The sequence below is a fragment of the Misgurnus anguillicaudatus genome, chromosome 12, assembly GCF_027580225.2.
Source record: "Misgurnus anguillicaudatus chromosome 12, ASM2758022v2, whole genome shotgun sequence".
NCBI classification, from domain to species: Eukaryota; Metazoa; Chordata; class Actinopteri; order Cypriniformes; family Cobitidae; genus Misgurnus; species Misgurnus anguillicaudatus.
In genome coordinates, this window is record NC_073348.2 from 5618410 (window position 1) to 5690498 (window position 72089).

The following is a 72089-nucleotide window of genomic DNA, read 5'->3' on the forward strand; positions in this document are numbered from 1 at the left end:
CCTGAAGAAAATGTGAAGTGGTGCTTGCCGTGGCAAATTTCGGGCGACAGTATATGATTATACTCCAAATCAAAAGTAAAAAGATCCAACTCCCGTGTCTCTACGATGTTCTGATGCGGAGATATAAGGCTTTGTTTATCCGGTTGCTAGGGTACTGTATTTGGTTGCTAGGGGGAAAATGGCATCCACTAGTAATTACCCTCCGAGTCACGAGTCAAACGGTCCAACCCCCGTGTCTCTATGATGTTGTGATGTGGAGATATAAGGCTTTGTTTACTCTGTTGCTAGGGTACTGTATTTGGTTGCTAGGGAAAAAATTGGCATCCACTAGTGATTACATGCCGAGTCACAAGTCAAGCGGTCCAACCCCCGTGTCTCTACGATGTTCTGATGCGGAGAAATAAGGCTTTGTTTACTCTGTTGCTATGGTACTGTATTTGGTTGCTAGGGAAAAAAATGGCATCCACTAGTGATTACTCTCCGAGTCACAAGTCAAACGGTCCAACCCCCGTGTCTCTACGATGTTCTGATGCAGAGATATAAGGCTTTGTTTACTCTGTTGCTAGGGTACTGTATTTGGTTGCTAGGGAAAAAATTGGCATCCACTTGTGATAACACTCCAAGGCACAAGTCAAACGGTCCAACCCCCGTGTCTCTACGATGTTCTGATGCGGAGATATAAGGGTTTGTTTACTCTGTTGCTAGGGTACTGTATTTGGTTGATAGGGAAAATATTGGCATCCACTAGTGATTACATGCCGAGTCACGAGTAAAACGGTCCAACCCCCGTGTCTCTACGATGTTCTGATGCGGAGATATAAGGCTTTGTTTACACTGTTGCTAGGGTACTGTATTTGGTTGCTAGGGAAATATTTGACATCCACTAGTGATTACACTCCGGGTCACGAGTCAAACGGTCCAACCCCCGTGTCTCTACGATGTTCTGATGCGGAGATATAAGGTTTTTTTTATTCGGTTGCTAGGGTGCTCTTATTTGGTTGCTAGGGTCGGGGCTTGGGAGTGGCCAATGATGTGACCAATTGTTACACTCCGAGTCACAAGTAAAACGGTCCAACCCCCGTGTCTCTACGATGTTCTGATGCGGAGATATAAGGCTTTGTTTATTCAGTTGCTAGGGTGCTCACATTTGGTTGCTAGGGGCGTGTCTTGGGAGTGGCCAATGATGTGGCCAGTGATTACCCTCCGAGTCACGAGTAAAATGATCCAACCCCCGTGATTCTACGATGTTCTGATGCCGAGATATAACTGTTTAAATTTTATGTTGCTAGGGTGCCTAAAAGTGGTTGCTAGGGGCGTGGCTTATTAGCTCTCGGACTACCCTGATAAATTGATTGGATGTCTGAGTAAAATGAGCCCACCCCCATGTCTCTACGACATTGTAAAGCAAAGATATTCCATCTGGAACTTTTTTATTCCCTTATATGGGCATGTTTCCTGCCCCATTATAAGTCAATGGGAAATTTCGGGTGCCTCTTACACCCCAGGGGTACAACTTACACCCCATTGTGATCCATGTTCTTACAGAGCCTACCACCCTCTTCAAATGTTGTAACCCACATGTTTCTACAAAATCCTTGAGCGGAGCTATGACCCATCAAAGTTGGGCGCAATGTTAAGTCAAGGGGATTTTTTGGGTGGTTTTTTGCCCCCTTTTCGAAAATCTTGCACCCGATTGCTTATAAAAGTCATAGCAGACGTGTCCTCAATAAGCCGGTCGTTTTGAGCCCTGTTTCATTGGTCTACGACAAACCGTGCGGGACGAGTTACGAGCCGAAAAAGTGTCCAGATATAAGAATAAATAAATAAATAATAATAAGTATGAGCAATAGTAATAGTGATGCCTTGCATAAATGCAAGCACCACTAATAATAATATCCCTGAGCAATAATAATAGTGATGCTTTGCATAAATGCAAGCACCACTAATAATAAGTATGCAAGATAATAATAGTGATGCCTTGCATAAATGCAAGCACCACTAATTATAATTTATGGGTGATTTCTTCTGCTTTCTCAATAAGTGTCGCTTCTGACTGGTTGGACCCACCATCAATCTGAGTGTAGCGTCGCCACTGGTGTGAAATAATTTTTGAGAATCATTTTAAAAAAACCCTAACCCTTAAGATTACTTAAGATTCTTACTGTCAATGATGTGAAAATAATCCACGCAGAGACATTGACTCGTCTGTCAATTCCTCTAGAATGCAGCGTGGGGCGCACTTGAGAGTTTATATTTATTTCAGACAGAAATCTTTTTGATTTGTTTATTGCAAAATTGGGACAAATAATAGTCAGCCTTGTGGCATGAGAATTATAAATTCATGTAGCATTTTATTTTTAATAAAAACAGGGGACCCCACTAATTTATATTTACAGATGAAACAATGAATATCGCAGATTTATGCCAAGAGATTGCCTATGAACTTATGTTTATAATTCATAACAATCTTTACTTTTCAGTGTTTTTATGGTAATATATTTTATACTGTTATAAGAGTTACTTTTGTCTCCTTAATCTGAAATCAAATTAGCAGACTAATTTCAAAATAAGAGTCACGTTGTATTTCGGTCTTGTTTATAATAAACCCACCAAAAAAGATGCATTACCAACTTTCCACTTAACTCACCTCTCCACTGCACCTTTTTCAATAAAGGATAATTGCCTCCTAAACTGACTTTTTCCATATTTTAATCTTTAAATACATTTGCAAAAGTAACATAAAAAAATAGATAATCATGCAATGATGATAAAATGAACAACTATTTTATTGTAAAATAGTGCAAATACTGACTATATTGTAAAGAAGATCACTTGAACAGTTGTACAAAATAAATGATTGGATTTACTTTTTAGGAAGTTCGATTTCGTCCCCGCCACTTTTTTTAAAACATCTCTTGGCCCGAATGAATATATTAGAAAAGCCAGCCTATCTCCAGTTGGTCATCCGGTGCAGGAATGTGTTTCTGAAATCATGCAGGGTCTTCCTTTCTTGAAGTTTCTGCTCCGAAAAGGAGAGCGCAGCTCGTGGTTGCTGAGCAATAACACACGCCACTTGAGCACTCTCATTTGTTTCGGTGAAATCACAAAATAAAATGCCCACAAACATGTTCCTACTGTTGATATACAATCACCAACTTACTATAAACAACTATAAACTAAAACATACTATACACTGGCCACTTCGAATGAACCTCTTTTGCATGCTACCCACAGCCCATACGGGAATGCAGGTTTTTGTGGCAAATTTTTGTATTAACTGCCGTAAAGAGTCGTGAGCTTAATAAACATACTACAGTAGATCTGATGCTTTTATCAGCAGTTCTTTGTCAATAAATTAAACTCATGTACTAATTTTTTTGCAATCATTAGTTCCTGCCATTAAAATTTATGAAAAATATGCAAATACAAATACATATATGTGAGGGTAAGTTAACCTTGCTTTCTGGAGTACCCGCTGGAACTTCTGTGAAGTTCACAAGAACACATTTTTAATGTGCCATTGAAGAGGTTTCAATAAAGACAAAACACTTGATGTGCCAATTCAACAAATTTATTAAAAGATTTAGAAAACGCCTGTTGTGCCAAATCCCACCCATATGCACAGCTAGATCCTAAAATGTTGTAATAGCTCACATTTAAATATACTTTTTTAATTTAAATATACATTTTACAATTTTTTACTAAATGTTAAAAAGGAACAATTACTTTACAGTTGCAACAATATACTTTTACTAGTAGAAAATGATATACTTATATATGTGTGGTAACTAACTTTGTTAACTTGTTTAAATTTCTAATACTTTACTGTTGAAATAATACAATATACTAGGAGAAAAATGATATACCTATATGTGTAGTAACCACCTTATTTGTTAACTTGTTTAACACAATAATTTTTGCTTTAAATTCTTTTTTCAAAACATAAAATTTTTTTCACTTCCAAAATTTCTAACACAAGTTTTATTTTGGGATAATACCGGTAAAAAGTTGTTGGGATTATTGTTAACCTTCTGCATGTTTTTTCAAAACTATTTTAAAAACTCTATTGCTGTCCACGATTTGGTTTATTACAACGCAGGTATTTACATGTATAAGAGTAATAAGTCCTGTGATTTCAGAAAACCAGAGGGGCTTTTATTATGATTACATTTTTATTTCTAATTAATTGTGGGACCCTGGTTATTTATATTTTTATAATTTCAATTAATAAATAAATATTTTTATTGACTTGCAAACTGTTGTTTTGAAAACCCTAGTTGACAAAGACATGAGAGGGACACAGGATTTGGCACAACACCCCCAGTGAGCAAGCCTGTGGCGACAGTGGCAAGAAAAAAACCTTGAGAGGAGATAAAAAACCTTGAGAGGAACCAGACTCAGCAGGGGGCTGCCCATCCTCTTCTGGCATGGCGTACACATTATTAATAACATTCCTATTTTAACTAATATTTATATTTTGATATATATATATATATATATATATATATAAACCAATGATTATATTAAACTAATATTTTATATTTTAATATCTATATATCTATATTGATACTAATTATTATATTAAACTAATATTTTATATTTTAATATCTATATATTGAAACCAATTATTATATTAAACTCATATTTTAGATTTTAATATCTATATATTGAAACCAATGATTATATTAAACTAATATTTTAGATTTTAATATCTATATATTTATATCTATATATTGAAACCAATGATTATATTAAACTAATATTTTATATTTTAATATCTATATATTGAAACCAATTATTATATTAAACTAATATTTTATATTTTAATATCTATATATCTATATATAGAAACCAATTATTTAATATGATAAAACTAAATTTTAAATAAAATGAAATTAATTAATGCAATGAGCGGTGTAGTGAAGCAGCTCCCGACATCTAGCCGCTGGATCTGACATTGCATACAGGCTGGACACCCTGAGGTAGAGGAGGTAAAACAGAGAGGATCATATTAGTGTATTTATTTCAATTGTTTTGATTCTGCAAAACTGACAGAGCATTAAGTTCAGGTCAGATACGTGTCTTGCAAGAAACATTTAGCCACTCTTTCTTCTGAGAACCATTATACACTTTAACACTGTCTTGGTTTTCACCTCAAAGCACATGCCTTTGAACAAAACATTGTATGATAAAATGCACTGAAACACTAGACTTTACCAGTAGTATTGACACTTACCTCTACTGCTTCAATGTGGTTCTTCATTTGCTTCTTTAGTCTTCAGTATTGTCCTACATGCCAAATGGGTTTGGTCACATTATCTAGCCATGAAACCAATAAATGAATAATGGGGTTACTAAATACACATATACTTACAACAAACAAAAAAATTAAAAAATAAATAAAAGTTACAACTTACTTAAAGAAATCCAGCTTTCCAATGTATCCAGCTTGTCATTATCGGTGTTGTAGCACACTTGATCTTCTCAGACATTCTGACCTTGCGCTTCCTGAAAAACATCAAAATCAGAATTAGCTTAAAATATTCATTCAAAAGTAGTTACGATTTGCAGTAGTACAGTGACTGAAGCAAGTTCTTAAAACACTTAGCTTTAGATGGTATATTGCATACTCATATCCATTGTTGGACAGGACTGCTATTGTCTCAAAATTCTTCCTGCAACTTTACAGAAGAGCACATATTAATAATAACAAAATAGCAGGGGACTGCAAATAAAAAATCCAGTACATATTGTCACAAATTGAACACAAAGCAAATACATCACAACAGTGTCTTACTACTTCTAACTTTACCTTACTGTAATTTATGACTTACTGCCGCTGTTGCTCTCACTGTCTGTGTCCTCCCTGGAGTTGCCACACTTATCCTCACTGCATCCTGTATGCTGCTGCCGCCGCCTTTACTTCCTAGTGTCCTCCCTCGAGCTGCCACATTACTCTCATTACTCCGTCAGCCACTCTTTCTTCTGAGAACCATGATACACTTTAAAACTTGGTTTTCACATCAAAGCACATGCCTCTGAACAAAAACATTGTATGATAAAATGCACTGAAACACCAGACTTTACCAGTAGTATTGACACTTACCCGAGACTGCTTCTTCCTTTGCTTCTTTAGTCTTCAGTATTGTCCTCAATGCCAATGGGTTTGGTCACATTATCTAGCCATGAAATCAACAATTGAATAATGGGGTCACTAAATACACATATACTAACAAACAAACAAAACAAATAAATAAAAGTTACAACTTACTAAAAGAAATCCAGCTTTACAATGTATCCTGCTTGTCATTATTGGTGTTGTAGCACACTTGATCTTCTCAGACATTCTGACCTGGCGGTTCCTGAAAAACATCAGAATCAGAATTAGAATAAAATATTCCTCCAAAAGTAGTTACGATGTGCAGTAGTACAGTGACTGAAGAAAGTTCTTAAAACACTTAGCTTTAGATAGTATATTGCACACTAATATCCATTGTTGGACAGGACTGCTATCGTCTCAAAATTCTTCCTGCAACTTTACAGAAGACAACATATTAATAATAACAGAACAGCAGGTGATTGCAGATAAAACATCTAGTACACATTGTCACAAATTGAACACAAAGGAAATACATCACAACAGTGTCTTACTACTTCTAACTTTACCTTACTGTCATTTATGACTTACTGCCACTGTTGCTCTCACTGTCTGTGTCCTCCCTGGAGTTGCCACACTAATCCTCACTGCATCCTGTATGCTGCTGCCGCCGCCTTTACTTCCTAGTGTCCTCCCTTCTGCTGCCACATTACTCCTTCGTCCTTCCTGCTGCTGTACCTGCTTTGTAACTCACTGCCATAACACAGTTAAATGACCATAGATGCCACAATCTCATTGCAACACGACCATACGCACCAACCCGTTGGCTAAGGCTGTCAGTGAGCCCCCACTGTCGTCGTTAATGCAGGTTCAGTGGCCCCCGGTTTTGTATGGCATGTCAACACAACGCAAGACAACAAAACAACGCGACCATACGCACCAACCCGTTGGCTAAGGCTGTCAGTGAGCCCCCACTGTCGTCGTTAATGCAGGTTCAGTGGCCCCCGGTTTTGTATGGCATGATAACACAATGCAAGACAACAAAACAACACAACCATACGCACCAACCCGTTGGCTAAGGCTGTCAGTGAGCCCCCACTGTCGTCGTTAATGCAGGTTCAGTGGCCCCCGGTTTTGTATGGCATGTGCACACAACGCAAGACAACAAAACAACGCGACCATACGCACCAACCCGTTGGCTAAGGCTGTCAGTGAGCCCCCACTGTCGTCGTTAATGCAGGTTCAGTGGCCCCCGGTTTCGTATGGCATAACAACACAACAATTAGTGCACAACCATTCGAGTCAACCCATTGGCTAAGGCTGTCAGAGCCCTATTGCAACGTTTAATACTTATTGCCCATCATTCCGTCTGTCGAAACACCACAATCATAACCACATTATGCACGTCCAGCACCACAGAGCCTGAAGAAAGTTAATGTGTAGTCGATGCCCAGGATTCCATATGGCAAAAAACACGACAATATTGGCCAACCACAGAATGTCATTTTCGCAATATACAGTACACAGGATTGTGGTAACTGTAATAGGTCTGTAACACACCTGACTGAAGACACAAGTCCGGATGTGAGATGTATATGTGATCCAGTAGTGTGTGCTTCTCAGTTGTAGCTGATGTGATTAGCTGTGTATATCCCTTGGATTGAAACATCTCCAGTATAGCCTTTCTTCCAGCAGATAAGAGGTCCTCGTTAAAGTCTCCACTGATGATTACAGGATGTTTGTCTACGATGTCCAGATAATCAAGTAGGCCCCTTAAATTCGGCAAGAATTTTTCAAGACTGTAGTTTGGTGGCCTGTACACTGCAGCAATTGTTGCACACATTGGGGTGTCGATTTTAATGACAACAAACTCCAGGTCTGTGACACTTTGGATGTACTGTCTGGACTGAGCTTGAATATCTTCTTTGCAAAATATTGCAACTCCACCACCGTCTTTCTTTGCCATTTCTGCATGCGTTGAGTAGGAGACATGTCTATTCCGTGCAAACATCTTGTATCCTTCCAACTGGAGATGTTGTGGAATACATGAGCCAGACAAGTGACTTTCTGTTATGCAAAGAATATCCGATAAAAGTAGCTCATGATGGCATCTGATATCCTCGATGTGAGATGACAGTCCTTCCGTGTTGTGGTGAACTATTTTAAGTGTTTGGTCCTGGTTGATTTCCCTTGTGTGTTGCAAAAGTGGCATGATTCCTTCGAATGTCACTTTTCTCATGTTCTGCAACGATGCTGTGATTTCAGGATCAGCATAAATCTTCTTTTCAATGAAGTCTGTAATATGTAATCCAAAAAGTGAAGTTGTTCTGCTGAGAGCAACGTAGGCCATTCCAGGTTCAAAAATCTTTTTCAATGACACTACGGCAGACTGCATTGTCATTCCTTGAACTTTGTGAGCTGTGCAGGCGTAAGCAAGCTTGATGGGAAATTGACGACGAACTGTTCCTTTTCTCAGACTTTCTTCAGATCTCTCAATATACACAGAGTTGTCGTCTTCACCTTGCACTCTTCTGCGGTGTTTCAGACCTGCATTTGGATTGTCGAGCTGAAGTCCTAGCATGTGTACAGTGGCGATTCCATCTCTTGTTTTAGTGACAATGTTAACAATCTGACCAAAACATCCATTTACAATTCCATCTTCAACATCCAGATTCCTTGTCACCATTATACGAGCTCCCACTGCAACTTGTATAGAATCCAGCAAGTCATCCTTCTTTCCAGTGACAGGTTTCTTTTGTCTTTTCATCACTCCTGTTCTTGGGTCTTTCCTGTAGTCTTCAGCATCAATGGTTATGATGTCAGTGTGAATAGCCTGTATTGTTTTAGTATTGTGCATGTGAACTTCCTTGTTGGTTGCAAATATGTGCAGAGCATCATGAGGGCAGTCTTCTGGGTTCTTTACAGCTTGGAGTAACAGAACTCGGTCTTCTTCTCTAAGAGCATCAGTCTTCTGCCTCACTCGCAGTCGGTTTAAAAGCTCAGCAAATGCAAGGTCCTCCTTCTGACGCATGATCTCTGTAAGGGTAATTATTTGAAAACTGTCCTTCCAGAAGTCCAGAACATCATCTTCATACACACAGAGTGGTTTGGCTTTACCGAGAGGTGGTAGTTGGAAAAAGTCTCCTACAGCGAGAACAGAGATTCCTCCAAATGCTTTCTTGCTGCCTCTGATCTGTTGAAGTCTCCAGTTTACATAGGCGAAAAGATCCTTCGAAATCATGGACACTTCATCAATGATGAGAATTTCCACACTGCATAATTCTGCTCGTAGTTCATCTAGAGCATTCCCAAGTCCTTGATAAGGTGGCTTTAAGTTCCTTGGCAGTTTTAAAATGGAATGCAGTGTTTTACCAGATATATTGAATGCTGCCGTTCCAGTAAATGCACTCAAAATCACTGTAGGCATAGAGAGATCCCCTTCCTCCTGAAGTCGAGGCAGTTGTCTTAGGATCTTGGTTGCTTCCGTATATATGCACTTAATGACATGTGATTTTCCACAACCAGCACCACCTGACACAAAGTAAAAAAACTGTTCCGGATTATGACCCCAGACGCGCTTCTGACACCACTGACGGACATTGTAGAATAGTGCTGCCTGTGTCTCATTTAGAGTTTGATACATCTTCCTTACAAATTCAACACTCATCTGTGGTGCCTTTATCTGAGGAACGACTCCATCTCCATCTTCAAGAAGAATCTGGTATTCTGGCACATCATCTTGCATATCCTCTTCATCAGGATTGACATCTTCTCGTTCTGCAATGCACTCCAAATTATCCACTTCAGCTTCAGGGGCAAAAGCTGTCCAAGCATTTTCAGATGGGCCTTGTTGCTGCAACTGTTCAATTGCTTTGTCCACTTCTTCACTGTGTTTTTATTGAATTTCTCCTGGTGTCCTTTCACTATTGCACAAACAGGCATTCGGAGACCAGGGTGGGAAGGAAGTTCTACAAATGCACTCTTGTAAAACTGCTCATAAGTTGGAAATGTTGGAGGTTTCAGCTGTGCATTGAAACGATGTGGCACATAAAGCTTCACTAATCTTCCATAAAACTTTTCCGGTTGTTTTTCCTCTGAAAAGCGTGCGTATCGAATAACGGCAGCCTTACCGACAGTTCTTTGCTGAATAAATCCCATATCGTTGAGCAGTCGTTGCACATTCTTTCCTTTAGTTTGCCGACCGTACACAATGCGGTAATTTGAAGCAAAGTCTGCCAGACACATCTTTTCAAACTCCGGTGTTTGAGGCCTTGCTCTGTATTTATCTATTATTCCTGACATCCAGACATCCTCTGAATCTGGATTTTTGTTCATTAGGACACTAAGGGGCAGGCTCATCTTCAGAGCATCATCGTCCGTTGGTATGAACACAACACTTCGCGAACACTTTTTCATTGGTAGGCTGCACGTTCGTGCAACAGACTCCTGCGAGCTCACTTGTCTGTGTTTCGAATAGGCTTGCATAATGTGCTTCATTTCATCCTCTTCGTTCACATCTGTTTCACGCACTGCTTTGATTACGTTCTTCAGCATCTCGTTCATTTCATGCTCTGGTTTGGAAATATAGGACAACATATACATGATGCAGCTGTAAGGGTCAAGTATGTACTGAATGTCCATGTTAGCATTCCATGCCCTCAACAAATCCGGATTGTATCCATTAACCCAAACCTCCTTTGGATCACGTTTGATCAAAATGACACTAGATGTGGACAAATCCCTGGTGTACGTCATGTAATCCTCCATGGACAAATTACATTTTGTCAGTAGCTCAGACAAGTTTTCAAAGGAGACTTGGGGATCATTCAGCAAATCCCACAATGGTTTGAGTTTCATCCTAGCATCACTCATTGCTTTTTGAACAGCATCGGATCGTGACTTTCTTCTGTCTTGGTGGTTATCCTCTTCGTTTTCTTCTTCTTCAGGTCGTTGGGGTCGCGGACGAGTTATTGTGGTGTCAGACATTGGTAGTTTAGGGAACCCAAACCTACACAACACATTTCCTTTCTTGCATGACTTGGAGTGTTTCCTGCTGTGAAGTTGAACCTCTGTGACAATCTGATGAAGTTCAGGATCAGCCATGGAATCAGGGAGCCTGCATGTTATGTAGCGGTCAATAAAGCCACAAACAACTTCATCAGAATCGCTTTCAAACTCAGGTGCATCTTCTACCCATGCAAGCAGATGGATATGTGGGCTACCTCTTGCTTGAAACTCAACTCTGTAAAAGAAATCCTTGACCTTTCCAATGGGTTGGGCAGGTGACAAAAGCAGGTGAGTCATTAGTGCATCCACTCGTTTCTCAAACATCCGCATGACAGTAACAGGGTTACTTCGAAGGATTTCACATTTTGTCATCCAGTCAAGCTCTGAAAAATCAACCTCTTCACCTTGCTGCGCCTTGATTGCCGTTATTACTTCAGGCCATCGCATTTCGGCTGCACTGAATGTGCAAAAAAAAGTGGGGGTTCCCAACTGCCGGATCATGGCTTGCAGGTCTCTTAGAGTTTTCTCCCAATAAGATGGCGAGCCTCTAAGGGGTTGCATGAACCGCGTGGCGTCTTTGTTGCGCACCAGTCTTTCAACTTCACGGTTATCTTGAAGCAACCTATTCGAAATTCTTCGGCCATCTTTTGTGATGGGTTTGCCTTTCCGCAACTGAACAGTCATGCTGTTTCTGGCCATATGGGTTTCTGTTGCAAACTGTGCAAAGAAAAGGTAACTTTGGTCTCTAGCAAAGCGTGTGTCCGCAGAGAGCAATCTAGCATTGAAATACATACTTGGAGATAATGCTAATTCTCTTGCCTCATCAATTGTGTTTTCTCCAGTAGGGAACTGAACGGGAAACGCCATGGATTCCAGCTTTGGGATTTTGAAAAACCCAACAGGTTTTTTTCCTTGAGCAGGTGCAATGCTGAATATTCCCTCGCCATATGATAAAATCTCCTGGCCGATGTCTGGTGGCTGCATACATGTGTCCAGCGTGAGGCCAGGTCTAAGTTCATCCTGTTCCTCTTCACTCACATGTTGCTTGTCCTCCTCAGAAACACTGATGTCTTGTTGCTCTTCTGTGTCAATTTCCTCATCAAGGTGACTTTCAAATCTTGAATTTTCACTAATAGAGATATCCTTGTATTCGGAGTGAATTGCTTTTAGCTTTAATAAAGCTGCAACAACGTTGTGCATATTCACAGTGTGAAAATGCTGGTATCCTTTAAATTGGACGTGTCTTTTAAGCTTCACCTGTAGGAGTTGCGACTCATTACTGTCTCTTGGTAGACAATTTACCGTCTTTTCCACCTCAGACGGCACACACACAACTGCCCCATGCACTGCTCTTTGTTGTCCTTTAGGCAGTGCAACAATTTTTGCAAACGGTACAATTTTGGCAATGAGTTGACGTTCAAGCACATTTAAATCCATTAATTCTGCAGGGATGTGTGCCAATTCAAGTTTGTTTGCCACAGCAATTGAAGACATGCTTCCTCTCTTCAGATGGCTATCACAAGTATGGCAAATCCATTCCTTTCTTCTTTGTTCTGGAACCACACAAGACTCTCTGCAGCTACTGTCACAAATGTGAACATATTGCCCGGTTAAGCAAGATGCCACAATATGTGGATTTTTAATGTAACTCCTTCTGTTACAGACTCTGACTTGATTTGGAAACATAGCTCTGTGACAGACTGTGCAGACATGTGTGGGGCCTTGCTGAATGTTACATCTGAATGCATCTATGGCACTTTGCATTACTTTGCTGACCACAGGCTGAGGTGTTTCCTTTCTGGAACTGATGTATGGTTGATATTTCTTTTTGATGCGGAGTGCACATTGCAACTTATGAAATATGTGGTATGCAACATCATTGACACGTTTCTTTGTTTTATACAAGGTACAATGTAGCATGTGACGTGCTCTAAACTCTGGGTCATCTCTATATCTCTTGGCCATGTACTCTTTCATCTTCTTTTGAAAGACAGTATCCGTGCTGTACCTTCTCACCATGTACTCTTTCATCTTCTTTTGAAAGACAGTATCCGTGCTGTACCTTCTCACCATGTACTGTTTCATCTTCTTTTGGAAGTCAGTGTCCGTGGTGTACCTCCTCACCATGTTCTCTTTCATCTTCTTTTGAAAGTCAGTATCCGTGCTGTACCTCCTCACCATGTACTCTTTCATCTTCTTTTGAAAGTCAGTATCCGTGCTGTACCTCCTCACCATGTACTCTTTCTTCTTAGTCTGAGCAACAGCACACGTGTTATACCTTTTGGTCATATAGTGTTGAATTTTCTTCCTGAATTGAAAATCTTGATTATATCGCTCCTTTATAGCCTGATTTCTCTTCAGTCGATATGTTAAGCGTGTAACATATCGCTCTTTTTCATATTCCCTTTTTTTTAATTTTCTGACTTCTTGAGATGCAGTTTTGTCCTTGGGTTTTAACTGTTTTACAGTTATTTTTCTCTTCACTTTTCTTTTCCGCTGCTTAATTGATTTCATCACTTGCTGGTTTATATTGATATGGGCTTTAACAATGTTTCCTGATTGTGGAGGAGCCAATTTAATTTGTGAGACTTGTGTACAAGCTGATGGTGCTGACTGTTTGTGAGATTGTTGCTCCATTTCAAATGACACAGGCAAAAATTCATAGCTGGCCTTATCAGAGTGATCCTGGAAGATCCTGAGAATTCTGTCTATCATCTCACTTAGGTGGGTAAAAGTTAACATGACAGCAGATCCAGCACCGGTAGGATGGCGCAAACCTTCAGCAGTCCTTGAGTGCGGATCAAAAAATCCATATCTTCCAGATCTGTCTCTGAACACTGCAAGACATTCTACAGAAATGATGAGAAGTGCGTGACTAACTGTGGTTGAAAGACACTGAAGTCTTTCAGTAAGAGGAATAAACCATTCTTCTGTGCCAGAGTTCCCTCTGGCTCTGAGGAATCCCATCTTGAGCTCAGACTTCTGCACACGGTATGTTTGGGTCAATGTTGAAACGTTCAATGGTACCTCCTCCACAGCCAGATGGTCCTGAAGAAATCTTTGTTCATCCATAAGCTGCATTTTAACAGCAACATACAAAGCATCCCCCTCCTCTAAAACTCTATCAAGTTCAGACATCCCAAACTGAACCCCTTCACTGTGGTTGGCCAAGAATATTAATGCTACACATGTGCACTGATGATTCCTTGAGAAAACATCATACCTTACATCACCCTGGCAATGAGACGCCTGCACAGACAAAACTCTGGGTGCACTATCACAGTCTTCTACATGTAGTCTGTCAGATACCTGAGCTTCAGCAGTAGGGATGCTTGCCTGTTGAACCTGTAAATAATCATTAATGTAATCTTTAGAAACCCTTCATATAGTCAAATCATTCTCACCAGTGAATCACTTATAAATCTTATAATAGTTCAATGGTTTCGGTTCCACCAAATATAAATTATAGGAAATACATTACTTTAAGATAATGCATGTTGTACAAGACATACAACTTGCTAAATAAAGTAGACCAAGTAGTTTTTAAGTAAGTTTCCCTTTAATTAAGATCTCCTGCAAACTACTGAATAGACCTGTCTGATATTGATACCAGTTAGCTAAAAAGATATGGGAAATAAAACAAAAAGCAAGTTCTTTAAAACCTGAATGTTCTTTAACTAAAATCTTAATAATATGTGGCATGCATAATAATTTAGAACACAGATCACAGCATAGGCCAGTAAGTGTGGGGTTTCATTGAAAGCCTCCAGTGCTAATTCCTAGGGATGTGCAATTAATCGTTCATCAATTTCGATTTTTGAGCATTTCAATTGCAAAAACAAGATAATCGAGGTAATTCAATTAGTGTACCAAATTTAGTTTCTGTCATTTCGTCTTGTGTTAATAAATCCAGAGCATCATGAGCAGCTGCACCTCTCTGTCTTGCGTGCACACGCTCTTGTATCCGTCCGAAGTCCAAACACAAAGTAATCCTTATGTATTTGTTCAGTTTTATGCGTTTCAAGCGAGCTGAGGCAAACTATCCCTTTTGTTTAAAATATATTTTGCTGCATCTTGGTACCTCTCTCACCCTCACGCACGTGCAGAGAGCTGCGCACTGGCATCTGTCCGAAGTCAGATCACAAGGTGGTAATCCTGTTTATGTTTGTAAAGTTGTATGCATGTCAAGCAAGATGTAGCAAAACATGCCTCGTGTTTAAAATATTAATCATGTTCTGTTGGACTGATGTGTTTAAAAGAGTGTGCATCCTTAATGCCAAGTTTAACTGAAGTAGGGGGGGTTTCATTTAATTTCAACAAATCTATTATATATTTTATACAAGCAAATTGTCTGATTTCGATTTTTTTTTAAATGAAAGTATACTTAAACAAAATGTTTACTTTGTATTTAACAGGCTAAACTTGGTTTTGGCTATTGAAAACAATAACTGTAACCATCTGAAATTAACAACAATAACAGTAAGCAACATTTAATACAAACATAAGTGGTTAAATGATATCATGACATAAATGGTTGAGTGAGAGGTGAAGGCCTGTTTTGCATTATCAACAAACTTTTTATACTGATTGTGTTCTTTTGGGAGATGAACTTTTCAAAGTCTGATCAAGTTTCTTGTGTTGAAAGCAGAGCTCACAAGTTTTATCAAAAGTCGGGAGTGAGATAATATCTGTTAAGGGAGGGGCCCCTCTGCCCCACCAATTTCTTGCTAGCAGTTCAATGTTATCTATTGTTCAAAACTGACCAGCGCAAAAATCATTTATAACAATTTGTAAGTCTGATAAAAGACAGACAAATGTATCCAAATTAAATAAATTGCTCTACATATTAAAAAAATTAAAATACATGTATTTTAAGTTGTGTGTATGAGAGAGAGTTAAGAGCACATGTTCAGTACTACATGGCAATAATAATTAAATACATCTCTAGTAATTATAATAATTTCAGGAAACCTCTAGTCTACTTTCCTTAGTTTTAGGTAAGCTAAAGCTTCTGATTGCAAATAAGTTGGTGAGTTTTTGAATAAATCATTCATAATTTCATTCACGAATTTGGCTATACTCAAGAAACCTGCGTTATTTACCACATTTATCGGATCTTGATCTTCTAACTTTCAGTCCGTGTGTGCGCGCGCCGCACATTCAAGTGAATGACATCAGAGGAGCGCAAGAAAAACTTAAGACAGTTATGAACTCGACAGAGAACTTTCCTGCATCCTTGTCTATTAATTGTATATAGCAGGAAAAGTTATCAGTCTCTTCTCAGCATGAGAAATACAAGGTATGAGGTGTGAGCATGTGAACTGACTGAAATGCTTGTGTCTCAGTGAATTTGTGAGACTTGATAGCCCTGTTGAATATACTGTTGTTCCTCCACAATTAACTTGTGCTTTGCAGAATGCAGATTGCAATCTTAACGTCCTGCACACAGATTTCGAAATACTTTCACACAAAAGTCAACCAGTGCATCCCTACTTAGCATTTTCAATACAGTTTACTACAATCTCGTTATGGTATCATTTTTGACCAGCCAAAGCAACAAACAAAGAGATCAAAAGTACCTTTCTCCAACGCGTCTTCTGAGCCTGAGATCTCTTTCCTTTCCGTGGCATCCTTTAAAATATCAAGAGATAAGGAAAATATTCCTTTTAAAGTATGTCACTAATTGTATTTAACTCAGTAACTTCTAAAAGTAAAACTTTACTCAAGTCTTAAAGGGATCCTCCACTTTTTTCAAGATTAAGGTCATTTCCCAGCTCCCCTAGAGTTAAACGTTTGATTTTTACTGTTTTGAAATCCATTAAGCTGATCTCCAGGTCTGGCAGTAGCACTTTTAGCATAATCCATTGAATCTGATTAGACCATTACCATCGCTATGCTAAAAGTGCTACTGCCAGACCCGGAGATCAGCTGAATGGATTCCAAAATGGTAAAAATCATATGTGTAACTCTAGGGGCGCTGAAAAATGAGATTTTTTTTTTTTTAAAAGTAAAGTGTCCCTTCAAGAGTAAGCCATGTGTCTCTTCCTAATCATCAAAACAAATTCAGTTAAAAGACAAAGAATAAATTCAGTTTAAGGGATAGTTTACCCCCCCAAAAAAATTCTGTCATGATTTACTGACTCTCTTGTTGTTACAAACCCACATAAATTTCTTTCTTCTGATGAACACAAATTAAGATATTTTGAGGAACATTTGTAACCAAACCGTTCGTGGACCCCATTAACTTTCATAGTAGGAAAAAGTATACTATAGAAGTAAATGGAGTCCGAACGGAATGGTTTGGTTACAAACATTTCTCAAAATATCTTCCTTTGTGTTTATCAGAACAAAGACATTTATACAAATTTGAAATAACATGAGGGCGAGTAAATGAGGACAGAATTTTTATTTTTGGATAAACTATCCCTTTAAAAGACAAAAGGGGCAGTTTCCAGGACAGGGATTGGACTAGTCCTAGACTTAAACACTCTCCAAACTGAAAACAACTTGCACTGACATATCTTAAAATACAGTGTTCTTTGTTTTACCTCAAAATGCACACAGGTTATGTTTTAGTAAGGCATGTTTGTTCAAACTAGTTATATTTCCTAATTAAACTAAGGCCTAGTCCTGGATTAAGCTAATCCTGGTCCGAGAAACCGCCCAATAGAGAAATATTATTTCTAATTAGTCAAATTCATTTAATCAGGAGACTCCAAATTACACACACTTTCCACTGATGTATGTTACCTGTTGTGCCTGCGCAGATAAAACCTGTGGAATAGCCTTAAGAAGAAAAAAACTGTTTAATAACAATGCAAGACAGTATGTATATATTTAAATGGCAAAATGCAATTGTAAAATACAATTAACAATTATGTTTTTAAGAACAATAAAAGTAAAGTAAAAATGGAATGCCCTCTATAGCAAGTAAAACAAAGAGCACGAAAAGTCTATATCTATGAACTAATCTATAGGAAGTAAAGAGCACAAAAAAGTCTATAAGATATCTATAAACTAATCTATATCTTTTCTATCTAACTATCTATCTATCTATCTATCTATCTATCTATCTATCTATCTATCTATCTATCTATCTAACTATCTATATCTAAACTAAAAAAAAATGTATTATTAAAAAGAAGGCAAAACACAAAAAAGTACAATCAAAGTAACAGCCTTAATGTATGTATGTATATGAACTGCTCTCTGTAGACAAAGCCAAAACACAGGAATCTGAAAAAGAAACAGACATAATAAGCCACAATATAACTACAATCATGGTGGTGATTTCATGGAAATTTTAAAATACTGCTTTAAAATCCATCATTACTGACCAAGGTAATAGGTGCAGCAGTTGTAGTCTAGTCAGTGAAGCTGAAAAAAAAATTATAACATCATGAAAACAAGAAAATTCAAGTCAACTATGCATAACATGTATGTCAAGTAGGGTTATGCAACAATACAGTTTGCCCAAGGTGCAAATTAAATCTGACACCAGCATTGCAAGCAGAGTTAAAGCAGCTAGCACATAGTGACTGGAGATCAACGCGTAAGTTGTGTTTATACTTGACATGTCCGCATGAGCGCGTAGTCTTTAAGTTTTATATCCCAGCGCGCAGATCATGCAAACCCGCACATATTAACCGAAGTGCAGTATAAATAAAACAGACAGATTTGGATGGATAAACCGCACAACCGCAATTCACATACGCATATTGCACCGCAGGGTTGAACCGAACAGTTCAATATTATTTTGAGAGTTGTGGCATCCCTTATGTCAAGCATCAATGATATTTTGCATTTTTATGTAAAAAATTTAATTGTTTGGTATGTTTCTTGAGAATATCTCTTTCTTAGAATAACCAGTCATACATGCAGGCAACTTATGCCAAATATACATGTCTTGGACTGAGTGGACTAGCCATTGGAACAGGTCTACATCAAGAAACCTGGGGGAAGATTCAGACTCCCCTTATATGGTACAAGTGGTTTTAAGAATGGTTGATGAATCTGATATTATTTGTAGTATAAACAACATTGATGGTCTCGATGGTAACATTGCATAAGAATAAAAACATACAAATAGGCACGGGCAGAAAATGTATTTTAGTGATTGAGGGCAAAGCACGATCGGACCAGTGACAATACTGTTTACTGGCCCAAGCGTCTGTTGCGCTGGCCCCAGGCCACCGGGCAGTCCTTTAGAGCCATGAGCCCCGAAGGTGTTTTGTACAAGCAAAATCTGAAGCTGTCACAAATTAATTTATTACCTCCAAATGCAGAAATGTCAGCTCATGAATCAGTATTCTAAAACAGAAAAAACAGTGTCAAACATAAAACAGAAAAACAATCATACAGAGTAGAAAAATATATATACAGAAAGCAAGCAAAAGACCAGTTCCAGACATAGGAAGGCCCAAAACAAAAGGAATTTTTATGGCCCCTCACCCATTCTAATTTTCAGAATAAAAAAGTGTTTTTCTTACACTATAAGAAAGTATTTAAACACTAAAACATGATCATGCAGACATGATTTAATATCATCTTTAGTATAAGTAGTAGATGTAGTATTGCAGTCATTCATTTACGAACCCATAACATTTTTATGATAACAAAAAAGTTTGTATTATATACAGTGGAAGGATAAAGAAATGTTTTCAGTTCACAAAATTCAAATATGCATTTATTTACACTTAACCCCTCTCTATGAATCAATATAAGTTTCATTTATTGTTTTTGTCTAGCTGGGTATGATCAGAATTCCCCATCAATTGACTTCCATAGTAGGAAAGAATATTTTGGAAGTATTCTGATAAATGATGGTAGGTACACAGATGATGGTACCCATTGAATTCCAACATTTATTCCTACTATGCAGGTTAATGATTACAAAAAGCTGTGTGCATATCATAATTTATCAAAATATCTTCTTTTGTGTCATCAGAAAATAAGAAATTCATACAGGTTTAGAACAACATGAGGATGAGAAAATAATGACAGAATTTTAATTTTGGGGTGAATTATACTTTTAAAGCGTAACTAAACCCCTGTTCAGAGCCTGACTCCACCCACTCGCAATATTTGAAAAATGCGAGAAAAGTGGGCAGAGTTTTTTGGACCAAACATCCAATAGGAAAATTCAACTGCAGTAGCCACCGATCAACCTCAAGAGGGCAGCACTCAGACGTTTTTACACCATATATTGTAGTATTGAAACACTTTATATCCAAATGTCAAAAAACTTACTAAAATCAATGAACAGCACTAATAAAGCATCATTCTTAAATTTCATTAACTAAAAAAGTTGGTTTAGGGTTTAGTTACTCTTTAACATTTAGACACAGAAGGCAATGTGTGCTGTTTCGGTCTCACCTGCGATTTGTGCTATTAAAATGGTTATGACGGCGCTGTGAGTGACTCGTCATATTAGATGCATTGCCTTGAGCATACGGCACTCGCGCCATGCAAAGTTTACACAAACACACGTGAGTAACTGTGAAGTTAGCAACTGAATTGCATACTATGAGTTGATTCGACAGGTATTTCACGCAAATACCATTATGCAGAGTGTATTTTTTTCACTGACCAAACTAGAGATGCCATAGGAGGTTAACTGCACGAGATCCGTTACACCCCTAATGTTAAGCATTTCGGTTAGCAGAAAGAAATCTGTTTTAAACGGTTTTCATAGACGATTACCAATCTGTTGGACAGTGCATTCCTATGCTTAACAAAAACGTGTTGGTCAACCTAACCTTAACGTACCACGCCACAATCTGCACTTGCTTATAATTTTACCTTAGTATCTAAGTCTATGAAACGTAAAATACGGCGCCAAAATAAATACATGTTCGACGTATCTCATAATCTTGCACATAAAACATAAGCTAAACACTCCACATGGCTAAAACCATTGACATAATATCAATCAAACACAGATTTTACCACATTTTTGTGGCTAACACTAGATATGCCTCACAGACATGATTATTACAGAGCAAGCTTTAAATTAATCAACCGAAACTACACGCCAAATGACAATACAAATAATTTATAACCTAAATTGACAAAATAAAAGATATTAACTAATATAAAGAGCTACTTTTGACATTTTAAGTGCTTATAAAAGAGCATAACAACCGTTCACTTCTTACCTCAGGAGGAGAATGAATCCCGTAGCAACCACTCCGCAACGTCTTCCATCATACAGCCAATCAGCAGCCAGCATTAACTGTCGCTATAATGAGCCCATGTTTACTGTGATTTTTGTTTTTTAAATTTATATTAATTATTGTACATTCATTGGATCATTTGCAATATATTACAATGGCATTCAATTTTAAAATAAATAAAAATAAGTGTGTGGGTATTTCATTCCTCTAGGTTTAGGGAACGTCCCTCTAACCTTGTGCAAACGTTAAGGGGAACGTTGCACTAATGGTCTGCTAACGTTGCCATAACGTTCCCCTAACCTCTATATTGTGATATGCCTAGATGCAAATGATCAGACTAAAACGGCATAAGTACTCTACATAAACCTCTATATTGCAATATGCCTGAATGCAAATAAACAGACTAAATCATGTGTTAAACAGTTTTATTGTTCAGAGAACATGAACTGAAGTTTTTTTGAAAATGAAAACTACTTCAGCATTACATTGTATTAAGATAACATTGTATTTTATAAAATATATAAATAATGACTTTAAAACAATTATAGACCCTTACTACAAAATAACCATGGTTTGACAACCATCCCAGAAAGCACAGAACGTTCACCTAGCGTTCCCATATGTTTTTTTGGAAACCAAATGAGAATGTTCTAGGAACGTTCCTTGCAGGTTATTTTAGGTTTCATTTTATAATATAAAGATAACCTTCCCAGAACGTTCCCTGTAGGTTATGTTTAGTTTTTAATTTTATAACCTTCCCATTCCCAGAATGTTTCCTGGTTATTTAAGATAAAACAAATAAAACCTTTATGATGGATGGCATTTACTAAGGCAACTTGGTTAAGCTTCCAGGGCAGCTCACTTGGCATTCACTACTGTGTGTTCACTACTGCTGCTATCCATACAATATTTTAAGGAAAGATGTATACGTGGTAAGATCTGTAAAGTGTTTATTTATCTGATATCTATTTTAAGTCCTCTATTGTGTTATTATTTATATATTTTACAAAATACAATGTTATCTAAATACAAGATGTGATGCTGAGTTTTTTTATTTATTAAAAATAAGCTCCAGTTCGTGTTCTCTGGACAATAAACATTGTTTAACACATGATTTTTAGCCTGAATATTTGCATGCAGGCATATCACAATATGAAGGTTGTTATTTATGTAGTTATGCACAGCAAAATTGTTGCGAGGGAGTAGATTGGCGTCCACTAGTGATTACACTCCAAGCCACAAGTAAAACAGTCCAACCTCCATTTCTCTATGATGTTCTGATATACATATTCTGAGATATAAGCCTTTGTTTATTCGGTTGCTATGGTACTGTATTTGGTTGCTAGGGATAAAATTTGCATCCACTATAGTGAATATACTATGAGGCACAAGAAAACAATCCATCTGGCATGTTTCTTCAATGTTCTAATGCATAGATATAAGCCTTTGGTTATGATATTGCTAAGGTACTGTATTTGGTTGCTAGGGAGAAAATTTGCATCCACTAGTGATTATACTCCAATACACAAGTAAAAACCTCCATGTGTCTGATGTTCTGATGGAGAGATAATAGGCTTTGTTTATTCGGTTGCTAGGGTACTGTATTTGATTGCTAGGGAGAAAATTTGCATCCACCATTGATTATATTCCAAGCTATGCAAGTAAATGATCCAACCCTGTGTCTCTACGATGTTCTGATGCGGAGATATAAGGCTGTGTTTATCTGGTTGCTAGGGTACTGTATTTGGTTGCTAGGGAAAAAATTTGTCATCCACTAGTGATTACCCTCAGAGTCACGAGTCAAACAGTCCAACCCCCGTGTCTCTACGATGTTCTGATGCGGAGATATAATGCATTGTTTTCTCTGTTGCTAGGGTACTGTATTTGGTTGCTAGGGAAAAATTTGACATCCACTAGTGATTACCCTCCGAGTCACGAGTCAAACGGTCCAACCCCCGTGTCTCTACAATGTTCTGATGCGGAGATATAAGGCTTTGTATACTCTGTTGCTGGGGTACTGCATTTGGTTGCTAGGGAAAAATTTGACATCCACTAGTGATTACCCTCCGAGTCACGAGTCAAACGGTCCAACCCCCGTGTCTCTACAATGTTCTGATGCGGAGATATAAGGCTTTGTTTACTCTGTTGCTAGGGTACTGTATTTGGTTGCTAGGGAAAAAAATGGCATCCACTAGTAATTACCCTCTGAGTCACGAGTCAAACGGTCCAACCCCCGTGTCTCTACGATGTTCTAATGTGGAGATATAAGGTTTTGTTTACTCTGTTGCTAGGGTACTGTATTTGGTTGCTAGGGGAAAAAATGGCACCCACTAGTGATTGCCCTCCAAGTCACGAGTCAAACGGTCCAACCCCTGTGTCTCTAGGATGTTCTGATGCGGAGATATAAGGCTTTGTTTTTCTCTGTTGCTAGGTCACTGTATTTGGTTGCTAGGGAAAAAATGGCATCCACTGGTGATTACCCTCCGAGTCACGAGTCAAACGGTCCAACCCCCGTGTCTCTACCATGTTCTGATGCAGAGATATAAGGCTTTGTTAACTCTGTTGCTAGGGTACTGTATTTGGTTGCTAGGGAAAAAATTGGTATCCACTAGTGATTACATGCCGAGTCACAAGTCAAACGGTCCAACCCCCGTGTCTCTACGATGTTCTGATGCGGAGATATAAGGCTTTGTTTACTCTGTTGCTAGGGTACTGTATTTGGTTGCTAGGGGAAAAAATGGCATCCACTAGTGATTACCCTCCGAGTCACAAGTCAAATGGTCCAACCCCCGTGTCTCCACCATGTTCTGATGCGGAGATATAAGGCTTTGTTTACGCTGTTGCTATGGTACTGTATTTGGTTGCTAGGGAAAAAATTGGCATCCACTAGTGATTACCCGCCGAGTCACAAGTCAAACGGTCCAACCCCCGTGTCTCTACGATGTTCTGATGCGGAGATATAAGGCTTTGTTTACGCTGTTGCTAGGGTACTGTATTTGGTTGCTAGGGAAAAAATTGGCATCCACTAGTGATTACCCGCCGAGTCACAAGTCAAACGGTCCAACCCCCGTGTCTCTACGATGTTCTGATGCGGAGATATAAGGCTTTGTTTACTCTGTTGCTAGGGTACTGTATTTGGTTGCTAGGAGAAAAAATGGCATCCACTAGTGATTACCCTCCGAGTCACGAGTCAAACGGTCCAACCCCCGTGTCTCTACCATGTTCTGATGCGGAGATATAAGGCTTTGTTTACTCTGTTGCTAGGGTACTGTATTTGGTTGCTAGGGAAAAAAATTGCATCCACTAGTGATTACCCTCCGAGTCACAAGTCAAATGGTCCAACCCCCGTGTCTCTACCATGTTCTGATGCGGAGATATAAGGCTTTGTTTACGCTGTTGCTAGGGTACTGTATTTGGTTGCTAGGGAAAAAATTGGCATCCACTAGTGATTACCCGCCGAGTCACAAGTCAAACGGTCCAACCCCCGTGTCTCTACCATGTTCTGATGCGGAGATATAAGGCTTTGTTTACTCTGTTGCTAGGGTACTGTATTTGGTTGCTAGGGAAAAAAATGGCATCCACTAGTGATTACCCGCCGAGTCACAAGACAAACGGTCCAACCCCCGTGTTTCTACGATGTTCTGATGCGGAGATATAAGGCTTTGTTTACTCTGTTGCTAGGGTACAGTAGGTGGTTGCGAGGGCTAAAATTGGCATCCACTAGTGATTACCCTCCGAGTCACGAGTCAAACGGTCCAACCCCCGTGTCTCTACGATGTTCTGATGCGGAGATATAAGGCTTTGTTTACTCTGTTGCTAGGGTAATGTATTTGGTTGCTAGGGAAAAAATTGGCATCCCATAATGATTACACTCCGAGTCACAAGTCAAACGGTCCAACCCCCGTGTCTCTACGATGTTCTGATGCGGAGATATAAGGCTTTGTTTACTCTGTTGCTAGGGTCCTGTATTTGGTTGCTAGGGAAAAATTGGCATCCCATAATGATTACACTCTGAGTCACGAGTCAAATGGTCCAACCCCTGTGTCTCTACGATGTTCGGATGCCGAGATATAACTGTTTGAATTTTATGTTGCTAGGGTTCTCAAAAGTGGTTGCTAGGGGCGTGGCTTAATACCTATGTAAGGATCCTGAGAGACTGATTGGATGCCTGAGTAAAATGAGCCCACCCCCATGTCTCTATGACACTGTGGTGCAAAGATATCCATCTGGGTATTTTATAATGGCAGTCTATGGAAGATGTTGCTAGGGTGCCCAAAAGTGGTTGCTAGGGGCGTGGCTTAATAGCTCTGGGATGATCCTGAGAGACTGATTGGATGCCTGAGTGAAATGAGCCCACCCACTTATCTCTACGACACTGTAAAGCAAAGATATCCCATCTGGAACTGTTTTATTCCCTTATATGGGCATGTTTCCTCAATGGGAATTTTCGGGTGCCTCTTACACCCCAGGGGTACAACTTAAACCCCAATGTCATGTATGTTCTTACATAGCCTACCACCCTCTTTAAATTTAGTAACCCACATGTTTCTACAAAATCCTTACTCGTACCTATGACCCATCAAAATTTTTGCAATGGTAAGTCTATGGGATTTTGCCCCATTGACTTTTCATTGGGCATTTTTGGGCACCTCTTACACCCCAGGGGTACAACTTACACCCCATTGTTATCCATGTTCTTACAGAGCCTACCACCCTCTTCAAATGTTGTAACCCACATGTTTCTATAAAATCCTCGAGCGGAGCTATGACTCGTCAAAGTTGGGCGCAATGTTAAGTCAATGGGATTTTTCGGGTGGTTTTTCGCCCCCCTTTCAGAAATCCTGCACCCGATCCCTTATAAAAGTCATAGCCACCATCTCTTCAATATACCGGTCGATTTGAGCCCTCCTTCATGGGACTACGGCAAACCGTGCGGGACGAGTTACGCGCCGAAAAAACGTGCAGACATAAGAATAATAATAACTAGATAGGTACATTTCCTGAAGAAAATGTGAAGTGGTGCTTGCCGTGGCAAATTTCGGGCGACAGTATATGATTATACTCCAAATCAAAAGTAAAAAGATCCAACTCCCGTGTCTCTACGATGTTCTGATGCGGAGATATAAGGCTTTGTTTATCCGGTTGCTAGGGTACTGTATTTGGTTGCTAGGGGGAAAATGGCATCCACTAGTAATTACCCTCCGAGTCACGAGTCAAACGGTCCAACCCCCGTGTCTCTATGATGTTGTGATGTGGAGATATAAGGCTTTATTTACTCTGTTGCTAGGGTACTGTATTTGGTTGCTAGGGAAAAAATTGGCATCCACTAGTGATTACATGCCGAGTCACAAGTCAAACGGTCCAACCCCCGTCTCTCTACGATGTTCTGATGCGGAGATATAAGGCTTTGTTTACTCTGTTGCTAGGGTACTGTATTTGGTTGCTAGGGAAAAAAATGGCATCCACTAGTGATTACTCTCCGAGTCACAAGTCAAACGGTCCAACCCCCGTGTCTCTACGATGTTCTGATGCAGAGATATAAGGCTTTGTTTACTCTGTTGCTAGGGTACTGTATTTGGTTGCTAGGGAAAAAATTGGCATCCACTTGTGATAACACTCCAAGGCACAAGTCAAACGGTCCAACCCCCGTGTCTCTACGATGTTCTGATGCGGAGATATAAGGGTTTGTTTACTCTGTTGCTAGGGTACTGTATTTGGTTGCTAGGGAAAAAATTGGCATCCACTAGTGATTACATGCCGAGTCACGAGTAAAACGGTCCAACCCCCGTGTCTCTACGATGTTCTGATGCGGAGATATAAGGCTTTGTTTACACTGTTGCTAGGGTACTGTATTTGGTTGCTAGGGAAATATTTGACATCCACTAGTGATTACACTCCGGGTCACGAGTCAAACGGTCCAACCCCCGTGTCTCTACGATGTTCTGATGCGGAGATATAAGGCTTTGTTTACACTGTTGCTAGGGTACTGTATTTGGTTGCTAGGGAAAAATTTGGCATCCACTAGTGATTACACGCCGAGTCACGAGTAAAACGGTCCAACCCCCGTGTCTCTACGATGTTCTGATGCGGAGATATAAGGTTTTTTTTATTCGGTTGCTAGGGTGCTCTTATTTGGTTGCTAGGGTCGGGGCTTGGGAGTGGCCAATGATGTGACCAGTTGTTACACTCCGAGTCACAAGTAAAACGGTCCAACCCCCATTTCTCTACGATGTTCTGATGCGGAGATATAAGGCTTTGTTTATTCAGTTGCTAGGGTGCTCACATTTGGTTGCTAGGGGCGTGTCTTGGGAGTGGCCAATGATGTGGCCAGTGATTACCCTCCGAGTCACGAGTAAAACGATCCAACCCCCGTGATTCTACGATGTTCTGATGCCGAGATATAACTGTTTAAATTTTATGTTGCTAGGGTGCCTAAAAGTGGTTGCTAGGGGCGTGGCTTATTAGCTCTCGGACTACCCTGATAAATTGATTGGATGTCTGAGTAAAATGAGCCCACCCCCATGTCTCTACGACATTGTAAAGCAAAGATATTCCATCTGGAACTTTTTTATTCCCTTATATGGGCATGTTTCCTGCCCCATTATAAGTCAATGGGAAATTTCGGGTGCCTCTTACACCCCAGGGGTACAACTTACACCCCATTGTGATCCATGTTCTTACAGAGCCTACCACCCTCTTCAAATGTTGTAACCCACACGTTTCTACAAAATCCTTGAGCGGAGCTATGACCCATCAAAGTTGGGCGCAATGTTAAGTCAAGGGGATTTTTTGGGTGGTTTTTTGCCCCCTTTTCGAAAATCTTGCACCCGATTGCTTATAAAAGTCATAGCAGACGTGTCCTCAATAAGCCGGTCGTTTTGAGCCCTGTTTCATTGGTCTACGACAAACCGTGCGGGACGAGTTACGAGCCGAAAAAGTGTCCAGATATAAGAATAAATAAATAAGTAAGCAATAAGGTACAAGAGGCTGTGCTGTGTCGTGGATGGGTAGCGGCTGAGGGGCGTTGTTAGGCACGACGCGAAGCGGAGTGCCTGCAGCCCCTTCGGCCGTTGCTTGTTCACGATGCAGCGCTTGCCTCGAGTACCTTATTGCTTTTATAAAACGGTTACCACACAATATTAAAGTAAATAAAATATACGTGCAACTTTCATGAAGTTAAATCAATAAAAGCATTCCTTCCGCTAAAAAAAATAGTCCCTGACTGCGAACAATAACATGAAAGCTCAAATAAAAACAACAAACTGTTCTCAAACTTTGTCTCATTATATGTTTATGTGTTGCTAAGGGTGTTGCTAAGGGCGCAGTGATATTAAATAGAACCGTTGGGTGAATCGGTCATAGCAGTGTTTTATCGTGAATAAAGCACACCTATTGACCAATCAGAATCAAGGATTGGAACTAACCGTTTTATAAATAATAATAAGTATGAGCAATAGTAATAGTGATGCCTTGCATAAATGCAAGCACCACTAATAATAATATCCCTGAGCAATAGTAATAGTGATGCTTTGCATAAATGCAAGCACCACTAATAATAATATCCCTGAGCAATAGTAATAGTGATGCTTTGCATAAATGCAAGCACCACTAATAAGTTTAGATACAACAACAGTATGTTGGCTTTTTCAAAGCCAACATAACTATTACAGGCTTAAGAAACTATTTAAAAAGCGTTTGGGTGGAGGAGTTGGTGAAACTATGGCAGGGCGAATCTATTTTAGCTGCAATAAAACAAATCAAGTAAAATCACAGACCACGGGAGCACATTCATCACGAAATCATAATTGTTGATTTTCCTAAATATTATTATTGATGTTAAGTCGACTTTTTTTAATGTTTTCTAACTTTGAGGTGCTGCATGCCAAATTCTTTATAAACACTCAAAAGAAAATGCTCCACTTGATTATTGCTTGTATATAAGGTCAACAAATTTTCCACATTAAAACTAATCAAAACTAAAACCTAAAACAATCATATACAACAATTATATATCATATAATATATATTTTATGTTATATTTAAGGTAAACAGACAGGCGCGGCTCCAGAAACGCGTCCATTAAGCGTTATCCGCATTTTAAACGCGCTGCTTGCGCAGTGTCCAAGCACATAAACGCGTGAACTAATAAACAACAATTTGTTTTTATATATTTTTAGTGTAATGCCAAGCCAGGTGACTTGCACGACCCACCTTATTCCCCTGTGCAACGCATTTATTAACCCCTAATATAAATTATCCTTTAAAGTGAAGGAATAATGGATGCATTGGAGCAGTTTATGCTTATACTTTTGGACATGAAGTCGCGAGTTTTGCATGGGTTTGATATAAAATAAAATATACAAGGTTTATATTAAATTTGAAATATTTTTACCAGATATTCCTAATAAATGTAACTTTTTCTATTTCTGAAATGTTTCTTTAATAAATAACACCGCTCTCTCATAACGCAGCGAAGTACCTATTACATAAAGTGAACAATTGATTGTCGAGCAATCGATATCAACCTATTCAACACCATCGCCATGGACAGCACCTGGTAACGTCGTACGTAAGAAAGTATACCTTAAGAAACCCGCTAAGGTACAGTTCGGGAAACGCGCCTAGAAAAGGTAAACCTGTAGTTAAGGTTTAACTTAAGAGTCTTCGTAGCGCGCTAAGGGAGAACGTTATCGGGAAACGCAGCCCTGATTTAATATCAGATAAATTCAGCCAGATATGCCTCTTGCAGTATTTATAATAATTCAATTTCCCAAATATTTGACAAACATGCTCCAGTTAAAACCAGACTGGTTCCATCTACACATGTTTCACCCTGGTTCACCCCGGAACTTCGAGCAATGAAAGCCTTGGGACGTCGTTTGGAAAGACTGTACAGGAAAACTGGACTCACTGTGCACTCATTGGCTCTGAAAGAACATTTGCTTAAGTACCGTACAGCCCTTAATGCTGCAAGATCCTCATACTTCTCTTCCACTATCAAAAATTCTATGTGCAGACCCAAATCTCTGTTTGCTATGGTCAATAGGCTCACTAACTCTCCACAACATGTTATCTCTGGCTCCGAGATGATTGTGAATAATTTTTCTCATTTTTTTTCAGACAAGGTGAAGTCAATCACTGACTCTATTTCTAAAGACACCTCCTATACAACTGACTCAAATGCACGCTTGATGTCGATTAATGCAGTTCCCTCTACAAACTCTCTCACTGCTTTTACTCTCACCACTTCTGCTGCCATAAGGGATCTAATTGTGAAGTCTAATTCTACATCCTGCCAGCTAGACCCAATACCCACTGTTTTGCTTAAGAAGTGTGTTCCTGAGGTTGAACCTTTTATAACACATATAATAAACTGTAGTTTAATATCGGCCATCGTTCCAGCAGAATTAAAAATGGCTGCAGTGACCCCAATTCTCAAAAAACCAGGCCTCGACCATCTAAACATGAACAACTACAGGCCAATCTCAAATTTACCCTTCTTAAGCAAAATTCTGGAAAAAGTTGTGGCTTCACAGTTAAGATCTTATTTAAGCGAAAATTGCCTTTTTGAACCTTTTCAGTCAGGTTTTCGCACTTCACATAGCACAGAAACAGCCCTTCTTCGTGTGACTAATGATATTCTTAGGTCCATGGATTCATGGTTAGTAAATATTCTTATTCTTCTCGATCTAAGCTCTGCTTTTGATACGGTCTGTCATGAAATACTTATCACCCGCCTTTCTAATATCGGTATCACTGGTTCAGCTCTTTCCTGGCTCATTTCCTATATCAGCGACAGAAAATACTATATCACTATACAAGGGCATAAATCTGCCATTGCTCCAGTCTCACAGGGTGTTCCTCAAGGATCAGTTTTAGGTCCACTTTTGTTTATCATTTGTATCTCTCCAATTGGTGACATCATACGCATGCATGGACTCCAGTTTCATTGCTATGCTGATGACATCCAAATCTATCTTACCACCAGCTCTGATAGGCTATCCCTGCCTGACTCACTCACAGCATGTATCAGGGACATAAAGCACTGGATGTCCTTGAATTTTCTAAAAATCAATAACAACAAAACTGAAATATTGGTGATTGGCACAACTACCTCGGTCAAAAGAATGGACCTGTCCATTGATATTGATGGGGTTCATGTTAAGCCTTTTCAACCATCCGTAATCTTGGTGTCTTATTTGACTCCACTCTATCTTTTGCCTCTCATATTTCTTCTGTTGTTAAAAACTCATTTTTTCATCTCCGCAACATTGCCCGTCTTCGATCTTCTCTCACTTTAGGTGACGCTGAAATTTTAACCCATGCATTGATCACATCACGTCTGGACTATTGCAATGCACTGTTTCTTGGTCTGCCTAAAAAACTCATAGCAAGGTAACAGTATGTTCAAAACTCTGCAGCAAGAGTTCTCACCTCCACCAGGCGTTCTGCTCACATTACACAACTACTGCATGATCTTCACTGGGTACCTGTGGCGTCACGCATTCACTTTAAGATATTGCTTCTCACATTTAAGGCATTACATGGTCTTGCACCTCCATACCTGTCTGACCTTCTCTGCCCCTATTCTCCTGCCCGGCCCCTCAGATCATCTGAGCTTGGTCTTTTGTCCATTCCCCGGTTTCGTCTGACCACTGTAGGTGGTAGGTCCTTTAGTGTTAATGCACCCAAACTATGGAATTCCCTACCCCTTTCAATTCGTACAATAACAACCTTGTCTACCTTTAAGGCCCAACTTAAAACATATCTCTTCAGTAGTTATTATGGATAATGTTGTTGAATCTGATCTAATGTACTTGTATTGTGTTATGGTCTTATGTGTTGTATTGTATAGGTGGAGGTGTTAATGTACTGTATTATACTATGTGAAGCGGCCTTGAGCCATGGAAAGGCGCTATATAAATATAAACTTCTTCTTCTTCAACAGCCACCAATGCAGCCATTGCACGACCAACCAACTTTGCTGCCTCGCGAGTCACCCGTAGAGAAACATCCGTCGCCAGACACAGCGAACTGACCACGTCTGTGTTCCGGTTCTCATCTCTTGCCAGCTGATGTAATGATTCGTCCTGGGACACCTGTAACATCCAACGGTATGCAGACAAGGACCCATCTGACTCGCCGAGGTAAAGGCTTTACCAACCAGCACGGACGTGATGTGGGATGGTTTATTTGGCAGTGAGGGTGCCTTCAGAGAGGAAGCAGAGGGCGGGGACAGGTGACTTGCCAGGGTTGGTTCTACTTGTGGAATCAAACCATACCCATGATCCTTCACCCCTGAAATGTTTGAGTAGTTGTTGGACTGAGGGGAAAAGGTGTGGGCTGAATAGGGACGTTTCCAAGACCTAGACAGCTCTCCGTGGAGATCGGAGAAGAATGGAAGGCAACGCTTAGCAGGCTGAGCCGGTAACTTCAGATACCGCTCGTCCAGATGGCTCTGCGGGCAAGCTTACTCTTGTTCAGCCGGCCAATCCAAGCTAAGCTGAGCCACCGCAAGCGTCACTGCCTCCACCAGCTCCTCATACGCAGGGGAGACCGTAGGTGCGTCATCCAGATCTCCGATGTCTCCCGCATAAACGCTTAGGACATCCACTTCTTCAGAAGACAGAGGAAACGTCAAGCTACCTTCGGGGGGAGGAGGAACAGCTCCTACTACCCCAGAGGGGGGAAAATCAAAGCCACAGAGGAATGGAGAGAAACCGCCTCCAACTCCTCGCTGAGATCCATTTGCGACCCCCACGAGTGCAGTTGCCGCTCTGCCTCAGCAGAGGCGGAATCCGGGGCCGCGAGGGGCACGAGCCTGAGCACCCTCCTCAAAGAGTGCAAGGTGAGAACGCAACACATGCATGGGAAGCTGTCCACAATGCATAGAGCCAGACCCCTCAAGATCCAACTGTGCATGCTGCGCTCCAAGGCACTTAACACAGAGGCTGTGTGTGTCCTTATCCGTAAAGTGTAACGCCGACAGGGAGGTACGCACAACTTAAAGTCGCAATGAAATTGAAATGAAAAACTATATATATATAATCTTATCCCCTCCTCAAAAGGACCTCTCTTCACTTCCGGTCATATGGTATGGCAGGTGGGCGGGGTCCAGGAGAAGATCAAGCGGTTAGCAACACGACCCAACTTCAAACGATCCAATCAGATCTCGATGGACAAATTCAAATCCAGACCTGCCTTATTTTATTTCAGAAGCCGTTTCATGCTGAAGCACTAAAAGCGAGTGTGTCTGTCTGGGATGCCTCCTATAACCCCTGGTCCGCGCTGCACCCAGCCTATATCCAATGTTTTACACGTGCTTCAGATCAGTCACGCCGAGGCGTTCCCCAAAGCGTTGCTATGACGACGCAGCTTGAGTTCCTTGAAAGGGAACCTTGGAAAATAGGGGAACGTTTTAGGAACCAAATTGTTAGCTGGGGATGGGCAGGAATAGTTGGCTTACATGGAAATCCTGGATTTATCAATATTCTACATTAACACTCTGGGGTCGGCTGCGGCGCGGGCGCCGCCAACTCTTTATTTTTCAATCACTCCGTAAAGAGACTTAGATAACTCTGCTGATTTTGGACATACAGATATTATACATCATTTAAAACGTTAAAGTGTCTAGTTTTTTTTCTGTCCACTCCCAATAAAAACAGAATGATGTGCTTTTCGCAAAATTAAGAAAATAAACATGATTCCCGTTTTTCTCCCTCAGTGAAGTCATTTCAGAAACGCGTCAGAAAATTAACTGTAACTTCATGAATACATGTCATATAAACAAAAGATAAATGTCTACATAATGCTTGGAATGTCAGCTTTTAAATGATGTAAGTGAGATCGAAAACATATATTGTCATTCGGTGTAAACTGTACCTGATTATCTGTAATGAGAAGAGATCGCCATGCCCCCGCGCCATTGAAGTGAATGAGCAGAGACATCCATATGCATAACTTGTGCCTCCTGCAGTCAATGAATACGCAATCCACAACCCAGTCTCTCCATTCCTTGTTGTTTCATCCGATTGCACCAAAACATGACATCTAAATCCTTATTTACTTGCGTATGTGTGTCAGTATCTCCAGACGCGAGTGTTTTCTTTGTTCTTCCGTCAAACATTTCACGCGAGGGGAACACACATAAACAAACACATGAGTCAGGAAACTCGACACGGTTTTTGGTATTCTTATAAAATACGCGACTGGAAACAGTACAATCCTTATTTAGTTGCGTCTAAGCGTATGTCTCCGCACAGCACGTTTATTAAGCACAGGATCACTCGCATGTGCACACATAAGTTACTGCTTTCATGAGCAACACGTGAGGTGATGGCGGCGGCTGTAAACAAACATTGAGCAAGTTTATCATGCAAGTTTATCATGCTTGTCCCTTGTTGTGTTTCTACTATAATGATATAATGATTACAAAAACACAAATAAGAGTCCAAACAACGATAGGCAGTTGTTCTTTTGAGCTTTTTACTGCACACAAACCCTGTGTTCACTTTACCATGATTAGGCTGCTATGGTTTTTAAAAGGTAACTTACACTTATAAAAGGTTTTTAAAAGGTAACTATATATATATATATATAAAATGTGTGTGTATTTACATTTAAATTGAAAAGTAAACCTTATCATGGTTTTACTACAGAGAAAGTTACATTCCTGTTGAACATCCCCACAAGGCACATTATGTGGCTCATTATGCAACCCTTTTGTCTCTCAGCTGTCAATCACTGATTATTCAGGAGCTTTCCCGCCTCCACGCATACAGCCTTTCCCAAGCAAAAGTGTCTTAGAAATTGTAAATCAACTTGCTTTATGTGAGTGAGTAGGCCGAATGATTTTCACATCATTTTGAAGAAAAAACTCTAGACTACTAGATCCTGTTTTGGAAAGTCTTGGGAAAACATGTTTAGAATTAGTTTTGTGGACTTATATCAGTTTTTGCTTTTTCAAAAACCACGCATAAACATTTTTCTCTCAAAAATACAAACATGTACATACATGTTGATTATATGATATTGTAGACTTTTGCCATTAATATGTTTTTAAGCAACTGAAAAAAGCACAAATGTCAGTGCATGTCAAAACTTCCCCAGGGCCCTAAAAACCCCTTAGACCCCAGAGGGTTAAACACTGTATTATTTATTCGGGCTACTTATATTCATTTCGGGCTGCCAAAATTATATTAAATAGTGTCTGCCCAAAGGGCTACCAGGGATTTTAAAATTTTGCGAGCCCTGCTTTGCTTAATAACAAAATATTTTTTAAAGTTATTCTTTTCAAACATTGTTCAATGGGTCAAGATAAGCAGTAAAAACATACATGCTTGTATCAAACAAGATTTGCAGTAACAAACATACAACTAATTATACTCTTTTAAAATAAAACTGTTTTTAGTAAACAAATCAATTATTATTATTAACAATAGTACTAGTTAGTAGGCTATATCTGTGTCGGACAGAAATCTTGTATCACCATAATTCATCATGTCCTTTATTTTCCATCATTAGATCCGTCTTTGTTATGAACTTGTGTGTTTGTAGTACAAAGTAATGTAAACAGTTTGTTTGCGTATGTACATAATTTTCTTTACTCAACAAACAGTACACGTATTAAAGCTAATGTTTAAGTATTTAAGGGGCAGGGCAGAGTTTGTTGAGTCATAACGAATATTGTCTTAAACTGCGAGTCTCTAAATTTTGGCCAGATGACAGAAAACCCTGAGCAGACACATGACTACAGTAAATGTTAGAACCTGTAAGATGATGAAAATCTGATGTGATGACATCATTTAATATATTTATATTGATTGCATATCACATCAAATTATACAATAAATAACATGTCATTAAACATACAGCAAACATCCCCCCCCCATTCACAAACAAAGGAAAGAATAAGAAAAAAAGAGGACAAATATTTTTTTTTCAGGTTTTTAGGGATACAGGTCTGTGTAAAGGATCATAATGTTACCCTATTCCCAAAGCTTGTTCGTGTTGTAACAAGTTGGCAACATTAACATTGTGCTTTAAAGTTTTTAGTAAAGGGTTTAAAAACATCTTTAAAAACTTTTGGTTTCTTTTTGACACTATATGTTATTTTTTCCATTGACATGCTTGACGCCATTTCATTAATCCACATTCTAATTCTAGCAATTAAAAGCAGTTATATGTTTAGCTTGTAAAATACTCATCTATGGCTGAATCCGAAATGGCATACTTACTGTGTAGGTACTGAATTTCACTGAGTACCTACTTAACGTGCGCTAAGACTGTACATACATTCGCGTTAGTATGGACAGCATCCGCCATGTTGACGTTATCATGTGACCCATGACGTAGTAGACTTATTGGAGTTCATGCGGAACCACAAGAACCGACAGGAGATTGACATCTCAATACAGCGAGAGCAACTCAAAATCAGACTTCACCGTATGATTTCTGGAATTGCTTTCACGGTACTTTGATGTCATCCACCTGTTGGTTCTTGCAGAGGTGCATGAACTCGAACAAACCTAATAACAGGCATGAAAACGTATGCGCTTGGAGGAGGGACAGGTGCACTAACACCTGATTGCATCAGTAACTTGACAACTCTGCTACGATCTCTGTCAGTGTTACAGATATATTACACATTAGTTTGTAGTGGACAAAAATAAGTAAAACAAGCAGATTGTAATTTAATATCTATTGCTGTGCTTGAATACAAACTTTGTTATGATTATATACATTTTAGTGAAGCAATCTCTGGTATTTACTTAAAACAACAGGAAATATTACAAAAAAAATATGAATAAAAACCATCACAATAAATGAAAACGTATAGAAGTGAATACCATATCAAACAAAACTTTATTCAAATGTATTTTTCTAACAAACCATCACATATTTACTATCATCTCAACACAACTGTGACAATTCTGCAGCTTTATTTTGATGAATCAGCTGAGCACTTTGTGGGATATCCTGGGTCTGTGCGTGAAGCCAGGGTGCTGAGTAACAGCCCTGTGTAACGTATCGAAATCACCCGATTGGCTGGTCTCCGGTCGATTGCTTTGCTTTCCCGTGGCATCATGGGAAAGCTGGGATAGAAGTGTCCATCCGATGCACGCTTCCAAATCTGGGCGGACTCAGTAGGGCATCCCGGGATTTCACACCTACTGATTTTATGGATACTGAGTATTCGGACATACTACTCTGTTTCCCCTACCACATTTTCTGAATCTCGTGAGAAATAGTCTAAAATCCCGGTAATTCTCGCATACCCTTTTATGTATACTGAGGTTTCGGACATACTACTCGTTAGCCTACTGCTTTTTGCCTACTATATAGTATTTATATATGAATTATAGACTATATGCAATAATAAAGTTTTTATTATTCTTTATTTATTATTATTTTTATTTTATTTTTTATTAATGTGTATGTGTGTGTGTATACGTATGCCAATGTGAAAATTGTCAAATGTCTGGGTGAGTGTTTCGCTGCAATTCAAATTTCCCTATGGGGATAAATAAATACTGAACTGAACTGTACTGTATGGCAGTATGCGGTTTCGGATTCAGCCTATGAGTCTAACTTCTTTGCTATGTAACATTGGGAGGACAGGAATAATAAGTATAAAAAGTATTTAAAAAAGTATAAAAAGCTTTGGATCCAGTGATAATATCTTTGATAAAATTTGGTCAATCTTCTCAATAACACCTAACTAAAAGGGTTTTATTTTCTCAAATTCCCACACTGTAAATAATATGCAACATTTTCGTCAAATCAACATTAAAGAGTTTGGTTTCAAAACGCAATAAATCCATATAGACTTATTTAGGTAAAAATGTGTTCCCTTTCAAAGAGAATTTTAAAGCTGTGTCATGCTAATGACTTTTTGGGAAATGCTATGTAGCGTGGGTAGTAGTAGATTACATGTAATCTGGATTACGTATCAGATTCCAAAAATCAGGTACATGTAATTAGATTAAACTACATTTTAAAATACTCGTAATCAGACTACTGTTAAAAAAATCTCTAACCCACGTCGCTTTATGATTGGCTTTGCCTTTACTTGTTGTTGTAGGCTGCATTTGGAAGTATGAAGTGCCAAACCTCTATCAACAAGACGTGCATCATGTCATGATTATGTGGGCTAGCGGTGGTGAGGAAGAAGACATTTTTATGCACAAAATACATGACAGGTTGTGTCACATATTAATTTAGGCACAGTGTTTTCTCCCAATACATGACAAACCTATATTAAACAGATGAGTTGCTAACGTTATCAGGGCTCAAGAGTGCGAACAATTTGGTTGCACACGCGCCCTATTTTCTCAATGGTTCGCCTTAAAAACAATATTAAGTCGTACCAGTGTGACCAGCCATTTGACGGAACGGATTAAAAGTCTCTACAACTCTGTGTCTGAAAGTCTCCCATAGGGTCAACAACAAGCACACATTAGGTCCATGTCTTGGTATAACCCAATCAGAGATAGTAAAGGGCAGACCCCTCCCTTTGATTAGCTGTGGTCCAGATAATCTGTACGTTTGTGTGATTAAAAATACGCATGGCGTGCTGCAGTCAGAGAGGCGAGTGGACGTAGCTGTCAAAGCATTAGGTAATAATACAATCAAGTCCGAGCCAGAGCATAATTCTTATAAAGAAAAACATCTTGAACGTAAACCCAAGAACACCAATGTTACATTGAAAAAAGTTGATTCTTTTATTAATATTACTCACAAATTTCTATTCAGGGTTTTAATCCCTCATTTCTTTGTATCAAACGCCTTTCTTTCAAAAAGAAGCTTAAGGTTACCTAAAAAGCTTTACCAGTTGAAATTATTCCTAAAACACATCTCATATATCCAGAGCATGTTAACAGCACGTGTAACATTAATGTTATACAGAACAGCAAGTAACATGTTAGATTAGCCACCATTAAAACACGACAAATAAAGAGATTTATAATAAAACTTATTTTAAAGGACAAGTTCGGTATTTTACACTTAAAGCCCTGTTTTCAGAGTGTTTATGATGAAATAGAACGGTTTTGAGTGAAATTTCGATGCGGCTGCGCCGAGAATTTTCTGTTGTTTGTTGTTTCACCTCCCACCTCTACAATGGGTGTATAGGTGCACTGGAACAATCCTTTCTAAAATGCATTAATCTCTGCACAAAAATCTCTGCAAAATACGCATTCCAACAGGTTTTATCGTAGTTTTTTGCCAACTCCATTGACTTGTATTAGATGTGCTGTGAGGTACGGTATTACTCCACGCCAGAACCTTGTTTGTATTCTTGCAATTGGCAAAGGTGGATTATCGCCACCACCTGGGCTGGAAAAATGCAGGTGGGCAACTTTTCTCAAAAAGGCTGGCGGTGAATGAGTTAAGTTGTCATAAAGAGACGGTCTATCACGAGCGCCCTCTAGCTTCATGTATGAATAAAACAGACAAACAGAGTATGAATAGGATTTTTTGAATTAAATAAAGGTCAAAAACTAAAATCTTAAGTCTTAACGCTTTTTAATGCCATATAGTTTTTTGAGGTAAGTACATTTAAACTAAGGCCTCATTTACACTACAACTCTTAATACCCAATTCTGATTTGTTGCCTATATTTTTTTTACTGTGTGTTTACACATTCTTTCAATAGTGACCCATATCCGCTTAATGCGTTTACACCAAGCGTGCCGCACAAGCCCTGAAAAGTGAAGCCAAAACGTCTCGATCTTCCCCCAGTGACTGGTCCCAGTATAGGTCATAAACCCCGCCTCCCCATGTTATTCAATGGGACTTGAGACCAACTAAACAATTTAATTACACTTCAATTATCTTTTTTCAGGAGCTTACTGTAGTTTTTATCACGCTGATGAAAATTCAAGTGTTTGTTTTTTAAAAAAGTTTTTTTTAAGGTAGTTAGTTAATGCTAAAATAACGGTGGTGTGACATCATGATTGACAGCTGTGATCGGCTGTGATTGACAGCTATCTGAGCCGAGCGATCTTCAAAGGACTCAGAAGATTGGAGCTTTGAATTTAATATCTTAATTTCTATAATTAATATAATTTCACACCAACATAATGGGTTGTTTTGCAGTAGTGCTAACCGATCTGACATGTCAGGTACTTCTTTGAGGTTTTATTTGTTTATTTGTAAGTTAAATTTATAAGTTAATTAGTAAATAAACGTTATGGGCTAGCTATAGCGTTAACGTTAGCTAAAAGACACCAAGCCTCATTAATAGCAGGTGATCGTTAGCTAGTAGAACATACTAATTATTTTGTATTTTATAAATTAAAGGTTAAACATATTATGAACTACATTATAATGTTGGTTATAACCTGTCGTCTAAAGCAAAGGTTGTACCGTACTTGGACTTAATTGAACTCGTTTTAAAAATTCATTACTTTAGTGTTACTACCACGTGAAACGATTTATCACTGCTAAACACCCAGTGTTAGCATATAGCCCGCTAGCATCAACAAACAGGTGCCGGTTTTAGTTACCATTTTGCCGATCTAATGGCGGACTCATCCACTGTATGCTATTCAGACCTGTCCTCACCTGAGCGGGAAGCTGTGGAGCAGTTGATACCCGGTTATCGCAGATCCTACGCGACGTACAGCGCCCAGTTCACCCAGGCTCCAGACATCCACAAGCGACCGAGAAGTGCAAAAAGCGAACACCCTACGCGATGCAGCTTCACGGACCGCGCTCGAGGGAACGGAGACGCCATCGCCCAGAATGAAAGCGATCGGGAAGCCGTGGAGGAGCCGCTGCCCGGCCGTCGCAGATTCAGCATGCCTCACATCACACTGGCTACAGACGTCCGCAGGCGATCGGGGCGTGCTGCGAGTGAGCTTCCCTCGCAATGTAGCTTCACGGACCGCGTCCAGGCGACCGAAGACGCCATCACCCAACATGAAAGCGGTAAGATTGCGCTTGTTATTGTAACCTGCATTACTTGCCACATGTACAGTTTAGCTTCATCCATCAGCACAGAGGGGTTTACTTGTGCTAAGTGTATTGAAGTAGTAAGGCTGACGGAGAAGATTGCAGAACTAGAAGCGCGCATCCAAACGCTAGTTGATGACAGCAATACCGCTAATGCTACGAACGCTAATACCGCTAATGCTATGAACGTTAATACCGCTAATGCTACAAACGCTTATACCGCTAATGCTACAAACGCTAATACCGCTAATGCTACAAACGCTAATACCGCTAATGCTACAAACGCTAATACCGCTAATGCTACAAACACTATTTCGGGTGCGCCTAGTGTTAAACGTAATACACATAGCTCGGTTCCATCATCTGAGTCAAGGGGGCCGACTAACTGGGTGACTGTCAGGCGGCAAAGTCGTTTCCGGTGCCCACCCAAGACCCCCCTGGTAATTTCAAACAGGTTCGATATTCTAAGCAATACACCGACTGAGACGTCTGTTAAAAGTGCCTTGGTCATTGGAGATTCGATACTTAGGAACGCGAACATTGAGGCACCAGCCACCATAGTCGATTGTATACCGGGAGCCAGGTCTTCAGACATTAGATCAAAACTTAAAGTGCTGGCTAATGCTAAGCGTAAGTTTTCTAAAATTGTTATTCACGCCGGCACGAATGACACCAGACTCCGCCAGTCGGAGATCACCAAAGATAATATTAAAGAGATATGTGAAATCGCTAAAACAATGTCAGACAATGTAATATGCTCTGGTCCCCTCCCCGCCTACCGGGGGGATGAAACTTACAGTAGATTAGTGTCTCTTCATGGCTGGATGTCAAAGTGGTGCCCTCAGCATAATGTAGGGTTTATAGACAATTGGAAGCATTTTCGTGGGAGACCTGACCTGCTAAAGAGAGATGGCCTCCATCCATCTCAGAAAGGAAGTGCGATTCTCTCTATAAATCTGATCAATAGTCTTACTTCGAATACAGTCTGACTATCCAGGGTACAAGTCAGGCAACAGATGGATCGGCTTAACCGTCCATCTGTTAGCTGCCGTGATATGTCAAGATCACTTATATCCCAGCACTTCGAGTCAATCTTACCAGAATATCAACACATTTTAACTGTATCTGTTCCCCGAACAAATAAATACAGAGCACCGCTTGTCACATCTGGTACAAATCTGATTAATATAAAATTAGAAAACAATACATTAACAGATGAACCTCGAATGTTAAAATTCGGCCTTCTGAACATTAGATCGCTTACCAATAAAGAACCTATTGTCAATGAAATAGTTACAGACCAAAACTTAGATGCACTCTGTTTAACAGAAACCTGGCTTAAAGCAGACGACTACATTAGTTTAAACAAATCCACCCCACAAGACTATTATTATAAACACGAACCTCGATTAAAGGGGAGAGGGGGTGGTGTAGCTACAATATACAACAAAATTTTTAAAGTAAACCAAAAATCTGAAGTAAAATTTAAATCATTTGAACTAATGTTGTTAAATATGGAAATAACCGATCGTAACCACAAACAGCTCTCTTTTGCCTTAGCTACAATCTATAGACCTCCGGGCCACCATGCAGATTTCCTTAAAGAAATAGCAGATTTCCTGTCTTAGCTTGTAGTCACTGTAGATAAAGCTCTTATCGTTGGTGATTTTAATATTCATGTGGATAACCCAAAAGATGCACTAGGACGTGCATTTATGGATGTTTTAAATTCTCTCAATATTAGACAAAACGTGACAGGGCCAACGCATACTCGTAAGCACACATTAGACTTAATTCTGTCACTCGGGCTCAATATTAATGACATCAAAATATCACCTCAGAGTGATGCAGTTTCTGACCATTACCTTGTGTCATACACTGTACTTCTAGATAGGATCACTCAATCCACAACATGCTACAGATTAGCCAGAACAATAATTTCCACCACTAAAGATAGATTTATTAGCACTCTTCCAGACTTGTCCCAAATTAAACATGTAGCAGATAACTGTGACGATCTAGATATTGTAATAGAAAACCTAAACAATGTCTGTTCTAACACATTGGATGCCATTGCTCCCATTCGAAAAAAGAGAATCAAAGAAAAACCGCCAGCTCCATGGTATGATCATCACACCGCAGCACTCAAAAAGGCAACTAGGAAAATGGAAAGAAATTATAGAAGCAGAAAGTTAGAGGTATGGCGTGCAGCATGGAAAGAGAGTGTTAAACAATACAGACAGGCTATTAAAACCGCCAGATCTACCTATCTTAGCAAGCTTATAAATGAGAATCATAATAACCCTCGTTTCCTCTTCAGCACCGTTGCAAAACTGACTAGAAATAAAGAACAAACAGAAACCAATAGTAAACTTCAACACAATAGTAACGACTTCATGAACTTCTTTTCTAACAAAATTACGGCTATAAGGGACAACTTCGTAGCTACCCAGGCAGCCACCACTCTACCCGTTAGTTCACTTAACACTAGACTACCATACGAACATCTTGATTCATTTAAACCTACTACAATAGATGAGCTCTCTAGACTAGTTACATCATCCAAATCATCGTCCTGTATATTAGACCCCTTTCCCACAAAACTGCTTAAAGAGGTATTCCCTGTAGTGTCAACCCCGGTTCTAAATATCTTTAACTCATCGCTAGAAATAGGATACGTTCCAACAGCTTTCAAACTAGCAGTTATTAAACCGCTGATTAAAAAACCGCAGCTTGACCAGGGAGAGCTTAATAACTTTAGACCAATCTCAAATCTCCCTTTTCTTTCGAAAATATTAGAAAAGGTAGTGGCAAGCCAGTTACGCACATTCTTGACAAATAATAGTACATATGAAAAGTTCCAATCAGGATTCAGGCCCCACCATAGCACAGAGACAGCGTTGCTTAGAGTTACAAATGACCTCCTATTAACATCCGATCGTGGTGAAATCTCAATTCTTATATTATTAGACCTTAGTGCAGCATTTGACACAATAGATCATACAATCTTACTCAATAGACTAGAAAACTATGTTGGTATCAGTGGTCAGACGCTAGCCTGGTTTAGGTCGTATCTAACCAATCGCTATCACTTTGTTTATGTAAATGAGGAAGAGTCATATCACTCCCTGGTTAAATACGGTGTACCGCAGGGTTCGGTTTTAGGTCCTATCCTGTTCTTGTTATATATGTTACCTCTAGGAGACATTATTAGGAAACATAACATAAGTTTCCACTGCTATGCGGATGATACCCAGCTTTACATCTCCTCACATCCCAGCGAAACACACACGTTTTCTAAGCTAACAGACTGCCTTAGCGATGTTAGTGACTGGATGGCACATAACTTTCTTAAGCAGAACTCCAATAAGACAGAGATACTTATTATTGAACCGAATCGCTACAAACATAATATGTCAGATTACAAATTGCACATAGATGGCTGTACTGTGGTGCCATCTTCCACGGTTAGGAACTTAGGTGTGATGTTTGACAGCAATCTATCTTTCGATAGTCATATCGCCAACGTCTGCCGCACAGCATTCTTCCATCTTAGAAATATCTCGAAAATACGCCATATACTGTCTACATCTGACGCAGAGAAGCTTATCCATGCTTTTATGACCTCTAGAATAGACTATTGTAACACGCTACTCGGGGGATGCCATGCAAATCAAGTAAACAAGCTTCAGCTAGTTCAAAACGCTTCCGCAAGGGTACTTACTCGATCTAAAAAGTATGACCACATAAGCCCAATTCTGGCATCTTTACACTGGCTACCAGTTAAATATCGCATACAATTTAAAATATCACTAATCACCTACAAAGCTTTAAATGGCCTAGCACCCTCATATCTTATAGAATTACTATCAGAATACAATCCATCACGCACACTACGGTCGCAAAATTCTGGTCTCTTGATTATCCCTAGACTATCAAAAGTGTCTAAAAGTGGAAGGTCATTTTCCTACTTAGCCCCTAAGCTCTGGAATGATTTACCAACCGATGTCCGAGAATCAGACACAGTCGATAATTTTAAATCTAGACTTAAAACTTTTCTCTTCAACAAAGCATTCGCATAATTTGTCTAGTAAAGTACTTAACTCGAAATAGTTATCTGTACGGAACAAAGCACTCGCGGTCATAACACAGACCAACCAAATAAATAAATAAAAACCTTATCTTAACCTATAGTCGGATTGCGATTTTGGAACTTTCGTGTTCTTGTGAATAGTATGCCATACAAACCCATTTGCCACTGAACCTGCATTAACGACGACAGTGGGGCTTCCAGCCTTAGTCAAACGGGTTGGCACGTATGGTTGGGTTGTGATTTTGGCGCTTTCTTTCTATTGTGAATAGTATGCCATACAGACCCGTTTGCCACTGAACCTGCATTAACGACGACAGTGGGGCTTCTGGCCTTAGTCAAACGGGTTGGCACGTATGGTCGGGTTGCGATTTTGGCGCTTTCTTGTGTCTTGTGAATAGTATGCCATACAGACCGGTTTGCCACTGAACCTGCATTAACGACGACAGTGGGGCCTCCAGCCTTAGTCAAACGGGTTGACACGTATGGTCAGGTTGCGATGTTGGGCGTTTTCTCGTGATCTTGTAAATAGTATGCAATATAGACCCGTTTGCCACTGAACCTGCATTAACGACGACAGTGGGGTTACAGGCCTTAGTCAATCGGGTCGACAGGTTTCATTTTCTCTTAAAAAACGGAAGGTGACCCTTAGTTACCATATATACCGTCGCAGTGGGCCCCCAATTTGCAAAATCCTCAACTGTGGATAAAACAATTATGCCTCAATAGTTAGTCTGTCTGAAACTAAGCTGATTAAACCACATCACTGTGTGACACTTGCATTACATGTGAACGGCCCCTACACTAATATGATTTTGTTTTTCTCTCCCTGTCTTGTCCCTGGGTCCCATTGACCCTGAGGACAATGGGACAAACAGACCCAGTTCCGGTAGATGTGATAGTCGGCACACCTCTTATCTACTGGTCGTCCTTCAATGTGATGCCCAGCTGATGCCTGACCAACGACCACCGGCAGGACCCGCTTAATATCCGCTTAATCTCTGCTTAATCTCCGCTTAAGCTCCTTATCCGTTTATATGTGTGTATATACATGTATATCTCCCAAGGGTTTTTCCCTCCTAGGACTTTTATTTTTATTTCCTCGGCTAAACAACCCGGGGTTTTTGTTTTTTTTCTCCTAGGGGGTTTTTTACCCCGGGGAGGTAGCCTGCTTTGGCTTAACTTAGCTTCTTCTTCTAGACGTTACATTAGTAATATGCTCGCTCATAATGTCGCGTCATAGCTGCAGCAAATTTGACTGCTTATGCTATTGTGTATTATGTTATGCTTTGTCGTTTTTCTGTGCTTTTACTGCTTCTATTAATGTAAAGCTGCTTTGAAACAATTGAGTATTGTGAAAAGCGCTATATAAATAAAATTGAATTGAATTGAATAAGGTTAGTGATTTTGCTGTTATAAACATTATTATTGCTGCTCCAAAAAAAGTGTATGTATATGTGACCAGTCACGGAAAGTAGGGACACAAGTCGGATCTGGGACATTTTGAGTTATTCACATATTCTGAAAGATTCTAAGCTTTCCAACGATGTGTAACACATGGAAATCTGATAAGATTTGGAGAAGTTGTGGCCATTTGAAGGTAGGCAAAGAGTATAGAAGCCCAAGAGGCGAAACTCAATAGAACGCTCCATAGCAACAGTTGCCCCCATGACGTGACGGCGTGGCCGCCATTATGGACTGAAAACTGAAGGAAAACGCCGAAAAATAATGAGAGTCAATGGCACTGAACCAACTTAACATAACTAAAACTTGGCATAACTTTTTTTTTTTTCTGGTCGTCATATCTAAATACGAAAACAACGTGGTTATGCATGACCTAATTATCCTTAGGAAAATAGTATTTTGGGACAAAATATTACTATAAAAGTACGGTAAGACTACTATAGAAATACTATAGCGGTTCTAGGATATTATAGAGGTATTACAGAACATAACATACTTCTGTGATGTTCTAATACCTCTATAATATTTTAAAGCTGCTATAGTATTTCTATAGTAGTCTTATTGTACTTCTATAGTATGTCCCAAATTACTATAGTATTCCTATAAGATTACTATTCTATTTTGTCCAAAAATACTATAAGATTCCTATAGTACTTTTTCGTAAGGGTATGTCCCCCACCGAATTGGCTTCATTAGCCTACCACTTACGCTTTGCAAAGATACAATTATAAAATTACTGCAAACCTTTAATCTATCAATATTTATGTTCTATTATGCATTTTCCTTGTTATATGAATAACAGAAATTCATGAAATAATATAAAGGCAGACACACAGTAATAAGATATTTATTCAAATGTTGATTTTGAAATGAGTGAACATCACCATATATATGATTTGGAAAAATAAATAAATAAAATTATAAATGAACATTTCTTAAGAGTTAATCTTTTATATAGAATATCACAAAAATATTAACAAGTTTCTGGTGGATTGATAATTTTTGCAATTTATTGCAGAACATTGCTTGCGTTTTAACCACTTGCTCATATTCACAGTTGTAAGGCGCGCTAACGATTTCAGCAGCTTACAGCGCCATCTACAGACTGTTACCCATAACACAACAGAGTTTCGCCTCTTGGGCTTCTATACTCTTTGAGGTAGGCACTCCAAAATTCTTAATGCTGAGAAAACGGCTTTTAAAGTTTGTGCCTTTCACCCCTCTCAGCTGCTGGGAGGGAAAATAGGGCTCATTTACATCTCATTGAGATAAGCCATACCCTTTGTAAAGCTCCCCCATGTGCTTTACAGTGGGGAGCTTTACAGGGTGTATGGCTTAGGTAAAAAAGGTCAGGAAATGTGCCATTAAAAAAAGGTGACAAACAGGTAATATATGAAAAATGTCTCTTAGCATCTACCGATTAAGGCAACTCTTATGTACATTGAATAAAAAAGAAAAACTCTTATACTGTAGATTTTTTCTAATGGAAGGGTGCCTAATCCTATAACTGTAATTATAAAATAAGGAAACAACACACAGGTAGCTATTAATGTTTATTTATTAAATATTTCACACAAGCATGCAATGCCTGAAATAAAAACTCTTATGAAAAAGTAATTTGTTTTAATGTAAAAAATAAAGTTTCCTAAAAATGTAGCAGGTTCACAGGTAAAAAAATAGAAGAAAGTTTCTATTGTAAACAAAATAAGTCCACAGTCCACAATCACATCCGCATCCTGTTCTGTGTTGTGACCTTTGGCGCTGGGCATGTGAGCCTTGTCAGCACAGAATGGCCTGATTTTTTCATACAGGTATGTCTGTATATCATTTCACATTATAAGCACTCAATTCTAAATCAATGTTTACACGTACCAAGTTCCTTAGCAGACTTCACATAGACACGCCACACTGAAGCCTTGGACACATGAGTTGGCAGCAATTTCACATGCCAGTCATAAGGCTGTCGGCCAGGCAGCAAGATGGCATTGTCTTCTGCATAGTTTTTTATGAAGTTCACAACTCTGTTGATGTCCTCATAGTGTTTGACTATATCAGCCAGGGTGTCTTTCCCAATGCTGAAAAGGAAAGAAAGAAATAAAAAAGTTTAACATCATGGTCTTGCCAATTATAGGTAATTTTACTTAAGTAAATTTTGACCAATACCTTTTACTTTTAATTCACTGTAAAAGTTTGTGGTTAGATCTGGTTTAAGTCTGATTAAAAAAAACTTAAAAATATTTTTAGTTTTGACTTATAATGCACATTTAACGGCTACACATACTTCATATGTGAGCTAAGTCATTAACATCAGTCAATTCAAGCATTATTCAAATTAATAGCAGATCCTCACATTGCCATCTAAAAGCTCACTACAGTAATGGGGGCAATCAAAACACAAGCAAGTCCTGACCTAACAATGACTTTGGGTTTTGGCAATCGAAACCACAGTCCTGAGCTAAAAATAACTTTGGGTTTTGGCAATCGAAACCTGAGCTAGCTAATAACAATTGCACTAAATGTGAAGGTCTACGTGTACATGTTCTTACAATGAACAAAAAACGACAAACTTTAATGTTTATGGAAAATCACCCCATAAGAAACAGAAAAGTGTTCTTGCAGATCTCGTTCCCTCCAATGAAATAAGTCGTTCGGGCACACCTCTCTTTGTCAGTGTCTTCTTTGTAGATGTTATCATTTCCGAAGTTTGCACTGTGATATCAATGATATCAGATTGAGCCTGTCAGAGTGCTGCTTAAGTAGCCACGCTGTTCCCTTGGGAGGCGGGTCCATAACTGTAAGGTTTTGTCTTGTATTTTTCTGTATTTTGTGTATTTTTGTTATTTGTACTTGTATTTTGATATCCGGCTCTGTTCTGACTTTTATTTTGAAAATCATCATGCCATGTCACGCTTCACACTTCCTGTTTGTTTTTGTATATAAGTCACTTCCTGTTCACCTGTTCCTGGCTGATTAATGCTTAGCCCAACCAACCCGTTTCCCTGTACTCTGTTTCCTGTATTTTGTTATCTGTATTCTGCCTGTATATCTGCCTGTGTTTGACCCGTGCCTGTTTACTTGGATTTTGATTGAACTCTGCCTGCCCCTGACATTGTGCCTGTTTTGGATTACGTTTTTGGATCTCCCTGAATGGATATGTTTGCTGGCCCTTTTAGGGATTTTTCTAATAAACACCTTTTGCAAATGGATTCACCTTTTCACTCGCTTTCCTCAAAGCACCCGTTACAGATTAATCAGCCTAAACCGGAATCCAGCGGAGTATGGAAATTTCCCACCAGCAACATGACTCCAGCGGATCGTCTTGTTGGTCTTCGCCAAGGTAACAGATATATTGAGGATTTTGTTGAAGAGTTCTGTGAACTATCTGGTCAGGTGAACTTTAAAGATTCATTTTTGAAGAACATTTTTTACTGTGGATTAAATCGCGACATTGCCCGTTCCATGCCACGCCATACACCACACTGGACTTTAGAACATTATATCGATCACGCTCTGTTGTTGTGTGGTTCACCATTCACTGTGGGTGTTGGGGATTCACCTCCAGTGAATATTCATGACACGCCAAGCCACATCATGCCTGTTTTTGCACCTGGGTTTGTGAAAACAACCACCATGACTGATCATAAAATGGCCGCCACCATGCTTGCTCCCAAAATGGCCGCCACCCTGCCTGTCCATAAAATGGCCGCCATCCTGCCTGTCTCTGCACCTGTTTTCATGAGAGCGACCACCATTCCTGCACCTGTGACTCAGAGGGCCATCATCACAACCACACCTGCACTCATGAGGGCTGTTATTCACCCAGCACCTAATGTCAAGATGGCCGCCCTGCATGAACCGACGACCACAGAGGTATGTACCATTGACATAATACTGCCTGAATTTGCCATAGCCCTGTGGTGCGTCTGGTCTGCCTTCTGCTCTGTTGTTCCCGAGGTTCCTCAAGACCCTGAATCTGATCTGCCCGACTCATCTGAGCTGCCCGACTCATCTGTTTCGTCTGTCCTGCCTGATTCACCAGTCCCATCTAACTCATCTGATTTGTCTGGTCCACCACCTGGGACATCGCCACCCTGGGCTTTGGAAGCTTTTCCACGTTTTTTTTGGGGGGGGTAGTACCCGGACACAGGAAGGAGGCAGAGGACACCGAGGTGGAGACCAAAGTGGACTCTGATCCTTCCTTTCCTTGTGTTCCAGGGCTATTCCTACCCAATGCTCAAGCTCCATGTCTGCCCAATGATCAAGCTCCATGTCTGCCCAATAATTCTGCTCTTAGCCTGCCCCATGACCCAGGTCCAAGCCTGCCCCATGACCCAGGTCCAAGCCTGCCCCATGACCCAGGTCCCAGCCTGCCCCATGACCCGGGCCCACATCTGCCTTATGTTCCGGGACCACGCTGGCCCCACGACCCTGGACCATCCTGGCCTCATGACCCAGGACCTCTCTTGAACTGCCCTGCCATTGCCAAGAGGTCCTGGCCCGCCCGCCCACCCTCTATTGAACTTGATTATTTGTATGTTGGGCTCCGGGAGTCGCCCTTTAGAGGGGGGATTCTGTAAGGTTTTGTCTTGTATTTTTCTGTATTTTGTGAATTTTTGTTATTTGTACTTGTATTTTGATATCCTGTTCTGACTTTTATTTTGAAAATCATCATGCCATGTCACGCTTCACACTTCCTGTTTGTTTTTGTATATAAGTCACTTCCTGTTCACCTGTTCCTGGCTGATTAATGCTTAGCCCAACCAACCCGTTTCCCTGTACTCTGTTTCCTGTATTTTGTTATCTGTATTCTGCCTGTATATCTGCCTGTGTTTGACCCGTGCCTGTTTACTTGGATTTTGATTGAACTCTGCCTGCCCCTGACATTGTGCCTGTTTTGGATTACGTTTTTGGATCTCCCTGAATGGATATGTTTGCTGGCCCTTTTAGGGATTTTTCTAATAAACACTTTTTGCAAATGGATTCACCTTTTCTCTGCTTTCATTAAAACACCCCGTTACAATAACTAAAGTATCAAAAGCCGCTGTATGTAAATAAACACCGACAATGACGCCCCCCACTGCACGCTAGAATCTCAGAAAAAACAACCCATTTTCAACAGCAAAATGTAGCACTGTATATGATATTACACTTTAATGTAACCAATCGCTCGCTCGTTCCTCCATCAGCCAATGACTCCATTGAAAATATTGATAGACAAAACATGTAGCCAATTATATAATGTATTCAACAATGTCTGTGTGACTTTTTGTGTATGTGTTTGTCTTCATGTTGTGATGCAAGAACTGACGTCAAAGTACTTTGACGTCATCCGACTGCGGCGCCGCATAAAGTCAGTGAAACGGAACTACAGTCACGTGACTTCACGCTCGAGCCGAAAGAGAAGACAATGCTGAATAAAGTTGTAATTCTTGCTATTTTTGGACCAAACTGTATTCTCGATGCTTCAACACATTCTTACTGACCCACTGATGTCACATGGACTACTTTGATGATGTTTTTATTACCTTTCTGGACATGGAAACCGTACATAGATTTTCAATGGAGGAGACATAAAGCTCTCTGACTTAATATAACGTTAAAACATCTTAAACTGTGTTCCAAAGATGAATGGAGGTCTTCCAAGTTTAGAACTACATAAGGGTAAGTCATTAATTACATTATTTTCATTTTTGGGCGAACTATCCTTATTTAGTAGTCACGCCGTTTCCTTTGCGGGCGGGGGCGAAAACCAAGCTGCTTATACAGTATGTAAATACACACAATGACAATGAGACCCCCCATCTGCACGCTAGAATCTCTGGAAAAACAAGCCTATTTCAACAGCAAAATGTATGCTTTTAAATATACAAAAACTGCCATCTCAAACATGGAGAAGCTTCTTCGTGATCTCAACTAACAGATTCTGCAATAAAACGAAAATCACAAATTTTGAAAATAAACACTTTGTTGCTCATTTAGTGTTGGGCGATATGCCCCATTTTGAGATTGTCCTATCGTCAGCCTGTGAGATCGGCGATACACGATAGTATCGGGGGGCGGAGCAGTAGTTTAATAATTCTTTTATTTCTTAATTTTTTACTCATTATAACAAGTCACTTGATTGGTGGACAAAAAAAGAACAAGAGCAACACCGTCATGACCGCAACCTTCTTAAAACTAATGCCATTAATGTGAGCGCGTCATTAAAACCCTAACCATGATTACTTAACTCATTCACCGCCAGCCTTTTTGAGAAAAGTTGCCCACCTGCATTTTTGTGATTTAAACAAAATTTTCACAAAATTCCTTGCAGGAAAAATTATTTTCTATAAATATATAAACATACAAATTATATCAAATTAAAGAACACACCCTCTGCTTTCAAACAAACAATAAACAAACAAACAAACAAACAATAGGGGGAAAAACGTTTCATTATATATTTACTTTTTCTACTTAATTTAACCACTGAAATATGGATATTTCTCTTCAAAAATACAACATTTTGAGCAAAAAACTTAAAAAATTGCGTTTTTGTAAAGAAATGTATGTTAGAGATCAGACTCAGATTGACTATCAAACATAAAGGCAGTAAAAAATAATTCATTAAATCTTTTTAACTTCCGTTTTTGATAAATTCGTTTTGGCGCCATCTGGTGGATAAAAGCGGTATTACACTTTCACTTTGAAATTCGTCCAGAAAAGCATATTTATTAGTTAAATATGAACTCATAAATGACGAGATAACTCGTCAATGGCGGTGAATGAGTTAATAACTGTAAAAAAAACATGCATCTGTCGCGCGCGCACATACATACAAACAGTTCAATGCATTTGTTTGGTGCTGTTGCAGAAGGCTACACGTGTCAAACAGTGGTGCTCTCAGAGGTGCCTTTTTAAACACATCGGTCCAGCGGAACGCGATCACATTTTAAACAGAATCATATTTTAAACACGAGGGATGGTGTTGCTACAACTCCTTGAAATGCATATCATAAACGGGATTAATACTTAGTGATCTGACTTCGGACAGAGCGCAGCTTTCTGCACGTACGCGAGTGTGAGAGAAGCGCCAATATGCAGCGGGTCATATTTAAAAAAAAAAAGGAAAGTTTGCCTCGGCTCCCATGAAACGCATTAAACTGAACAAATACATAAGGATTACTACTTTAGTTTATGTTTAGACTTCGGACAGAGGCGAGAGCGCATGCACGTGAGACAGAGAGAAGCCCCTCTGGGATTAATAAAGCTTAAACTAAAGTGCAGCTGCTCATGACACAATGGATTTAGTGCTAGAAGAAGTCCAAGACGCGCGCATTAAAGGGATAGTTCGGCCAAAAACGATATTAAACCCATGATTTACTCACCCCCAAGCTGTCCGAGTTGCATATGTCCATTGTTTTTCAGACAAACACATTTTCGGATATTTTAGAAAATATTTTAGATCTTTCTGTTGATTAAATGTAATGTTACGGGGTCCAGCAATAGTCCACGACCTTCAAGACCAAAAAAAGTGCGTCCATCCTTCACAAATTAAATCCAAACGGCTCCAGGATGATAAACAAAGGTCTTCTGAGGGTAATCCGTGCGGTGTTGTTGTAGAAATATCCATATTTAAAATGTTATTAACGTTATTAACTACCTTCCGGTAGCGCCGCCATCTTAGAGTCATCCGCATTCAGGATGAGCACTTACGCAGCATACAGCGGTTTCTCTGTTGCTGCTCTGTCCCCCGCCCTCCGAATTTGTCATACGTCACTAAGAAAAGTGCGTACACTACGCTAATACTCTCTCCTGAGTCTAAGATGGCGGCGCTACCGGAAGGTAGTTAATAACGTTAATAACATTTTAAATATGGATATTTCTACAACAACACCGCACGGATTACCCTCAGAAGACCTTTGTTTATCATCCTGGAGCCGTTTGGATTTCATTTGTGAAGGATGGACGCACTTTTTTGGGACTTGAAGGTCGTGGACTATTGCTGGACCCCGTAACATTACATTTAATCAACAGAAAGATCTAAAATATTTTCTAAAATATCCGAAAATGTGTTTGTCTGAAAAACGATGGACATATGCAACTTGGACAGCTTGGGGGTGAGTAAATAATGGGTTTAATATCGTTTTTGGCCGAACTATCCCTTTAAGTGCAGCTAATGAATCCTCTCTTTACAAGCTCTCCGTGTAAAGTGAAGCCCACCAACTCTCATGCGAGGAAAATCATGCAATGTGGATGTTAATATAAAACTATGATGATGATGATGATGATGTTAATAATAACAACCATTCGCCAACTATCGTCATGAAAGCCTACCATTGGCGATATGTCTGGAGATCGTCGATACACGATACTATCGTCTATCGGCACAACCCTATGCTCATTATCTCGAAACTTGCGCTGCCGGCTTATGTCCCTACTTTCCATGACTGGTCACATATTGAAATGAATAGTAATAATCTGAATTAACAGATTAAACATAAGAGTAGAGATAGCAGTATTTGTAAACCATAAAATGATGAACATTACAATAATTTTAAATACACCCAAATTAACAAAATAATCTACTTTTTATTTTCAGTCCCTTTTTCATATGCAATTGCTTTTAATGATTAGATGTAAGGTGATAAAATCTTTTTTATTGCATGTGTTACGTAAATACCCTGCTGTGTACTTATGTCTGTACGTTTGCATTGTCCATTTCTCAAGGCGTCTAATTTAAACATGATTTTATCTTCTTTATTTTTGTTCTTTAGGGAAATCGTCGCCTTAAAAGCACAGCGTTCCCAACCATCTTCTCAACTCATCTAGTCAGGTCCAATGGTAAGACTGTAAGACACAAGATTTTAGGCAGTAATAATACAGAGGTAAGTGCCCCGTTGTTGTCCAAAAGGTCAGGGGACAAAAACGAGGATTTCACAGTTGACAACTGTCACTTTAGCGTGAAATCTGCTGCCGATTACAGCAATGCCAACTTGGCTGAGGATGCCAGTGGGAACATCCTGCTTGGCAGTGACATCTGTCCTGTGACACTGCTGTAACAGTGGATATAAATACTGAGGATCACAGTTATGCAGCTTCAACTGCTAAATATGCGAAACGTGACAATTTCCGGGAAGATCACAGCTACAACCTATAGTCTCCAAGGACTTTGAAAAGGAAAAATCAGCTCACAGAGCAAATTCTTCAAAAATACAGGAAAAGGCTTAGAAGACAATGCCAAAATCCAGACGTTTAAAAAGAAAAGTCTGCACCTTAAAGGGGGTCACAAAAGAACTCAGGAAGAAGATGTTGATATCAAATCAATGTGCCTCTTTGCTTAAGTCAATTAATGAAGTGCTGAAACACATCTTGCGGACAATACAGCAGGGGAAAAAGTCAGCAACGTACACAGAGGAGATGAAGCAGTTTTCCACCACACTGCACTTTTACTCCCCAAAGGCATATGAGTATGTCCGTGACAATTTTCAAAAAGTTCTGCCACATAGTCACACCATCCGCAATTGGTACAGCAGCATCTCAGCCAATCCTGGATTTACTGTGGCGTCTTTTACAGCACTACAAAGTCATGTACGGGCAAACAAAGAGAAAGGAAAAGAAACTGTCTGTGCCCTAATGATGGATGAAATGTACATTCACAAGATGACTGAATTTGCAGAGGACCAGTTCCATGGCTATGTGGACTTTGGGACTGGAGAAATTGACAACACAATGGCCACCCAGGCCTTGGTACTCATGGTTGTTGCTGTCAACGAGTCATGGAAAATTCCTATAGCATACTTCCTCATCACAGGTATGGATGGAAAAGAGAAGGCAAATGCCATAAGGGAGAGCCTTAGCAGGCTTCATGAGATTGGTGTTAAAGTTGTCTCACTTAAGTGTGATGCCCCCACAAGCAACTTGAGCAGGATAAGGGAACTTGGCCTAAACCTACACATCAACAACATGACCTAAACATCAACAACATGAAGCCCTACTTTTTGCATCCTGAGGACCCTGCACGTAAAGTACATGTGTTCTTGGATGAATGCCACATGCTAAAGCTTCTTTGGAATGCCTTTGCATCTTCACAGGAATTTGAGACAGAAGATGGAAGTAAGATTAAGTGGAAGTACATTGAAGCCCTCAATGAACTTCAAGAGAAAGAAGACCTGCGACTTGGAAACAGGCTAAAGATGGCTCATATACACAGGGGGAAGCAAAAAATGAAAGTTCACCTGGCAGCACAGCTCTACAGCAGCAGTGTGGCAGATGCTATGGAGTTCTGTGAGCAAGGCTTGAAGTTAGATGAGTTTAAGGGTTGTGCTGTAACTGTGCAGTTTGTGCACACTGTAGATGCAGCTTTTGATGTACTGAACAGCCGTAATCCTCTCGGAAAAGGTTTCAAAGCCCCAATCAAGCCAACAACTAAAGATTGTGTTGAGAACATTTTAAAGCAGGCAGCCACTGTGCTCCATGGGTTGAAGGTTCAGCAGTACAACAAGATGGTGCCACTTCACACAACAAAAAAGAAGACTGCTATATATGGCTTTATTGCTAATGACAGAAGTGCACTAAACATCTACCATGATCTTGTTGACAGGGCCCACGCACCATGCAGATATCTTCTGACCTACAAATTTAGTCAGGACCACTTGGAGCTCTTCTTTTCAGCAATAAGAGCAAGGGGTGGGCACAATGACAACTCCAATGCTGGACAGTTCAGGGGAGCATACAAACGCTTACTTGTGAGGCATCAAGTGAAAACAGGCACAGACAACTGTTTGCTTCAAGACAACACTTACATTCTCAACTCAACACCTGCAACTGTTAATGTTGCCCGCAGAATGGAAGTGCAGTTGGTGGAAGTGGGTGTGCCTGAAGATGACACCATTACTGACCTTCCATATGTATGCAACCTTTCTGAATACAAGAGGCAGCTATCAGCTACATCACAAGATTTGTGGTAAAGAAGATAAAAGAGAAAATCACCTGCTTGCCTTGCTCATGGGCCTTGACATCTGATGGTGCTGTACATAATTTCATTCATCTAAAAGACAGAGGTGGTCTGCAGAAACAAGGCTTGAATCCGAAATCGCATACTTACTGTGTAGGTACTGAATTTTACTGAGTACCTACTTAACGTGCGCTAAGACAGTACGTACGTTCGCGTTAAGTATGGACAGCATCTGCCATGTTGATGTTATCATAGCGACCTATGACATAGTAGACTTGTTCGAGTTCATGCGGAACCACAAGAACCGACAGTAGATTGACATCACAATATCGCGAGAGCGACTTGAAATCAGACTTCTCCGTAAGATTTCTGAAATCGCTCTCAATGTACTTGAGGAACTATATTTTATGGCGTAATAGCACTTTTGGGAGTACTTTGACTCGGCGCAGTAACACCCTCCCTCTCCCATTATGAGAGGGAGAAGGGGAGCAGACTTTTCAGGCGAGTCGAAGTACTCCCAAAAGTGCTATTACGGCATAAAATATAGTTCCTCTTTTAAATCCGCTTAGAAAAGCGCTACGTTTTATTTTGTACCACCAAACTTGCTCGTATAAATACTCGTCTTAAATAGGAAAACAGTAGATGTGTTTGGTCACTTGTAACTTTATCTCTAAATGGTACCATTGAATGAATGGGGCTAAGCTAAATGCTATCGAAGCGTCGCAGCGCGCTCCAGCGCTTACGTGCACGCACACAGATGATAGAGGGATGTATCAACAATTCTTAGTTAAGGTAATAACATATTTTAATATTGAAAATGAGTAGACTATTCCTTTAAGTTAGAGCTGAGTCTGACATTATTATGAATTGTCATGCTGTCATTCGGAAAGATTAGTGGATGCAGACATTTAATATACATTGATCTGCAAATAAAAAAAAACATTTTATCACCAAAACTTGTCACACTATCAAAACATTAAGGGCCAGATTTACTTACAGCTTGCGCAAACTATCATTTTGGCATAAAATAGACACGCAGTGAATAATTAGCTCTGAAAAGGTGTTGTTTTGTGATCTTATTGCATATGCATTTGTAGAAGGTTTCCTTTCAGGTGCAGCATTAATGGGAGAAGAGTATTTAAATGTGGTTTGCGAGAGGAACATATTGTTTGCCAATCCATGCTATGGTTAGTGTTGCCACCTGTCCCGGTTTTCCAGGGATTGTTCTCTTCTTTGAGCGACCGTCCCGGAAAATTTACAGTATTGTCCCGGTTTTTAGTGAAAATGTACTTCTAATGAAGAATTTTTTTCATGGTTGTGTACTTCCACCTAAATATCTGTGCATATGTGCAACCAGTACTCCGTCAGAGCGGGTCTACAGCACCGCGGCGAGCAGCCAGCACTTAAATCCGCAGCTTATTAATACCAAACAACAAATTGTGAACAAGTTGGTATTTCTGTCTGGAGAAACATTGAAATTTAAACATGGTCTTGTAAATTTTGTGTCTCGATCTGATTGTTGTTTCCGTTTTTTTGTTCTTGAGGTTCGCTGAATTCTGGGTTTATATTTTAAACTGTTGCTTCAGTGCAGTATAGCCACAGAGCTATTTAACGAGCACGATCTCCCGAGATACTATGCTACTGATAATTCATTAATAAGTGCCCAAAGGGGTCGGCAGCATTTGCCTATTCCGCCTATGCCCAGGGCCGGCCCTGGCTAGTATTTTACCCTCTGCATTTTCATTGTGATGTCCGTGGTGCTGAACTCAAGCGCATTAATCAGGGGTGGCGCCAGCTGATTTTGCCAGGGCTTCAGCCCCAAATGTTTTGAGTCAAACCCCAAATGTAATGACTGTCACTGAGCAAATATGAAACTGGACAATAGGCCTTAAATATACTAAAATCTCAATTGAAGTTAACTGAAAAGAGAAACAACATGTGTTAAGACATTCACTATAAATACAAAATACATCACACAGGACAAAATATGTATGGCACTTTAAAAACTGTGCAAATGTTTGTTTGTGTCCTTTGAAACTGCTATGGCAGCGGGAATAAATATTATCATTTTAAAAATTGGACATTGCTATTGCGTTTTGGAGCATACAGCGCATTTACTCACCACGGCTAAAAATATAAATGATGAGATTAAAATTACATTTAAAGTGGTCATTTTTACAACCCCAAAACAGAAAAAGTTGGGACACAGTAGAAATTGTGAGTAAAAAAGGAATGGACTAATTTACAAATCTCATAAACTTATATTTTATTCACAGTAGAATATAGATAACATATCAAATGTTGAAAGTAAGATATTTTGAAATGTCATGCCAAATATTGGCTCATTTTGGATTTCATGAGAGCCACACACTCCAAAAAAAGTTGGGACAGGCAGCAACAAGAGACCAGAAAATCCAAATGTACATACAAGGAACAGCTGGAGGAGGACCAATGTTTAGGAATAGGAATGTTGTCCCATTCTTGTCTAAAACAGGCTTCTAGTTGCTCAACGGTCTTTCCAGTCCTTGACCTAATCTTTTAGGTCAAGGACTGGAGAAACGAGAGAAACTTTTATTAAAAGTAAATGAGATCAAAGCAAAATCTAAATATTTTTGCGTACCCCCTGGAAACTCTTCATGTATAGTTTAAATTTGACATTAGATTAACATGCAGGGCACTTTGCTTAATAACAAAATATATTTTAAAGTTATTCTTGCCAAAAACATTGTTGGGTCAAGATAAGCAGTAAAAACATACATGTTTGTATCAAACAAGATATGCAGTAACAAACATACAATTAATTAATTATACTATTTTATAATAAAGCTGTTTTAGTAAACACATCAATGTTATTATTAACAATAGTACTAGTTAGTAGGCTATATGTGTCGGCCAGAAACCTTGTATCACCAACATTCAATATTTATTTATTTTTCATCAACCCTTTAACAAATAGAAAGTATTAAAAAAGCTTCTGACTAAAACCCTGTGACTTTTGGATCCATCTTTGTCATGAACTTGTGTGTTTTTAGTACAAGGTAACATAGACAGCTTCTATGCATGTGTACAGCATTTTCTTTACTCAACAAACAGAACACGTATTAAGGCTAATGTTCGAGTATTTAAGGGGCAGAGCAGAGTTTGTCAAGCATTTGTTGAGACACACCCAATATTGTCTTAAACAATGAGTCATCTTTTAAATTTGGTCAGATGACAGAAAAACCTGAGCAAACACAACAAAAATGTACTTGTAAGATGATGAAAATCTAATGTGATCACATATTCTTTTCCAATATAATAGTGTATTATATTTTTTGCATATCACATCAAATTATACAATAAATAACATGTCATTAAACATACAGCAAACATTCTCTCTCCCACCCCCCATCACAATCAATGGAAAGAAAGTTTTTGTTTTGTTTGTTTTTAACAGACCTACAGGTCTGTACAAAGAATCATAAAGTTACCCTATTCCCTCAAAGCTTGTTCGTGTTGTAACAAGTTAGCAACATTAAAGGAATAGTCTACTCATTTTCAATATTAAAATATGTTATTACCTTAAAGGTATAGTGGAAGATTTTACCGAATTATTTAAAAGAACCGCCCCTCGATATTTTTTTAAAAATGCACACGCAACACTCCCGAGAGGGAACGCCTGTTAAACGCGTGCACGAGACAGAGAGAGAGAGAGAGAGCTCAGTTCTTCTCTTCGCTCTGTTTACAAGTTTCTGTCGGCATGTTTACCGTGTCTGTGCGGTTCGTGACTTGTGCCAGGGCTAGCATCGCTAATCATAGCTTACATAAACTTTTACTAGCAGTAATTTTAAATGGATTTCTCCAAATAGCATGACAAAATGTACCTTTCCAGTAGAAACTTCGCGTGGGAACCCAACCTGTCCTTTTAGCTCACGCCAGCGTGTGAAATAGTTTCCAATAAACATTCTGGTCTTGTTTCTTTCTTTATAGTCCTTTCTCTTCTTGTCATACAATTCGTAGACACTTTTTCTCTTGCGACCCTCAGACATTTTGAAAAAAACACAGCGAGAACGCGAGCTTCAATGAATGGTTGAAACCGTAGCACAACACACATACACATGAAAGTGCGCATGTGCAGCAAGCAAACCTAGAGGCGAGCACGTGATGGTTATACGTCAACATATAATCAGAATGATTGACATCTGGGATGACCAATAGTCTTGATGATCCACCCGGAAAATGTTTTTCCTATTTAAGACGAGTAGTTATACGAGCAAGTTTGGTGGTACAAAATAAAACGTAGCGCTTTTCTAAGTGGATTTAAAAGAGGAACTATATTTTATGGCATAATAGCACTTTTGGGAGTACTTCGACTCGCCTGAAAAGTCCGCTCCCCTTCTCACTCTCATAATGGGAGAGGGAGGGTGTTACTGCGCCGAGTCGAAGTACTCCCAAAAGTGCTATTACGCCATAAAATAGTTCCTCTTTTAAATCCGCTTAGAAAAGCGCTACGTTTTATTTTGTACCACCAACTTGCTCGTATAACTACACGTCTTAAATAGGAAAAACAGTGATGTGTTTGGTCACTTCTAACTTTATCTCTAAATGGTACAATTGAATGAATGGGGCTAAGCTAAATGCTATCAAAGCGTCGCAGCGCGCTCCAGCGCTTACGTGCACGCACACAGATGATAGAGGGATGTATCAACAGTTCTTAGTTAAGGTAATAACATATTTTAATATTGAAAATGAGTAGACTATTCCTTTAACATTGTGCTTTAAAGGCATTCCATGCAGTTTGAAGTTTTTGTAAAACAGCGACCCCTAGAGTCACTGGGGAAAACTTGCAACTGTCGTAATTTCGCACCCCCACTCTGTACGTACCTGTAAGGATAGTGTTGGGCGTGAATATGCAGAGATGGACTCCGAAGATAATGACCAGGGAATGTTTCACAATTTCATACAAATATTAGGCTACTGCATGTCTACTAAACTACAGATGATGGTAATAGGATAATAAGAAGTTTATGCCAAGTGTAGAGTAGGCATATAATAATAAAGTAGCCTACCACGTTTGCTGGCTTATTACGTTTTTACAAGATTGCAGCTTAATCACAAGTAAACAGTCTATAGTCTAACGTTATGTCTACTGTATAATTTCATTTGTTATTTAACTGTAAACATTACAAAATGCATTGACAAAGTTAATTGTAATGTATACGTTGCATTATTTCATAACATTGGCCGTTATTCGTTGGCCATAAGAAATCGAAATTAGACAAATGACAACGTACACATCACAACACAACACTTGAGTTTAGATGGCAAAAAAAAAAAAAACATGTAAGAGAAACGAGTGTTTGTTAGCAAGTCTGCTAAATGCTCTTATGATCGTAAGCTAGCTAGACCCATGTTGAAGTTATTTTACTGGTCTAATTATCAACACTGGATGAATGAACAGCATAGTAAAAAAATACACAAGCAAGCGCAACCACATACAACATAGACCGCGGTCCGTGTACTTTTGCGTCCATTCATTTTTCTTTTTTAACCAATAAATATAAAAACGAAAAATGTGATTTTCTCTTTTTTTGTTTTTAAACTGGTGAAAAGATAATCAAAATACAAAGTTATTCTACTTATTTAATAGTATTTTACAATTGAAAAGCAAATAATTGTAATTTATTTACTTACACAGTTTTGCTGTTTCACATTAAGGCTTCTTCTGGCTGTAAATTCGCAGAGCGCGGCTTTATGCACGTGAACATCACATTCTATTCATTATGATTTGTAAATGTATGTGATTCTGGTCTTCTGGCCCAGTATCTGCCTTTCTTACTCATTTAGACTATATTAAAACACGTAGATTATAACTTGCAAGACTGAACATCTACAATGTTTGAAACTATAAATGTTGATTTGTGATAATGGGCTCTATCTTACACCCGGCGCAATGCAGCGCAACAAAAACCTAGTCTAAAGTCAATGGCGTAATATGTTTTATGTTATTTAAAGAGCGCATTAGTAATATGCGCCGAAACGGGACGACAACGCGGGTTTGCTTAACACATACATGAATGCGCAGCAGCACAAAAACGCTTTTAAATATAAAAGATTTAAGGATTGAACGTGAAAGATTATTATTGAGTCTCTTGGACATAAATGAGGACTAATTATGAGACGTTAGAAGGCACAAAGAGCTGCTTCACCTGCAGCCTGGTAAGTAAATAAATGCTTTGCTTTAAACAAATGCATCTGTTTTTAAATGTTTTTAAATGCTACCTCACGGATTTATTGTATATGGTGACTCTGTACCTGTGGATATGGTGAGATGAGAAACATTTTTAAGTAATGCTTAAAAAAACTGACGCTGTCCAAGTGCTGAACCTTGCGGAGACTTTGCGGTTTGTAAATTCTTTATCTCCTGTGGTTGCTACGTAACAACGTAACAAATAAAGCATTTTTACAGTACAAACCTTTTCTTACATACTTGTAAATTATTTTTTGATGATATATTGGATAGCCATTTAAAGCAATTAAAAGCTTGCTTTTTTACTTCCATGACTAAATGAAAACGGGTTTTAAAGGTTTTAATGAAAAAAAGTAAAAATTTCAATACCAGTGTAAAACAACACAATTATTTAACATTAATCTTAAACTGGGGATCTTCTTCCTCCCCTTAGTTTTTCAGTTTCAACTGAGGGGTTTTACCATTAACGGCTATTTTCAATCAACAAACAGTCGGTGTTCATGCCAATTTGATTGTTTTAGATAGTGCCTGATTTGTAAAAATTATATCATATAAATAACAAACTACTTTTATTACTGTTTCAGACGGACGTCGGTCTTTTTTAATACTGCATAATCTCTCTATTTTCGCACAGTCCTTCCCATTCACTTTGAACATTTCTCGTTGGGAATGAATGTTGATTTGCATTTAACTCATTCACCGCCAGCCTTTTTGAGAAAAGTTGGCCACCTGCATTTTTGTGATTTTAACAAAATTTTCACAAAATTCCTTGCAGGAAAAATTATTTTCTATAAATATATAAACTTACAAATTATATCAAATTAAAGAACACACCCTCTGCTTTCAAACAAGCAATAAACAAACAAACAAACAAACAAAATGGGGAAAAAACGTTTCATTATATATTTACTTTTTCTACTTAATTTAACCACTGAAATATGGATATTTTCTCTTCAAAAATACAACATTTTGAGCAAAAAGCTTAAAAAATTGCGTTTTTGTAAAGAAATGTATGTTAGAGATCAGACTCAGAATGACTATCAAACATAAAGAGAGTTAAAATAAAACGTTATATTTTTTTAACTTCCGTTTTTGATAAATTCGTTTTGGTGCCATCTGGTGGATAAAAGCGGTATTACACTTTCACTTTGAAATTCGTCCAGAAAGGCATACTTATTAGTTAAATATGAACTCATAAATGACGAGATAACTCGTCAATGGCGGTGAATGAGTTAATAGTCATTTAAACACCTTTACTCAATTATTTGGAAAACGATCGGCTCATATCTTAAAATAGAACTTCCGACTCATTTCGCCAGAGCGGGTCACATTTACTAATGAGTAATTAATACAATTTGAGTTGTGTGATACAAGGCTTTCACCATTTTACATTATATACATATTATTTAATTATACACACACACACTCTCTTACTCGTTCAAATAACAGTCAGATACACTCACTCTCTCTCTCTCTATTTCTTGCACACACACTCTCTCTCAAAACAGTCACACACTTTTTCTCTCCCTCACACAAATACACACACACACACACACACACACACACACACACACAAATACACGCATGAGATGCAAACATACACTATTCTTGTCCATTTATTGAGCTGTGATGCTACCACTGTAGCTTATGTGTTGTCCGCCATAAATGCAAATTGTTCGTAGAGTTCGTCTTTTTTGACATGCCACTATCTTACATGGCTTTGTGGTGTTTTTGTAAGCAAGTTGCTCGGTGAGGTAGTAGCGCTAGCAAGACAGGTTTAGTGCAATACCTGACGCTGCGAATGCAATTAATCATTCAGCCCTAATATGAGTGTCCTCTATGTGGGGTTCCCATATGTGTATTTTCCGTGGTGTTACAGTTTTTTACAATTGCTTACACACTAAAATAACAATTTCCACACAATTTGCTAAATTCTACTCCAATTAGCAAAATACCTTCACAGATTTGCACATCATTACACACATTGTCTGCCTCACCCTTTTTGCAAAACATTACACACAGTGATTTGTAAAACTCTACACACATTTTCACACCTTAGAGACAGATAAGGATTGTGAGGTTACTTCCTTGTCATTACAAAGCACCGGATTGCCAATCACCACACTTATGAACAAATTGTACAATCATATTCACCAGATGTGGAAGCACACATGTGCTAATTTGAAAACGCAGCACTCAGGTGTCCTATAAAAGGCAGCAGGTGAGTTCACCTGTCTTCAACAAAAATGGAAGGAGTTAAAGGTAGGGTAACACATTTTGAAAAATGCTAACGGTAGCCGCCTAGCAATGAAATCCCGATCCCACCCATAAGTCAAATCGCCATCCAAAGTCACGCCTCTTTCAAAACACATGAACACGCACAGATCAGACGGTCACATCTCATGTCTCATTCAGCAGTGAGAAAACTTTGCAGTACAAAGTCGAATAACACTTCCAAAATAACCAAACAACTGTTTTACATCAGAATTAGTTTAAGCACACGTTCGGTTGTGTAGATGTAGTAACTATATCGTTACGCTAATCCGTAAACGAACACAAATTTCATAAGCAACACAATGTTTCATCAAAGTAGAATATCTGAATCCATCTCAATACAAACATATCGCGTACCTACCTTACCAAAATAAACAGTGCAACGACTCTTTCAGACCCTTTGCCTCCTGCAGCTGTTTCATCTCGTGGTAAAGCAGTAAAGTTACCGATGTTAATTTGGTTTTTGCTCTTGCTGATCCAGGCAGTTTTTGCTGGTGTTGTTATAAAAGATGCCTTTAGTTTTGTGCCTCCTGTGTAGGTTGTCAATTCAGCAGAAAAGTTTACTGTTCTCACTGTTTACAGGCAGGAGGTGAGCGCACATGAACGTGCCGATGACGTATGGTGTCTGCGTGGACTCGCTGTGCGGTGGGCATTCAAATTACGCTTACGTATGAGGGACAAAAATGGAAACGTCCATTCGGACCGAAATCTATGATTTGTTGAACATTTTTTGGTCCTACGCCTTTCAGAGATGACATAAATTTCTACAAATACATTTAAACAACTTAACACAGTGATTGCTATCAGGATGTAAGGAGACTTTTAACCAGCATAACAAAAAATGTTTCAGGGTCAAATCTGTTACCCTACCTTTAAAAGAAGAAGAGTGAGAATAAGAGGGGGAGCTCAAATAGGAAATAAAGGCAGTAGAGGAAGAGGAGAAGAAGGAGGAGATAGAGGAAAAGGCGTTGGTAGAAGAAGAGGAGGTAGAGGAAGAGGTAGAGAAGGACTTGAAGAGTTGATAGAACCTGAACAAAGAAGACGAGGACCAAATTTGACTTGAGTAATCTTATCGACCATGTTATCAACCATGGACTGACACTGATGGAAGCTGGACAAAGAGTTCAACCAAATCTCAGCAGAAATACTGTTGCATCAGTAATTCGGACATTTCATTGAGAAAACAGGTAAGCTAACCACACAGTACATTGAAACTGAAGCCTGCTGTACTTATCATCAATAATGTTTACTGTGACATTTGACAGTAGGTGCATATATATATATACAGTCTTGTTCAAAATAATAGCAGTACAATGTGACTAACCAGAATAATCAAGGTTTTTAGTATATTTTTTATTGCTACGTGGCAAACAAGTTACCAGTAGGTTCCGTAGATTCTCAGAAAACAAATGAGACCCAGCATTCATGATATGCACGCTCTTAAGGCTGTGCAATTGGGCAATTAGTTGAATTAGTTGAAAGGGGTGTGTTCAAAAAAATAGCAGTGTGGCATTCAATCACTGAGGTCATCAATTTTGTGAAGAAACAGGTGTGAATCAGGTGGCCCCTATTTAAGGCAACACTATGTAGTTTCCATGTAAAAATGACTTACAGCTCCCCCATGTGGTTGAAAAGCGCAACAGTGCCTGATATCAGACACTCTTTTGCAGGCAGGGGGAGGGGCGGGGCTGTGTGCTCTACCCTCCACCGCCACTTTTAGAGTGTGCTTGTAGCAGCTAGGAGATTGCTCAGGTTGCAGCAACAGTACAATTTGTCCATTTAAAAGTTGTTCTATCACTGAAATAATTTTAGACACATTATTTAAAGGTAAAAAAACTACATAGTGTTGCTTTAAGGATGAAGCCAACACTTGTTGAACATGCATTTGAAAGCTGAGGAAAATGGGTCGTTCAAGACATTGTTCAGAAGAACAGCGTACTTTGATTAAGAAGTTGATTGGAGAGGGGAAAACCTATAAAGAGGTGCAAAAAATGATAGGCTGTTCAGCTAAAATTATCTCCAATGCCTTAAAAAGGAGAGCAAAACCAGAGAGACGTGGAAGAAAACGGAAGACAACCATCAAAATGGATAGAAGAATAACCAGAATGGCAAAGGCTCAGCCAATGATCACCTCCAGGATGATCAAAGACAGTCTGGAGTTACCTGTAAGTACTGTGTCAGTTAGAAGACGTCTGTGTGAAGCTAATCTATTTTCAAGAATCCCCCGCAAAGTCCCTCTGTTAAAAAAAAGGCATGTGCAGAAGAGGTTACAAGAACACATCAACTGGCCTAAAGAGAAATGGAGGAACATTTTGTGGACTGATGAGAGTAAAATTGTTCTTTTTGGGTCCAAGGGCCACAGGCAGTTTGTGAGACAAGCCACAGTACACAGTGAAGACAGTGAAGCATGGAGGTGCAAGCATCATGATATGGGCATGTTTCTCCTACTATGGTGTTGGGCCTATTTATCGCATACCAGGGATCATGGATCAGTTTGCATATGTTAAAATACTTGAAGAGGTCATGTTGCCCTATGCTGAAGAGGACATGCCCTTGAAATGGTTGTTTCAACAAGACAATGACCCCAAAACACACTAGTAAACGGGCAAAGTCTTGGTTCCAAACCAACAAAATTAATGTTATGGAGTGGCCAGCCCAATCTCCAGACCTTAATCCAATTGAGAACTTGTGGGGTGATATCAAAAATGCTGTTTCTGAAGCAAAACCAAAAAATGTGAATGAATTGTGGAATGTTGTTAAAGAATCATGGAGTGGAATAACAGCTGAGAGGTGCCACAAGTTGGTTGACTTTATGCCACACAGATGTCAAGCAGTTTTAAAAAACTGTGGTCATACAACTAAACATTAGTTTAGTGATTCACAGGATTGCTAAATCCCAGAAAAAAAATGTTTGTACAAAATAGTTTTGAGTTTGTACAGTCAAAGGTAGACACTGCTATTTTTTTGAACACACCCCTTTCAACTAATTGCCCAATTGCACAGCCTTAAGAGCGTGCATATCATGAATGCTGGGTCTTGTTTGTTTTCTGAGAATCTACTGAACCTACTGGTAACTTGTTTGCCACGTAGCAATAAAAAATATACTAAAAACCTTGATTATTCTGGTTAGTCACATTGTACTGCTATTATTTTGAACAAGACTGTATATGTATGTATATATATATATATATATATATATATATATATATAGGTATATGTTTATATATATTTAATACAACAGTTCTTTCTGGTTCTCGAATCTGATTGGCTAAGAGGCGTGCAATATTCTACTGATAACGGCACAGTAACCGATTCACCTTTCGTATCATTCCGCCACCTAGTGAATGGAGGTCCTCTAAACAGGCTCATCTCTGAATGAAAAAACTGCCCACACACGGACACACACAACCGTGCTGTTTTTAATCACTCTCCGTGTGTCTCATTAGTTCACTAGCTCATGAATCAGTGTGTGAATCCCAATCGGAAGTTATTATTCCGTCAAAGATCAGCACTTTTGGATGTTACGTTAAACTTAATGGAAGTTATGTCTTGTCACATCGTGTGGACGATTAACACTTGGAAAGAGGAATGTAAACTAATTTTTTTCTGGAGCTATATCTCTTCTCAGAACGCGAAAACACAGTGGAACTGCAAGGTAAGCACCGCAGCTTTTAAATGTGGACATTGATCATTTACTTTATCGTGACGTGACTATTAACTCATTCACCGCCAGCCTTTTTGAGAAAAGTTGCATTTTTGTGATTTTAACAAAATTTTCACAAAATTCCTTGCAGGAAAAATCATTTTCTATAAATATATAAACATACAAATTATATTAAATTAAAGAACACACCCTCTGCTTTCAAACAAACAATAAACAAACAAAAAACAAACAAAATGGGGAAAAAACCTTTCATTATAAATGTACTTTTTCTACTTAATTTAACCACTGAAATATCGATATTTCTCTTCAAAAATACAACATTTTGAGCAAAAAGCTTTAAAAATTGCGTTTTTGTAAAGGAATTTATGTTAGAGATCAGACTCAGAATGACTATCAAACAAAAAGGCAGTTAAAATAACAATTAAATCTTTTTAACTTACGTTTTTAATAAATTCGATTTGGCGCCATCTGGTGGAGAAAAGCGGTATTACACTTTCACTTTGAAACTCGTCCAAAAAGGCATATTTATTAGTTAAATATGAACTGATAAATGACGAGATAACTCGTCAATGGCGGTGAATGAGTTAAAACATGTTATGAGATATCGCCACTGATATATTTATAAGCAGCATGCAAAAACATCTCTCTGACACTTATAAAAAAACGTTTTATATAGTACTGACAAGAACAAAGTTTAATAATAATCGAGTGCTCGTATCGCGTCAAGAGTAAATGGAAAAGCAATAGCAACGTTATACAAGTATAGTTTTATTCACTTTTACCTCGCGCCAAAACAATAACAACACAAAATACACTAAATATGAATAAAAAAACAAGTAATAGTTTGATCATGACACCAAATACTGCTGATTTGATCTCATTTTGACGATCAAAAACAAACAAGGCTAACATGAGAGCCAGGGAATCCCTATCAGAGATGTAGCCCAGAGAGGACGGTGGTCAGCGGGGCGAGTGAACACTGACGTCCGCTCATGCTTTGGTTCTCATTCGTACCGGATCTTTGAAGCAAACGTTCAAACAGGCGCTATCTTTACTAATCGACTGCAGATTTAAATATAATACATACATATTCTCGACTGAACTAATCTTAAAACTACACTTTGTGACCAAGAAATGGTAATATAAAGAAATGGCTTTTCTGTCCATTGAGTTATTATAAGATTCAAAGCAGCCAAAAGTGTTACCTGTCATTCTGGCCGCCCTCAAATCCGTGGCAGAAGAAGTAGTTCTCAAACAAAGAGCCTTTTAAAATAACTCTGTTGTTGTTTTCTAGTTTTCGTTTTTCAAACGTGTGCCGTCGAACTGTTGTATAAAAGCAACCGGCAGCCTCTGGCCTAATCACAGCCGTGATGATATAGAGCTATATCACACTCCTACTCGAGCGATATTGCTTAAATATATATATTGTTGTGCATTCCAATTAATTTCAATGCAACTGCAGTTGGTTTGTTTTGATTTAAACCTTCATAACTTAAAAAATACAACTAAGTGGCACCATAAAACAAAATAATAACATGATAACATAATAAAAAACATGTTTTGTCAAAAATGTTAAAAAATGTAAAAAAAATGGATTTATCTCGTTTTGCAACGAAACTCTTCATATATTACATAGGATTGAGGGTCGAGGATACTGTCAGGTTTAAAATACTTATGAACCTTAACAAAAATAAGACACTCAGACCACGAATGGGGTGTATAATATTCTGCAGGGAGAACCCAGATTGAGATGTTTCATCAGGAAACACTCAACTGTCTCTCGAATTGAGCCCTCCTGCAGGACTGTATTTATTTAGTTTTTAATCACTGGTTCACTCCGTTCATTCCGAAGGTCGAACCTCACAGACTTTCACAATTGTAACATCATCACACATTTTACTAAGTCTAGAGAAATAGGATTGACTACATTTTACCAAAACAAGATAGTAACTTGATGATGCAGCTTGATGATGCAGTTACCAAAGGTCATATGATAACAAAGGAACATTCTACGCACTATTTAACCATGGCAGTTTTTTTCTGAGTAGCTAGTAAGACAATATGATTCTAAGCAAATGATTGTACATTCATAAATCTAAGACATGGATTATACATTCATAAATGGTAACATAAAACATTCAAAAATGTAATAAGAAATACATTTACTCCAACAGATACCAAGGTGGAAAGGGCCCTA

At 39.1% G+C, this 72089-nt stretch overlaps 2 long non-coding RNA genes across 4 annotated transcripts; both read right to left on the reverse strand.

The window, feature by feature from the left end:
* Window positions 1-4809: 4809 nt before the first annotated feature.
* On the reverse strand, window positions 4810-18106 carry LOC129435078 (uncharacterized). Of its 3 annotated transcripts, none has more exons than XR_012372368.1 (9): window positions 17855-18106; window positions 16684-16735; window positions 14414-14449; window positions 6272-6535; window positions 6107-6179; window positions 5835-5985; window positions 5418-5681; window positions 5237-5319; window positions 4810-4977 (listed from the first exon to the last, which is right to left on the reverse strand). It is a non-coding gene; the product is annotated as an uncharacterized lncRNA (long non-coding RNA). The 3 variants fall into 3 exon arrangements; XR_012372367.1 differs by having other exon boundaries at window positions 14328-14449; XR_012372369.1 differs by lacking the exon at window positions 14414-14449.
* A 96-nt stretch (window positions 18107-18202) lies between these two features.
* LOC141369137 (uncharacterized) lies at window positions 18203-21495 on the reverse strand. Its single transcript, XR_012372700.1, has 3 exons — window positions 19378-21495; window positions 18442-18481; window positions 18203-18340 (listed from the first exon to the last, which is right to left on the reverse strand). It is a non-coding gene; the product is annotated as an uncharacterized lncRNA (long non-coding RNA).
* Window positions 21496-72089: the final 50594 nt, after the last annotated feature.